The 58797-nt window shown below is 32.4% G+C and overlaps 3 protein-coding genes and 2 long non-coding RNA genes across 6 annotated transcripts; 3 read left to right on the forward strand and 2 right to left on the reverse strand.

The window, feature by feature from the left end:
* Nucleotides 1-5398: 5398 nt before the first annotated feature.
* On the forward strand, nt 5399-14442 carry LOC108469668 (polyadenylate-binding protein RBP47B'-like). Of its 2 annotated transcripts, none has more exons than XM_017770686.2 (8): nt 5399-5706; nt 6556-7042; nt 8336-8409; nt 8481-8611; nt 12769-12865; nt 13191-13349; nt 13830-13930; nt 14017-14442. In XM_017770686.2, exons 1-8 carry the CDS (start codon nt 5572-5574, stop codon nt 14102-14104), a joined length of 1272 nt encoding a protein of 423 aa, XP_017626175.1. In that variant the 5' UTR covers nt 5399-5571; the 3' UTR covers nt 14105-14442. The 2 variants fall into 2 exon arrangements, with proteins under 2 accessions (XP_017626175.1, XP_052886506.1); XM_053030546.1 differs by having other exon boundaries at nt 5405-5736.
* LOC128295286 (uncharacterized) lies at nt 10006-10859 on the reverse strand. Its single transcript, XR_008285638.1, has 2 exons — nt 10522-10859; nt 10006-10212 (listed from the first exon to the last, which is right to left on the reverse strand). It is a non-coding gene; the product is annotated as an uncharacterized LOC128295286 (long non-coding RNA).
* A 2287-nt stretch (nt 14443-16729) lies between the features above and the next one.
* Nucleotides 16730-17452, reverse strand: LOC128295287 (uncharacterized). The gene is made up of 2 exons (XR_008285639.1): nt 17260-17452; nt 16730-16953 (listed from the first exon to the last, which is right to left on the reverse strand). It is a non-coding gene; the product is annotated as an uncharacterized LOC128295287 (long non-coding RNA).
* A 4864-nt stretch (nt 17453-22316) lies between these two features.
* LOC108477390 (uncharacterized) lies at nt 22317-22655 on the forward strand. Its single transcript, XM_017779923.1, has one exon. The coding sequence runs from the start codon at nt 22317-22319 to the stop codon at nt 22653-22655; it is 339 nt and encodes a 112-aa protein (XP_017635412.1).
* Nucleotides 22656-39221: 16566 nt separating this feature from the next.
* Nucleotides 39222-39744, forward strand: LOC128295288 (uncharacterized). The gene has a single exon (XM_053030547.1). The coding sequence runs from the start codon at nt 39271-39273 to the stop codon at nt 39607-39609; it is 339 nt and encodes a 112-aa protein (XP_052886507.1). The 5' UTR covers nt 39222-39270; the 3' UTR covers nt 39610-39744.
* Nucleotides 39745-58797: the final 19053 nt, after the last annotated feature.

Here is a 58797-nt window from a genome sequence, read left to right on the forward strand (position 1 = left end):
TTACAAGAAAACGGGCCAATTTCCATACCATGCAAAGCCAAGGAATTGACCAAATCTTTTTAAGTCTTCAATGGTTATTTCGGCAAGTGTTTAAGAAAAATAAAGAAGTGTCTATATCTTTCTATTTGTTTTGCTTAAATTTTGATTTAATTACAAATTGCCATTAACTTAATTTTTCTTCAATTTTTCTTTAAATTTTACTCCATGAGCGTCCACTATCTAACAGTAAGGTATAATTGCCTTATTGTCCCTCCCACATTTATTAGTTAAGCTATTAAATCATCTAGATGCAATAATTACTAAGTTTTGCTCCTTTTACAAACTAGTGCTTTTTCTTTAATTAGCTATCTAAACGTTAAAATTTCTTAATCAAAATTTAATTCGATTCTAATGACTCCGTAAATATTCTATAAATAATATTTATGGGCCAACACGACTGAAATTTATGGTCCCAAAACCACTATTCAGTCACCATTGAAAAACAGGCTGTTAAAATGACTCAAAATTTCAATCATGAAAAAAAAAGTTTGAATGGTTACTAGAGATCGCACAATGGAAACTTAAACAAAAACATGCTATGTTCATAAAACTCTATCGAAATGTAGCAATGAGATTCATGGTCAAACTATTATGCCAAAATCTCTATTCCAGAGGTTATTTATGCATCTAACTTCAGCCTAAGATATAGAAACTCGTTGAGGTCACATAGGTTTTATCGACTTATAACATTCAGTGAGTTAGAATGGTATGATAAGCAATAAGAATGGTAAGGCACAAAATGGCTACAAGCGCTTTTATCGGTTAAACATATGATGTTAGTCCCTAGCTTCTTCCCTAATTTAAGCGTTCAACTCACCCACCTTTCACCTTCCCTCTAGCAACTTTTTGTCTCCCAAAATTTTAGTTCAGAATTACTAAGCATAGGTTCAAGACCAAGGAGTCCAAAGTGAGTAAAAGAAATTACATTTTAGCTTGATTCAACATTCTCAACTCTTAAGCTCAAAGTTTCATTTTTCTCTTTCTCTCACTTTGATTTTAACCCAATCCGTGCTTTTTTATCACTCTTAATGCTTTTAACCTTCATTAAGCTTTTGTTCTCTCAAATTTTTTTAACTAAGCACTCAATTTTGCAAAGGTTTTATACTTAGCAATTGCTCCCTACTATTAATCTTTTTTCCCTCTTTTACATCCACCTTAATGTTCTACCTAGTCCCCTGGTCTACTACGACCGATCGTATTATTTATTATCCCTTTTCACATACTTGATAATTAGTATATCGACCAATTTAGCAATCCCTTGAGTATGATCCTTGGAATATTTTTGGTATTTTGTTGTACAACCTATATTGCAATTTGACTTGTACACTTGCAGACACCACACTTTATTTATATATTTATTTACATTATTCTAAGCCCTGGTGAACGCATGTCGGGGAGCGATCAACCCTTGACATTTATAGTTTGACATCCAATCCAATTGTAACACAAAATTCAGGACTAAACAAAATCGACATTCAAATTTTCAATGAAAGATTAGGATGTTCAAACAAGAAGGGCTACCAAAGAAAACGTCTTAAGGCTTAATATAAAGTGCTAAGGATTTACATACAACCAAGGAACAATTTAGCTCTTTTAATCCAAACAATGCATTAGTTCATTCTTCAACAATCCCAAATAACCTTAAACATCCATTGTAACATCTTACACCTGACCTGATCACTAGGTTTGGGTACCAATCATCACAATTAACCCGAACTACTTAACAAAATTTCTATCGGATTAGTTATAGACTTAGTCAATATTAAAATATATTCATTCTTTATTGTTTGAAAAGGTATATCTTTAAGTTTTCGACCCGACTTGTTCCTCGTATGTGGATCCATGGTTGATGACCGCTAAAATTTTTTCATTGCGCCACGGGGCATACGGACGATCCAACAAATTATATATGCACATATTATAACAATTTTATCTTTCAAAAACTTAAGTACATTTTAAAGTTGTTTATATGTTTCAAATATTGTTTTATCAATAGTTTTAATTAATATGACATTTAAATAATAACAATTGTATAAAACATAAGAGCAACACATGCATCGCACGAGATAAAAAACTAGTACATATATTACAAGGTTCTAAATAAACAAGTGTGTTTACATTATAATTTTTAACATGGGGCAGTCCTCCTCTTAAATATTTATTTTCAGGGTAAATTACTCTTTTACTTTTTTCTTTTTAAAATTATATTAGATAATTTACTTAAACATAACTTAATTATTATATGTATATTACAATTTACAAGACTCTTTTTAAAATTAATCTTATTGTTATTATTTTTATAATAAAATACTTTTTTCCTATTATTTATAATTATTTTTCATAAATTAATTTTCTTGTTAGTACAAAATTTAATGATAAAATATTAACATATCTATTTACCGTAATCTTTTAATATTAAATTTCAAAATATTTTTTTCAATTTATTTTAACAATTGAGGTCTCTATTTATTGTAATCATTTTAGTATAATAATCCAAACTTCATAATAAAACCTATATTTTATATACTATTAATCAATTTGATATGCTAAGATTAAATTTATATTTTTTTCTTTTAAAAACAATTACATCAACAAACATTATTAGCCCGTGCATCGTACAGATATACAAACTTATCATATATTTCAAGATTCAAAATAAGCAAGTGTGTTTACATTAGTATTTTTTAACACATGGCACTCCTCATTTTAAGCTTTTATTTTCACTTTGAGAAAATAATTTTTTACTCATTGCTTTTTAAATTATATTAGATAATTTATTTTAAACATAACTTAATTATTATACGTATATTACAATTTATTAGACTATTTTTAGATTAATCCTATTGTTATTATTTTCTATAATAAATTTCTTTTGTTACTATTAATTATATTTTTTTCATAAATTAATTTATTTTTAATACACAATTTTATAATAAAACATTTACATATATATTTATTTAATATAATATTTCAAGTCCAAATACTATAGATATAGAATTTTTAAATTTCTCTTCTTTTGTATTTTAATACTATATCATAATAAATAAAATATAATAATAACAAACTTTTTTCCCTCAATTCAAAATTTTTCACTCAATCAAACTATCAGCTCTAATGTTAGCCCATTATTAATATCCTCACTATCATATCAACTCGAGTTATGATTTAAAATTTTTCAAAATTATTTATTCAAATCTATTTGAGGTGGATTTAATCTCAATTGATTAAATTATTTAAAATTATATAAAATAAATTACAATTACATTAATATATTCAAATGGATATGTGATACATTTAAAAGAAAAAGAATGATTAAATTGATGAATAATTGATTTTTCTAAAATGTGATTACTTAATATGATTTAAATGAAAATTGCATGGGCTGATGTGAGATAATTGTTCTATACAAATTCTTTTTCTTTTATATATAAAAAGAATTTCTTGATAAAAATCACTCGTTAAATCGATGACCGGGAGAAGAGTGTCATTTGTTCATCATTCATTAAACAAATTATCATTACAAATCTAGTAATCTATACAAATTAGTGGATCATACCACCAAGCAGAAATATTCTCATCACTCAAAAATATATAATGAACGAGTTGAATTTTTGATATCAAAATATGATTTTTTAAATTTGTTAAGTTTAAAGTTCCAAGCATACTATATGATCAACCTTTAGAACCTGTGTAACTCTCTTAACCATTGCACACCTAGAAGAATGAATTTAGCCTCCAGAAATGCTAAAAATTGAGCAAGTCTTGACTGCTAAAAAGTCCCCTACATCGCCTGTAAGACGGCCCCAAACCCAGCTTTCTCATTTTACCGATCAATGCACACATCAAAGTTTAATTTGACCATACTTGACTAAGGTTTGTACCACCTTGTTGCCGTGGAAACAAGACCAAAATTAATACCAGACAACTGAGAAGAAGAAAATCATTGCACCATATCATTTGCATGGTAAAATTAATTTCGGATGGATCAAATCTTCCAAAAAAAAATGAGTACAATTCTAAAAGATTCTATATAGCCATGCGAAGCAAATTCAACAAACAATCTCCCTACAAGAAGCTGGTATTAAGTTGGTTAAAAAAATCAAAGACACCACAAGCATAAGATCACTGCCAAAATAACATGAAACATCAATCTGAATACTAACCAAAATACGTTAAACCTACTTAGCTAGTAAAAAGTGATTAAAAGTTGGGAGATCACTTCCCTTGCCTTTGGAATGCACAATCGGTTTTATCCTGTGTCATCCCACTAGAACCCTTCTACCCTTGGATCTCCCTCTAAATTCCATCCTTACTGAAACTAAATGTAGCAGATTTTGATTTACCAAATTATACCAGTAAGCCTAAATAAAACAAATATTTGACTGTCTCGAGCACCAATTATGTCCTCTATTTCTCGTCCATCTCCAACATTAATTTGTATTCTTACTTATAGTAATAATAAAGCACTTTTATCCACATTAACATTCAAGCCAAAACACTCCGCACAATTCCATATTATTTTCTTTTATTCTAAAATTTGGTCCCTCCATTCGCGAAAAAATATTAAACAGCCACTGTAAAAAATTTAACTTCAATATTAAAAATAACAAATATTTAAATATACATTAATATTTATATAATTAAATTTAAATAAAAATTTTGTGATGCTAACCCAAAGTTCTACCCTTATGACAATTTTTGGACCCAATGTTTGTTAAAAATATAATAGAAACTCGTATATTAAAAATCAAATTATATTTTGTTTTATTTATTTAAAATGAAAAAAATTATATTAAATTAAAGAGTAAACTAATCATTTGTGCTAATACACAATGACAAGTTTTTACCATAAAAATAGATAGAATTTTTGATTAAGTTATGCTATGAGTTCCTTACTTTATGAAAGTTATGGATTTAAACCCTACACTTTAATTTGTTATATTTAGTTATTGTATTTTTAAATTTTAAAATTTTAATATCACCGAACAATATTTGTTAAATTTATTATATTTTATTATTTCCAAAATATATATTTGTAATGTTATGTTAACTTATTATTTTCACATATTATTTATTAAACTTTAGTTAATGAATTAACGACTATCATTTGCGTCAAGATTAAAATTTTAAAATTCAAAAGTATAACATAATGTTAATACAATAATAATCCTATTGAAGAATATCAACTAAACCTACAACTATAAGTATAACATAAATGAATTTAATTGTGCTATTGTGTCAGTCAGGACTAGAATTAATTGATTCAAAAATATAAAAATTGAAATTGATGAAATTAGAATTAATTGATTGGAAAAATATAAAACTAAAATTGATGAAATTAAAACATAAGAATTATACACACAATTAAAACTAATAGAAGTATTTAACCGAATTTTATGAGGAATACCAGTTTACCAATATTTTTAATTTTTGAAGTGCAATCCTCCTCCTCCTTGTACCTCCATGCTACTTTCACCCCAGAATTTTTGTTAGTCTTATAAAAATAAAATGAAAAAATATTGAAGCAGAAGTATGGCGACGATAACTGCTACACAACACCACCACCATCCGACATCGCTAGAGGAAGTCCGTACGCTTTGGATAGGAGACCTCCAGTTTTGGGTCGACGAGTCTTACCTCAACTCTTGCTTTGCTCACACCGGCGAGGTTCCCCATTCTCTCCCTTCTTATATACTCGTAATCTTTCTCTATGTCTAGATCATTCTGGGTTTTGTTCTGTCGGTTTTTTTGAATCTTTTTCTACAATTTTGAATCTTATATGAAGTTTTCTTATCTTCTTAACATTCTTTTGTTTTAGAGGAAAACCATAAATTGATATATTATTTGATCAAGTATCGAGTTCGATAACAATTCTATCAAATTATTGTAAAGTTACTCGTGAAATCAAGAAGCTAAAAGTTACCGTTTGTGCCTCAAATTATAACTTAAATTATTTTAATTGCACATCGCACTCGACGACAGGGGTTTTTTTTCCTTTTTTTTTTTTTAATGCAATGTGATAACTGAATAATGATTTTAATGTGTGAAAGCAATTTGGCTGCTACTGCAAAACCTAGAGGCCAATAGAGGTTTGTAATAACCTATACTTTAATCAACCTGACTTGCTTTCTGCATCAGCATTTTGGATGAGCACAAAGAAAGTGTTTGGTTAAGAATCTAAGCAGTACTTGGTGGATCAGGCTTGTTGAATTGATATTGATTAAAAGATAGGATGTTCTATACTTTATTTTATCTTGTCATGTTGCTTAAACCTCCCTTGTTATACATACCTTTGTTGATGTAAGCAATTATAAAACTTGTGGAAACTCTGGAACTTTTTGAGCGTTGGTTACAGAAGCTCGCAATAATTTAGTAAAGTTAAAGGTCAAGTAGCATCAGATGTTATCATTTGACAAAGTTTCATATACTGTATTTGTTGCCTTCTTTTAACTCAATCATTGAGGTCTTTTAATAGATTCTGGATTTGAGATGAACTATTATTTCCATTCTTTGCAGCTAGTCTCCATAAAAATTATTCGCAACAAGATCACTGGCCAGCCTGAGGGATATGGGTTTGTGGAGTTTGTTTCTCATCAAGCAGCTGAAAGGATACTGCAGACTTACAATGGTACACCAATGCCTGGAACTGATCAAATGTTTAGGTTAAATTGGGCATCATTTGGCATTGGAGAAAGACGTACTGATCCAGGGCTGGAGCATTCTATTTTTGTTGGGGATTTGGCATCCGATGTTACAGATTATCTATTGCAAGAAACCTTTCGAGCTCACTATCCATCTGTTAGAGGTGCCAAGGTTGTGACTGATCCAAATACTGGACGCTCAAAGGGTTATGGGTTTGTTAAATTTGCCGATGAGATGGAGAGAAATCGTGCTATGACTGAAATGAACGGTGTCTATTGCTCAACTAGAGCTATGCGAATTAGTGCAGCAACACCAAAGAAGACCACTGCTGGTTTTCAGCAGCAATATGCTGTTGCAAAAGGTCATTCTTTTCCTTAACTTTGTTTGAGAAAAACCATTTCCAGATTTATTTACTTTCTTACTTGCTTCCAAAATCATGTTATCCTTCTGTGTTGTCCATTTCCATCACAGGGTTGTCCTCAAATTTATGGTGCTAGCATTAGTGCCATTTTGAATAGAAAAGTGCATCATGCATGGTGAAAAAGAGGCATCACTTGATAAATTTACTACTGATTTTTATTTTATTTTTACTTTTTATGGTGGTTTGGTGAACCTTGCATTAAAGAGTGACAAATGAAAGGCTTTCATGAAAGTTCTTGTAGAATCAATAATGAAGGTATCATATTGTAGAAGTCAAATCATGAATTTTAATTGCATCCAATCTCCAAAAAATTCCAATTATTTCAAGCATTCCATTTTTGAAACATAATATTTATATGCGATTCCACTTTTTTATTCTTAAGCAAGTCCTCAAGCAGGGCTAGTTGATCCATGATTTATGTTTCATCTTTCATTTCCTACTTGTTTGTTTTGAAAAATATGTCGATCAATTGGTTCTATTCTAATTGAGATGTATGAATTCATGAATCAAATCTTATTCCAAGATATTTACATGAGATTCCACTTTTTTGTTCTTAAGCAAGTTCCCAAGCTGGCTTAGTTGATCCGTGATGTATGTTTCATCTTTCTTTGCCTTCCTTTTTTTTTTTTTTGTTTCGAAAAATATTCAATTCCAATTCTTTTCAACTGACTCTTTACTAATCGAGATATATGGATCTGTGAAGCTATATCTATATAGATCATATTAATTCTCCCCATCTGTGTTTGCTGTCCTATGAGTCTTTTCCATGTTGTGTATGGCATTGCCACTCCTTTTGGTAGCTTCCACTAACATTGAACTGAATTTGAATGCCATACTTTGATCTAGATGTTTTTGGTATGCCCTTAATAATCAATGAAATAAATATATTTTATATTCTTTGAAGATCATGTCCTTTTTTTGCTACTTTCAAATATTACTATCCAACTATATATGTAATATATATCCCAAATATGTTTATGAATAAAACAAGTCATGCTACAATTCTTTTCTTTTCATGGCTATTTAGATTTATTGAATTATTTTACCTTTTTTGTTAGTTTAGTTGAGATGTGAACATGATGAATATCACCATGTATGCTTGTTTGGGGTGGGTGGGCTAAGGAATTGAGTATTTGTGCCAATATCTTTATGTACATTGGTCTTTGATACTTTAGCTGTATTGGATATTAGGCACATGTATGTAAAATACACTTAACCATGGTTTTTATGCAGCTGTATATCCAGTTCCAGCTTATACAACTCCCATGCAGGTGCTCCCACCGGATAACGATAATACTAATACCACAGTAAGTGAGGTATACTCAAGTTATTTTAGAAATTATCTCTTCTCTTTGACTTACTATCCTATTTTATGAAGATTTTTGTTGGCAACTTGGATCCAAATGTTACAGAAGAGGAGTTGAAGCAATTCTTTTCACCATTAGGAGAGATTGTTTATGTCAAGATTCCTGCGGCCAAAGGATGTGGTTTTGTACAGTTTGCAACCAGGTAAAAACAAGTCAAACCATGATTACTCTGATTTCTAGAAGTTGTTTTCTAGTTGTTTCTTTTAGGGGGTAACAGGATGTGAGGTAATCAATTATGAGCTATATATTTTACTTCATGACCTTTTTATCAGAATGAACCAAACAGATATTGAAAAGATTGCCTTTCACATGCACCATGGTCATTTTGAATTCTTGGTCATGTCATTTGGATTTATGAATGCTCTTCAACCTTTATTTGACAACAGTCTAATAGATAGAGAGTCTTGGGAGGAACACCTTCATCACTTCAGTAAAGTCTTGGAACTCTTATGTGCTCATCAGTTTTTCTTTAAAAAGATGAAGTGCACATTTGGTGCTAAATAGATGGTATACTTGGGGCACTATTTAGCTAGTGGAGTTTTAGCGATCCTAGCAAAATCAAGGTAGTAATAGATTGGTCCCCAGCACATTCAACCAAAGCTCTTAGGGATTTCTCGGATTGGTCGGATATTACGAAAAATTCATCCAAGATTATGGATAGTTAGTTGCACCCTTGACCAATTTACCAAAGAAGAATTCTTTCCATTGGAGTTTCAAAGCTGTTGGATCATTCAATCAACTCAAGGCTGCTCTCTTCATTGCCCCTATCCTTAGGTTGCTGGATTTTATACACACCTTTATGGTAGAATGTGATGCTTTAGGGAGAGGAATTAAAGCTGCCCTTTGACACCCCATTGCTCTTTTTAGTTGAAATTTGTTAGATTGCCATTTCAAGTAACATGCTTATGAGAATTAATAGGACCGCCAAGTAAATCCAGAACTAGGCACCTTACTTGTGGGGCACTGATCACTGCATCTTCAAATATTTGCTAGAGCAACGATTAACTACTTCCCCACAACAACATTGTCATAGCAAGTTGATGGGATTTGATTTCAAAGTTGAATACAAGGTAGGAAAACTAATGTGGCAGGTACCTTATCTCGGAGAGATGAAGAAGGCATATTTATGCAGTATCTAGTCCTTTGATTCCATTATTTGCTACAGTTTGAAAGGAGATAAATGCCTTGAACACTCTCAAGAAATGTGGACCAAAGTTGAGCAAGAGGATCTCTATACCCGTGGGACCATTAGAGAGGGCCTCATTATGTACAAAGGGAAGGCATATTTCTTACTGACTTTGATGTGGAACCTCGTACCTGAATTTGAGATTGAAAGGATGAACTAAATTAAAAAAACCAAAAAGGTTGCACCTTAAGGAAGTAGTTGTAGAAAACAATAACTAAATCTGGAAATTTTCAAATGTGGTAATCTATAAAGAAATCAATAATTTAAATAAATAAAAAGAGAAAATTTGGAGAGGAAAACTTGTAGAAATTGGTTTAAGCAAGGTTGCTAGAATGGTAACTAACTTTCGGTTTTCCTTGATCAATTAGCTTTGAAATATTTTGGAAAAGAATAATAAAAATATGATCTAAAGTTAGCAAATTTTCAGAATTAACGAAAAGAAAACAAAGATTGAATTGGAAGTGAAAGAAAGAAATCTTCAAGTAGTTGCGATTTTGAGGGGTTTCTTGGAATCCAAGTATGGTGCTGCCGATTCATGAAGATAAACACTTGAATTTCTGGAAAATTAAAGAAATATTAGAATATAAAGTAATTAAAATCCTATAATTAATGAAATAAAGAAGGTGAAAAATAATGGAAAGATGAAATCATAATAGAGTATGAATTATGGAAGATGGATGCATATTCGATATCCACTTGAAATTGGAATAAAGATTCTAACAAACTCAAGTAATAGCTATCTTGGCAAATTGAGGAACTTAAGCATGCATCACACTTGAGCATGCCTTTCCTAATCTTGTAAAAGAGAGTTCAACTTTCAGTTGCTTGGACCTTGATCTAGTACTGAGACCTTTAGGAAAAATTACCTCTTTGTCTTGGACTTGACTAGATGAGACACTTGAGCATGCATCACGCTTCCCCTCTTGTACTATAGTATCAACTTTGCATGGCAGCACAAATTAAGGGGTGCAAAGAACTTTGTAATGAATTTGTTGAGACTTTTATTGCGAAAGCATGAATATAGATAGTCAAACTTTTGTAGAATCCTTAGCCACCTGTTAAAGGAACGAAGTAGAGAACTTACATCCGTCTTTCAGAGCCACCAAAAATTCCTACCTACATTTGGAGTGACATTTCAACAGACTTCATTGTCGGTTTGCCAAAATCCAGAGGGAAGTTTGTGCTATTTGTTTTGGTTGATGGATTTGCTAAATATGTATTTCTATGGCATATCCATCCACCGCTATTACTATTCTCACATTTTTCGTTCACCAACAATTTTTGGAAGGAATTATTCAAATCAGGCAGTACTTAATTTTACCATCAACAAAATATGGTTGGATGAAAGTTGTCAACTGCACAATTGAAATATCTCTTCATTGTTTTGTAAGAGACAATCCATGAAGTTGTATTAGGTGGATTCCTTGGGCTGAATATTGCTACAACACTGCTTTTCACACAACCCTCAAAATTTCACCTTTTCAAGTAGTCTATGGTCGTGATCCTCGCTTACTTTCTCACATTCCTGGGTGTTCACGAGTCCTTAATCAAAAGGGATGAGATGTTGACTGTAATCTGACATCGCTAATTGCAATCATAGAATCGCATGAAGACTACTTATGACGAAGGCCACCGTGATCTTGAATTTTTTCTAGGAGAATGGGTTTGTTTGTGCCTACAACCCCATGACAGACTTCATTGAAAGGTAGGGCACACTCCACACTCTCACCTAAGTTCTGTGGACCTTTCGAAATCATATAGCAAGTTGGCCTTGTGGCCTATGAGTTGGACCTCCACCTACTAGCAAGATACATAATGTGTTTCATGTCTCTTTCAAAGTTTTTAAAGAAAACCCCCCAGCTTCCAATCCTAGCATGCCCCCACTATTGGATGGCAAAAATAGTCCCCAACCATAGCATGTTTTGTGGTCACACCTCAACCGTGTGACGTGAGAAATTCTAAGCAAAGCAGGACCACTGATGATGTTGCATGGGAAATTGTTCCATAATTCTAGAATGCTTACCCTCAATTTGAGCTTGAGGCAAGCTTTTTCTCTAGGGAATAATGTTAAGCATGCATTTGTTAATCAAGTCCACAATTGAAGACAAATAGCAAAAAAATTTCCCAAATCAAAGGAATTGGCAGCAAGAATCAAGGGATTAACAAGGATTTGACCAAACCTAACCTCTGCAATTCTGAATTTATTTTGCTAGCAATTTATCTCCTATATTTCTGCAATTTTATTAATGTTCTCCTTTTTAAATGATGTAATATAAAGGCCGTCAACAAGGGTAAATCCATCCCCTTAGAGGAGGATCTTTCAGCTGATCGTTCTATGAGTCAGTCCTATTCTTGTGCACACAAGCGAAGCACATTTAGCTGAAGCTAAGTTTTATGCAGAAAGTGTTAAAAGAAAGAAAATTGCTCAATCTGTGAAAGCATGAGTTGAAGAAATCAAAGAAAAAGAAGAGGAATTTGGTTTCCTTCACTAGTGAAGATGATGAAATTAATCGAAGTTAAAAAGAAATAATTCTTCCCTCACTAAATTGAAAGAATCAAAAGTTCTTAAGCCTCAATTGAAATGATTTGTTAGGCCATTAGAGGAACATCCTATCGAACTTCAGGATTACTTTCTTGGTCCTAATCACTATAAACTACTTGTCGAAGCTAGATATAAACAAGAGAATGTTGCAAATTGTTTTTGAAAGACAGAAAAGCCAAGCAAAGCAATGAAGTTCAAACAAGACCTGTCAAGTCTAGTGAAAGAAAACTAATCATGTTGGAACTTTTAGGGAAAGACTTGGATTTTCTCCAATGAGATTAAAAATTGATAAGATGCATATATGTGGAGAAGGTCTTGAATAAGAAGATTAGTTGAAGAAAAGAATCCATGATTTTGACACAAAAATTGGGTATGGACAGGCTACAGTTTTCTTTCCCATCAGACATCAGTTGAATAAAGATGAAAGATTTATCTGTAGAAATAGTACATTGGATTGATGGAGTGCTTTTATCTTGGTGCTATATATTAGTCAAAATTTTCAATTGTCTTCCCTTTCCCTTTGTCAGATATAATGCTTAATAACTTGACTTTCACTACTTGTCATCCGCAGGACATCTGCAGAAGAAGCTATACAGAGAATGCAGGGGCAAATGATTGGTCAACAAGTTGTTCGCATTTCCTGGGGTAGGAGCCCAACAGCAAAACAGGTGATATTTCATAGATATCAAATTCACTATTTGATTTAGTTATATGAAAAAAATTGATATTGGTTTTCTTTGTGTCCTCTAAAAACATCCTCCCCATCCACTGCAAAAAATAAAAAGAGAAAAGCTGTTATTTTATGGCAAAATTGGATAAAATGGACGATGGATGAATATATAGTAATAATAGCTCATAATTTATCATATATATTATTTAAACTGCTATTACACGTAAGGTTTAGGTGAATATGGTGTCTGTGGTCGATATTCTTTTGAAGTTATGCTTGTTATGCTTGCTTTACTTGAAAATAATTGGCATTGTCCTTTTTAGGACTTACCTGGTGCCTGGGGTACGCAAGTTGATCCAAATCAGTGGAGTGCCTACTATGGCTATGGACAAGGATATGATGCTTATGCTTATGGAGCTACCCAGGATCCGTCTCTGTATGCATATGGTGCATATGCTGGATATGCCCAATATTCTCAACAGGCAAGAGATTTTGATGCATTAGTGCACTGTATCTAAGAATTTTCCATAAATGTTGTCTCATAAAATGTTAAATATCAATATTACAAGTAATTTGAACATGTTGGTAGTTATCTTAAAGAATGAATAATGCAGGACCGGGGTATCACTTCATGAAGCCAAACATTTGTGCCACTGCTAGTTTGGCACTTTCCAAGCTTTATTAATGATATAGGTTCATTTAATGTGTTTTTATAGAATCGAGAGAATCTTCTCCACATTTACATTTCTTACTCTGTGAAAACCACATGCAATGCACCGAGAAGGTTTGAAGTGTAAATTTTGTTCCAGTTGCTGAATCTGAATGCCCTCAAGTAAAAAACTAACTTAAAATTTCATCAAGTAACTTGATATTTCTGAATGTCATTAGGATAGTTGCAAAAATTTGGATGAAACCTAAATCTGCTTAATATTTACTACGAGATTTATGATTTTGATTTGCAGATTGAAGGTTCTCAAGAAATGGCAGCTATAACAGCTGCTGTCCCAGGTGTAGAACAAAGGGAGGAGTCATACGATCCATTGGCCACACCTGATGTTGATAAGTAAAGTTTCTCTTCTCTGGCTCTATGATTAACTCTGGGTTAATTGTTTCTTGGAAAACTAATTCAACTCTAATTGTTATTGCTAGGTTAAATGCTACCTACCTCTCTGTTCATGGAAGTGCCATAGTAGGTCGGCCCTTATGGCTGAGAACCTCCTTTTTGCCACAAGCTTGAATCTCTTCTTTCCCCGTCTCTTTTACATGGCTGATCATCAGCACCTCATGTGGTCACATGCATCATTCAAGCCTTTAGTTGGCTATAATTCTTCTGACATGAGATAAACAAAAATGATTGGGTTTATAAAGCCTGATGTTTTCTGTTCACATTCGGCACAACTGTAATTCCATGGAATTCCCCTAGGATGAATATCGACATATTTCTATATTGTAGCTTTTACTATTTGTTTGACATTTTTCCAGAATTGGTCTCGATATGTATTCATGTGCAGATTAGATACTCTTAAATGAATAGGAAAGAATAATAACATCAAATCGGGGTGGAGATTTTAAGCTTTTCTTGATGGTTTTCAATTTGTTCTTGCTGCAACTTGTGAGTGAATGAAAAACAAAGACAGAAATACCTTACAAAATGGTAAGAAGCTCTCTTTATACCCTCGGCAAAGCCTGTTTTTATTCAGTCGATTCTATAAAGGTTCCAAAATAGATTGCCCCAGTTTAATCCACAAAATATGTGATGGCCGAATGTAATACCACATACTTAGCTTATATGCGTTTATTCGAAAATTAGAAACTTGAAAACACAACATGAAACAAAACTTGATATGATATTTTTAGTTTTCAGTGAAAAATACTTTTAAAGTAAACTCATTTTATTTGCTGAAAATGCTTATAAAATCACTTGGTTTTGTAGCAGAAATTTTCAAGTTAAGCATAGTTTTGAAAACTGTAGTTTAATTTTGAAATTTAATATATTTCAATTTGAAATAAAATATTCTAGATACGATAAGGTAGTTCAAAACGAAGAATAAAAGTCCGAAATAAATAACAGTCCCCAAAAAGTCCAAACAGTCTAGTTGAATATAATGCTTAAACTTAACAAAACATAAAAACAACAAATTTTAATCGAGCTCCTGCTATGCCGATCTGTCCTAAGTTTGTTGATTACCTAAGAGAAAAACATACAAAAAGTGAGCTTACGAACTTAGTGTGTAACACATTCCAAGCAACTATTTGGATATATAAATTAATAGATACATTATCAAATGCACGACCAGATATAGAATCACATGTTTTCTTAATCAAATACAAAATCACATAAATTTTTAGAATCAAATACATATTCATATTCAAACGTAGATACATATTCAGATGTATAATCAAGTCCTACTCCCATATGTTACACACTATCTTCGTCCATCCCTACACATCAAATAAGGTATCAAGTATTAATCCCCACACACCAATAAGTGAACATATGTCACTTTTCAAAAGTAGTGCAATCAAACTGCTAGATAATAATATGCGGTAAACCGCCAGAACAGATATATGTGGCTGAGCCACCAAATTAGATATATATGGTTTAAAACCACTAGAAAAGGTAGATAATTAAACTGTTGCACTTCCTCCGTCACATCATATCCCACCTCAATGCACATATAATACTAACAGATATTTAATATACAGATGTGATTTATGCTTTTCGCATTTAATCATGCTATTAGAATTGCCAAAATGCAAACCATACATATATATTTCACATACCATATTCACATCATATACAGAAGCATACTATGAGATATCATGTTTTCAAGTCTAATTTAAGCAGTATGAACCCTATGGAGAGGCTATTTACAAACTATAGATCAATACAACCTTAGGTAATAATTTTTTGAAAAATTGTGTCGGCCTATTTTTTGAAAATTTCCCCAGGATCGAATTTATATATGATATAAATTTAAACACTCTGTAGGGTCCCTACTGTATAAATAAGACTTAAAAACATGATATCTGATAGTATGATATTGTAAGTAATGTGGAAAGGTATGTGAAATATATATGTATAATCTATAAACTGATAATTTTGATGGCATGTTTTTGTTTTGCTATATTCTATATGAATATATGATGTCTGATTTTGTTAATTTGTATATATCTGAATCTGTTATATGACCATGCATGTGACTTTATGGCAAAACAAATTTGTTTTTGTTGAAATTTGTGACACATCTGTTCTGCAAAGCGTGAAATTTCATGCCTTTGATTTTTGTTATTGTACAATTGCATGTCTTACATATTTTTCATTTAGATTATGTTTATGCATGCTATGTCATCGGGTTGGGATAATATGTTAAGGAGGAAGTTTTGATAGTTTAATGATCTGCATGATCTGGTGGTTTAACTATATTTCTGTTATGGTAGCTTGACTGCAGTTATAGTGGCTCGACCACACATTTCTATTTTGGCAGCTTGGCTGCAATATAGTAGCTTGACCACATATATATGATCTGGCAGTTTTAACGACAACTCTGGTGGTATTATCCACAATTATCTGTTGGTGTGTTTTTGGATGAACGAGTTCTGGGAAACTTTAATTTGGTGTGTAGCGGAGTTGAGTAGAAAGTTTTCTGAAAAATCCGCATCATGTTTTCTGAAAATATTGCATGAACATAATTATGCATGCACAAATTTTGTAATTCGAGTTTGATGAAATTCTTTGTGACATTTTGATCTGTTTATTATGTTATTTGTGTTTTCTCAGTAATTTAAGTATGGTGGTTCATGTTTTATTAAAATTATTTTAGATGTAATAGGCCAATTTTGGCCTAGGCATGAAAATAAATAAAACCAAATAAATAAACAGTCCATTAATAATCCATTATCAAAGTCCAAATTACATAAACTTAAAACCCACTACCCAAACTTTTCAAAGGCCCAAACAAACCCTAACCCAAATTGGCCCAAAATAAAAAAATATCAGAACCCTAATTTCTACTTGCGCCGCAACTGGCCTCCAGCGCCTCCGTACGCCGTACGCCGTACACCTCCACGTAGCCAGCACCATACCTGCAAGAAAACAAAAGGGACAACAGCAAAAAAAAAGAATAAAAACAATTGTATTTTTCTTGTTTTATTTTTCGGCTATATAAAAGCCTTAGGGATCATTGTAATTTTTTTCACGCACAAAAAAACAATACGAACGCATACATAGATTTGAAAAAATATTCAGAAAAGTTAAAGGTGATTTCCATCTTTTTTCTTTTTTGGTTTTTGATTCATTTTCTTTTCCGATTATTCTCTTCCTTTTTTGTGTGTTTCCATATATTGTTTCTTTTGTGTATACAAATAAAAAAAGAAAGGGAGGAGACTTACCTTTGAGTGGCTTCGAATCCTTGTTCGCTTCGTTGAAATCGAAGCTCGGATGGGGATTCAAATGAAGTCAATGACGAAAGGGCGTTTGGGAATGGAATGTTTGGGGACTCGGCTGAATGAGGGAGATGGAGGCTTAGGATTTTGTTGTTTAGATTTTTAGAGCATCTAGATGCTTTATTATAGGGTTTTTTTTTTAGTTATGAATAGCATGAAACAGTACCGTTTTGTGCTTGGGGTCTTAACTTCTAAACGACGTCGCTTTGAGCCCCTGGATCCGCGCGTTGACCCGACCCGGGGAGGATCCGCGCATTTTCCATTAATAGGCAATTTGCGCAATTGGTCCTTCTTTTTTTGCACTAACATTTGATTCAGCCTCATTCAATTCTTTTTATTATTCTTTTAATTTTGCCCTGGAATTTGTGCGTTGTTTTAATTTAGTCCGCGCCTCAACGCAGTGTTTTGGGATCTGGAATATTTCATTTGGTCCTCACATTCGCATTACGCTATGTCTTGGTCCTCTTTTTTTTTAATTTCAACTGTTCATTTTATTTATAATTTGTCCCTTTCATTTTAATTTTATTTTAATTGAGTTTTTTTATTTTATGATTCATTATTGTTTTTAAAGATACACTCAACATTCATTTTTTTTATTCGGTTTACTTATTTTTACATTTTTGCTACTTTGATGATTTTATTTTGTTTTTAAAATCACTATTGTAATGTTTTTATATTATGTTATTATAACATTTTGTATCATGTTTAGTATGAATATTCTTATTTATATATATATATATATATATATATATATATATATATAATTCATGATAAAATTAGTTTTATTCTACATACACTATTAATTCCGTAGTATTCTCTACATATAATTCCTTTTAAATTTATCTATGTATACATATGTTTTTCAAATCTATTAAGTATGTAATTCATTCCTTAAGAATATACTTTATTATATATTTTTGCTATAAAAAAATCTTACATGTTTTTATTATATATTGTCGACCTTAAATGGATATAGCACCTTTTAAAATATTTCATGCATTATATGAATCAAATTTCTTCTTTTCTTTTGACATTTATTTTAGTAATTATTTATATTTTTATATTCATGCAAAATATTTTTAAATTCTAACATATATTGTTCATTTGTAAACTTTTCACATAGTTTTTGCATTATTTGGTATTGACTCTTAATTTCCATACTGTTTTGTATATCATGTGTGTTCTATAGATTTCATATTGTTTTATATGTTATTATTTCATGTTGTTAATTAGTTTTTTGGTGTTACTTTCTTAATTTTATTATTTTATGTCCGAGAGCTTACTGTAGTTTGTTTCGATATGTTTCTTTAATTGGCTACATTTCTAGTTTTCATTATTTCGTTTATTAATGTTGAGATATGAGCTCATTGCTATGGTGTATTTATTAATTCATTTTTATGTTTATGCTATTATCCTTCGTGAAGTATAGTACATTATTCATGTATGTTGTCACATGCTTATAATTTCACCTCTCATTCACGATCATATTACGATTGAAATTTTCAACTTATTAATCCCAAATTAATTATTTCATTTTATTTCAAGTCAAATTAATGCGTTTTGAGCTAGTTCTACAATTGTTTATTTGAAAATTTACTAAAGAAAAGGTAATGATTGATGTTTGGGAACTCGAGGAATTGTGCCCTACCGTGCTGGGTTTCGATTTTCCGTTTGTCCAAAATAATCAAATATTCCTTTGAAATTTCATCCGTATTTTCTAAATTCTAAAACAAGGCAATGTTCAATGTTTGGAAATTCGAGAAATCGTGCCCTATCGTGCTGGGCTTCGGTTTTTCGTTGGACCAAATAAGTGAACATCCTTTTGTAATTTTTAAGTGTATGGGCTTTTAGAAATCGAAATTGATCGTAGTTTCGAGGGTTTAAAAGATCGTGTCCTAACGTGCTGGATGTGATATGGTATTCCTTTGAAGCAAGCGAATCTTGACGTCCAACTTGAGTCATTCAAGTGTTTTAAAAGAAATCGTATTTCAAAATATTTTTTAGACATAAAGACATTATTTAATCAATTCAGTACCAATTTTGGGTGTAGCGATGGTGCTAATCCTTCCTCATATGTAACCGACTCCCGAACTCGTTTTCTCAAATTTCGTAGGCCAAAATGATTTAAATGGAATAAAATATTTTATTAAGGTGATCCAATCACACCAAAATAAAAGACTGGTGGCGACTCCACATTTGGTTTTAAAAGTCGATCCCTGTTGTTTTCAAAATAAAAAAAAATGGTTTCGACACTAGACTTTCTAGACTTTTTGGGTTGTAAATCTATTTTAGACTTTGTTTTGGGTTTTTGTTTTGTTCATCGATTTTTGTTATTTTTAACATAAAATTTTGAAGTCACACAAGTTAACAAATTGAATTTCAATTTTCAACTAAAACTCTGGAAATTTTCCGTTGCTAAACTAAGAAAGTAATCAAGTGATTTTATTACAAAATAAGTGATTTTAAGTATGAGATTTCTAAAGAATGCACGAAAAGTTTAGCTAAAAACTATTGTTTTCTGCCTATTCATTTTTCTGAATCTTTGTTTTCCAAATTAAATAAATGTGTTACGGGAACAAAGGGTTAAGGTTTTAAAATTTGTCTATGTCACCTTCACACTCGAGTCCTAACTTCTAGGCCGAGTGTGGGGTGTTACAGATGGTGGACAAAATTAAAGCACAAAACTATAGACAAAACCACGAAAATATGGACTAGAATTAAAAACAAAATAAAACTATAAAAAAATATTGGAGAAATTGTAACCAACAACTAGCCCAAAGGCCGATACCGCCGCCGCCACTGAAGCAAAGATTTAGTTTGAAAATTTTGAGAATTTATTAAATTAGTTTTTTAAGTATAAAGATATAAAATTAAAATATAATTAAATATATAAATAAATGTTGAATATGCGTATATGAAACTAATAATTCAAATGGGTGAGTAGTATATATTAAATTTATAATATTTTTGTAATATTAGTTTTTGTTTAAATTTTTAATGAATTTATCCTAAAAAGTATTAATTATAAAATATTTTTAAAAATATTTAACTAATTTAAAATCAATTATATTAATGTTATTTTATATTATAAATATTTAATAATAAAATAATACCATAATTCATAATGGTTTGAATATTAATATTAATATTTTATAATGTAAATAAAATTATTAATAATTTCTTACATATTATTTTATTTATATATTTTTGTTAAATTAATTTGTTTTAATGTTAATATTGTTAATATTTGATTTTTTTGTAATTTCATGTTTATCTTTTCTTTACTTTACTTTAATAAATGAATTCAATTAACTCTTATTATAATTTAAAAATATAAATTTATTTGATAAAAGGGTATTAATATGTGTCTTTTAAAAAAATTATATTTTAAGCTTAACAATTTAATATTTATTAGTTTAAATATTATACCGTTAAAAATTAATTCAATTAAGTACAATCTTAAAATAAAGAGAATTTTTTAAAATCAACTTTATATTTAATATATAAAATTATAAAGAAAAAATTAAACAAAAGGTTTGGAATAAATTAAAAATTAAAAGGAAAGGAGTAAAAGAGTAATTTATCCAAATTGTAAATAAGTTCTTTCGGTAGCAAATGTAATATGTCAAAAGCTATAATGTGAATGCAATTTTATTTCCTTTTCGTAACGTCATATTGCTATAGTGTATATATATATATATATATATATATGATGTGTGATTACCTAAATTTATATTAAAACAAATTTATTTTGACTCATAATACATGAATCGAATAGATATTTAATTTTCTTACCCGTGCTATACATATGTTGATTGTATGTATTGGTTGAGTTACATTTAATTATTTCTAATTTTTTAAATTTTATAATGCTTCACTAATAATATAATTATGAAATTAAAACATAATAATATATAATATATAATTTTAAAACAGATAATAAAATGAATTAAAAACAATTATTGAAAAGTAAAATAGTTATAATATAACGAACTAATTATTATTAAAATTATTATTATCATGTTTTATAATTTTTTATAATTAATTGTTTTCATAATATTTTAATATTACAGATGAATTTAACCATATGAATTTAACCATATATAATTAACTCATTTTTTAAAATTTAAAATTTTCTTTTTTAATTCCAAATGTTTTATTTTGAAATTCCATTATTCTTCTATATGTAATTACCTTAAACTAATTTATTGCATCTAAAACCCCAAAAGAAATTATTCTTCGTATCAAATTATATAAATAAAAAAATTATATTTATGGTATCATGTAATACAAAATAAAACAGCAACAACTTTCATTTCCAAATAATGATGCAATATCACCTCTTAAATATCATTGTATAATTTTAAAGATTTACTTCCTATATTTAATTTGTTGACCATAATATTCTATTGTTAGTTATGTTGAATCTTTTTAAATTTAAGTTCAATAGCTAGTTATTAAATATTTTTGTTAAATATATTGGTGTTATATTTTAAAATAAAAATAAATTTTACTTAATAGTTATGTACTAAAAATAATTATTATAATTAACTTAAATTTAATAAAATAATTTCAAATAAAATATAAAATTAAATTTCTTGGTTGTGAACACTCCAGGGACTTAACCTAAAATAATTTATCTACAAATAAATAAATGAAAAAGACAGGTGTGGCAGCCTCCCGTCAGTCACGGGATACTTTTCATTTTCGGTCACGGGGTACTTTGAATAATTTATTTTCTTTCAATTTTCAGTCCTCCACCTTCTTCAAACACTTCAATTTCCTTGCAATATGTAAATGGATTAAAACAAAACAAAAATCAGATGCTGATCTATATATATATATATATATATATATATATATATATATATTCCTTCACGAGCACGTTGACAAATCATTATGCCAACTACTAATTTTTTCAATTAAAACAAACATTGATTGCGAAAGTTTCGCTATATATTCCCACTTGCACAATGCTAAAATTTCCAACCCATTTTCATTCCATGGAAGCAACAACATCGAAAACCCTCCTCATGTTTTGGCTACTCGTCACCTGCATTGCTGCAGTTTCATTGGGATCACCAGTGGAAACCCAAGGTTTTGGGGGATGCCTCATGTCGTTCGCAAGTGTAAAAGGTTGCGTTGAGGCAATCCACGAGGTCGTTTCGCACGAGAAGTTCGATGCACTCCAACCTAAATGCTGCAAAGCAATCATTAAGCTGGGCGACAATTGTTGGCCAATTGTTTTTCCCAATCAACCTTGCCTTCCTGTCTTACTCAAGACCGTTTGTAAGGTTTTAGGGATGGTTGTGAAAGTTGAGAATGTTGCAGCAGCACCTTGATAGTTTGCGTTGTTGAGATTTTAACTTCCTTGGATTAAGAGATGACACAGCTCTATTCGTTCTTTTAGTCTTTCAAATCTTAAAGAACAAGTATTCTTTTTACTAGTTTGCCACATCGCCATTTTTCTATTATCCCAATACGTTAGTATATATAAAGTTAAGGAGGTTAGACATTTTTATAGAGTTCCTTGGAGAATATATTAAGCCTTTCAATTTGTAATTTCTGGTTTTTTAGTTGTTTTCTTTTGTAATTGGTTTGTAATCTTCAAGGATTTGAGTGGAGATTGCTTGTTCTTGTTGAATTGGAAGTTTGTGGATGGGTCTGTTCATCCATTTGCTAATCATTCCTTTTCCCCTGTTTTTGTTTTTATCTTTTTATTTCTGCAATCATGTTATGTGCTAATGATTTTGCTTTAAGTACTCTATTCACACCTGGATATCAGCATATGACTCACCAGCTAAAATGCTAATAATTTGGTAATTTCTGGTTAAGATAATTAATAGGTTGTCAGTAGCAGTTAGTTTAGCCATGCTGAGACTTATTACTCCAGCTATATAAATAGCAACTGATGTAAACAGAAAAATTAGTCTTCTATTAAATAAAATTCAGATAGTTCAGTTTACCGGAGACATTGGTTGTTGGTGTTCTTGGTTGATCTGCATTTCTCTGTTACTATTTTCTGGTGCCTTTTTTGTCATTGAATCTTCTCATATCCTTGATGTATTTGCAATGAGGTTGTCTTTCGTGTGTTAGCGTAAGTAGCAATTTACAATATAGAGTAACGGAAAAAAGCGAACATAAATACCTCTAACTATTGTCTGAAACAAATGTCAAAATCTAAATGTTATAACAACATTGTCAAACACGTCGAACCACCAACGATGTTGTCGAATTTAGCCGTACAAAAAATTGAAAACCACAAAAGCCTTTTAAGCATTCAGAAACCTCACAAGATGGAATATTTTGTGTTTTTTGATTTTTCAGTGCTTAGGGACTTTATACTAGTTGATATCTATAGTTGTGGTTCCCCATAAAAAATCACCAGCTACACATCCCAGTATATCACATACAAAGATATGAAAGTTGAGGGTAGCAAAAGTGGGAATGGGCAGCAAAGGTAGGGGTTATTCCCACAAACCAATAACAATTCCAACATTCTCCCTCTTGATTCATATTGCCCATGAATATTTAAAGTCGAAACATAATGCACGAATCATGGAGATATTTTCTCTTAGAATTTGAGTAATATCTTCCATGTATTACAATATATCATATCTCAATCCTTTAGCCCAAAATTCTTAATGAATAAACCCAATGTTTATTTTAGGTCCAAACTTTAGTGACATTTCTTGAAATAATCAAATTAATGTGCGCACAAAATATGAGAAACATCAAACTTAACAGAGTTTCTCTATAATCATTCATATAACCAAAATTTACAATGTGGGAACAAGTCCCGTTGTGATAACATGATATTTCAATTTATGTGGTAGCATGCCTTTAGTCAAAGGATCAGCTAACATCTGCTCAGTGTTAATGTGCTCTATGACCACTTTCTTTGCTTTAACATGTTCCCTTATGGCTAAATATTTAATGTCGATATGTTTACTTCGACTTCCACTTTTATTGTTCTTAGCCATAAAGATAGCAACTGAATTGTCATAATATGTCATTAACAACCTAGAAATTGAATCCGCAAGTAGAAATTGAATCCGCAAGTCTAAGCCTAGAAACAAAACTCTTCAACCATACTCTATGTGAGGTGACCTCAAAACATGAAACGAACTTAGCCTCCATAGTGGAAGTAGAAGTTAAGGTTTGCTTGACACTCCTCCAAGATATAACTTCGTCAACATAAATATGTAACCTAATATTGATTTACATGAATCAACATAACCGAAAAATTTTGAATCGGAGTCCAATCACCTCTAAATTGTTTGACCGTTTGAATGTAAGCATGTAGTCATTTGTCCCTTTAAAATATCTCGAAACTTTCTTTGCAGCTCTCCAGTTGCCAGTACTGGATTACTCTAATATCTTCCAAACATTCCAACTGCAAATGCAATGTTAGGTCTTGTGCAGACTTGACCATATGTAACACCCCAAAATTTGGGGCTAGAAGTATTAAGGTCTATTGGTTAGGTTAATGGTTCGGATGGACTGTTAAGATAGTTTTTGCGTTTTAAAAATAGAATGAGCTTGTTGGTTCAATGGTAAGGTCTCGTTTTTGAATCCTCGTGTGTGTTTAGAAGAAAGTATTTTTGGTTTCAACATTGAAAATTTTGGCAGGTTGGAGTTTTATTAAATTTATTTTATCTATTTTATTTTTTTGCAAAAAAATTGGAAAATCTCAAAAGTTTCTCTCACGTTTCCCTTACTTTCTCCCTAGGTCAGTTTTCTCTAGTTTAATTTCAAATTTTTGTGTTTGAACTCTTTTTCTTTTGTGTTTCCCTTTTCCATCAATTTCTTTTCCTTGTTCCCAATTACCCTCATTTGTTCCAGAAGTATTGATTGCTTTATCATATTTTACATTTAGCAAGGTTTCGTTTGTCATCTTGATTTTTGTTTAATCAAGTGTAGAATTGGATCCGTTAAATTGAGGTGCACCAATTGGTTGTTAATGTCTGGGAATTGTCTTTTAGGTGTGTTTCTTAATCACATGTAATTAGAGGTTGATTTGCTGTTGAGTTTCGTGTTTTCTAGCAGATTTTGGGGTGTTTTATAAACCACACGGGGCTGTGTCGCACAGAGGCAGTCCACATGGCTGTGTACCGCTATAGAAATTAGGTAAAATTAGACGAGTTTCATGGCCTGGGATAAGTCGCAAGGGCTAGCCACATGGTTGTGTGACTCCTGTTGGGAAAAAAATTGTCGATCACACATGGGCGTGTCCCTTAGTTGTACAACTGCGTCTTCTCTGCTTTATAAATGTGTAATTTTGTCACACGGGTACAGAAAGTTACACGGTCTAGCCATATGACCATGTAACTCAGTCACACGGGCGTGTCCCTCAACCACACGACCATGTACCCTTGTCACATGGTCTAGACCTTCACACACGACCTGGCCACACGGTCGTGTGGTTCTGTTTTTACACCTTATTTGTTAAATGATTCATTTTAATCCTTGAGTGTTCCTCTGCATGTGTAAGTCTTTAAAAAGGTAATTGGAACACGAGTGTTGATTGTTGAATGACTGTAAAATGTGTTTTTGTAGGACATTATTGTCATAAATAGATTCATGTGTCAATTTGCTATTCGTATAAGTCGCTAATGTGACCATAGTATGATAAGTTTGGTTGGATGTGTAAATTAAGACCTGTGTATGTTGTGGATTCCGTTAATTGATGTCAATTAAGAGAATGATGTGGATAATTATAACTGAAAATGAACGTGTCTGATTCTGATACTGCACAATCGAACTGGTTGCAAAAATGTTTACTGAGTATGGAAACCAGACATGAGTATGTTAGATTCTAAATATCCATATGCATTTTATTATTTGCATTTACATTTGTGGTTGGGTTTGGGATATGAAGTGAATGAAGTTTGATATGGTAGTTTACCTGCATTACTATAAATTTAGCGGTAAATCTGCAATAACATTAACAACTCAACTGCATAACAATCATTTGGCAAATGACCACTACAAGGTATGAATGGTTGGGTGGGTTCACCAAAACCCAAAACTTGGTGTGTAGAGGATGAAAGGGTCTAACTTACCCTATTTGGTATGTGTCGATTGGTTGAAGATAATGTGTAGCAATTGGATAGGTTGGAATTGGGATTGGTGCATTTGTGCATGAATTTTCGAGTAAGTATTTCATATATGACTTTTTCAATTGTGATATTTGCTTTTGTTTGTATAAGGGAAGGTACCATGTATGAGATTGTTTATAGAATTTGCGGAATTATTTGTTTCTGTGATGTGTTACCTGCCATGAATTACTTAATAATTTTGTATGTATAAATGAGAGTTTGTTTAACTCTGCTTAATTACATTGATTTTCGATTTACACTGAGCTTTCATAGCTCACTCCTTTAGTTTTCCTCTTTCAGGTAATCCTTGAGATTAGGTGTTGGACTCAACAAGTCGGAGGTCTCAGAAATAACCCATTTTGGTTTGATTTAATAAAGTTTTTACTAAATTTTGATAAATTGATTTCATTCAGACTGTAAGTAAATTTTATAGACAGTGGTATGAGTTTTGACTTTGGACTTTCGTTAAGTTTTGCATGAGTTTTAAGTATCTGTTTATGATTTTCCAGCAAGATAAAAAGTTTTGTTTTTACATTGCATAACTTGGGTTGAAGTTCAGATAACAAAATTTCTAATTTGTTTTTGTTACAAAATTAGTACATAAAGTTTGGAATTTAGTTCCAAACCAATTGTAAGCAATTAATAGATTTAACTTTTGCGAAAAATAAATAAATCTTAATTTTGGTTTCAAATAAATGAGTTTGCAAAATTATAGACAAAGCTCAATTATGGTTTTAGTCAAATGAGTTTGCAAGATTGTAGACAAAGCTCAATTATGGTTTCAGTCAAATGTGAGCAAATGTAGTTCTGGGAAAAGCTGTTGACAAATTTAATCGGTGTTTGATTTAAGGCCATTTCGGTGGCCAATGCAACCTCCGGAATCCGGTCGAAACTTCTAGGTTGGGTTTTGGGGTGTTACAGCATACATCAGGCTTCCAACAACATAATCATATGGAATGTTTTTCATTTGCTCCCTCTCAATTTTATTCTTTGGGCACTGGTTCAAATTGAACTTATCACCTTTCACGATAGGAGCAACACTCGATGAACAAACTTTCATCCGGAATCTTTTTAAAACTTTGTTGATATAGGTTTCTTGAGATAGACTTAGGATACCACGATGTCTATCACGATGAATCTTAATGCCAATGACATAAGACGCATCACCTATATCTTTCATATCAAAATTTTTACAAAGAAATTGTTTCACCTCATGTAGCATATGTTGGATCTGGTTCCCTAAATGTAGTATTTTCGTCAATATACACTTGTAATTTTTCCGAACAAATTGGTTAATAAAACAAATTTATTAATATACTTTGTATAATTGTATTCACATGATTTTTGCACACAAAGATAAATGGAAGCAAATGTTGCTCATTAGTTGTCTAATGTTTAACTAATACTAAGCAGTATTACATGGTCGGATCGTCGTACAGAAAGACAGCTTGTATTAGTAGATAAACCTAAACATGTCTTTAGTCTAATCGAAAATGAGCAAATCGATTGAAAGACTAATATGTCGTCTATGAAGTCCAATTGGGGAGATGTCTTATCTTGGGCATTAGAGCGGATGACTCCCAAAAGATAGAGACATAGATATGACTGACTAGACTGACAGTATATTGGACAAAATCCAAGCAGAATAGATCCCAAAGAGATCAATGATATCTTCTGAGAGTAATACACTAATGACAAGGTCATTAGACGAGCACTAAGTAATTGCTTTTGTAATGGTATGTCGTTGGGGAGAGCTCAATCACGATACTATAATGGAATAACTTCGTGGCTAAATGAGTTTATAATTAATAGACAAAAAGTTAGAACTTAATTATAAATCATTTGAGCCTCAACTACATATTAGTTAAAAAAAACAATTTGAAAAAAAGAAAAAAGGTTGATGGCAAAAAAAGGCTCAAAAATACAATTAGGGCCATTTTGACAAAACGTGTAAGCGTTAGTGGCCAAATTTGTTATTAAGCCTAAAAATTATTCAAACAACAAATTTCTAAAATTTTTAAATAAATTATTTATAATATAATTAATTTTAGAAATTTCACTTTAATAAAATCTAATGATTTTGCACAAAAGTTTGCAATAAAAATTCTCAAAAAATGTTTAACAAATAATTCAAAGAAGCATGGCATTGTTATTTTGAGAAATTTACAAGCTTTTAAAACTAGACAAGACAGAGATTAACCATGCTCAGATACCAAATGTTAGCATAAGTAGCGGTTTACAATATAGAGCAGCGGAAAATATCGAACATAAATACCTCCAGCTATTGCCTGAATCAAATGCCAAAATTCAAATATTATAACATCATAACATCACTGTCAAGCATGTTGAACCACTGACAAGATCATCGAATTTAACCATATGAAAAACTAAAAACCACAAAAATATTCTAAACACTTAGAAACTTCACTAGATGGAATTTTTTTTTTAAATTTTTCGGTGCTTAGGGACCTTATACTAGTTGGTATTTATAGTAATGATTTCTTATAAAAAAACAACCAACTATACATCCTTCTATCTCACATACCAAAATATAAAAGTTGAGGACAACAAAAGTGGGAATAGACAATAGTGGAGTTATTCCTACGAACCAATTAATAACGGTTCCAACATGATGATCTTGTTATATTGCCATCTTTATCTCCTTCTAATGGTGAAAGTCTCATCTTCACGTGGTTCATCGTTTGAATATTCCATTTTACATGATTCAAGTGCATCTTCAGCTTTAGCTATGGGCAAATTAGCAAGTGGTTCTCATGCATTTCATTCTTTTATCTTTTGGTGGGTCCCATGACTTGCACACAACACCTAGTGGTCCAATTCTTCATGTGAGCGGCCTTGATTTACCATTGTATAATGGTGTTTTCCTGCAAAGATTTTCTATAGTTGTTGAAACAACAATGGGCCCACTCTTATGTAACTTTGCTTTCTAGGGTAGAGCTATTGTGGCTGCTTCTATTCTTTTCGAAGTACCATGTGATGCTGAATATAGTTTTGCCTTCCCATCCAGCAGTCATGAAAGCTGAGGAAGAAATTATCAAATTGAAATTTTTCTACAGAGATAGTGGATTGAGACCCAAGTTTCATTGTTGAAGGACAATTGGAAGTAAGGTAGAGTCTAACAGCCTAGCTTATTGTACCAGATTTGTTTTTCAAAATTAATGTAAATATTCAAGTAGCTCTAGCGAGCTTAGTATATGCATTAATTGAAAGCAAGTTATCTTTATTGTTTTTCGCTTTTTTATTCTTGTCTCATTATTGTTTCTAAAGGTAAGCCGTTAGGCTACTTACAAAGCTCGTTTGAGCTAGAAGAAAAAAAAAAGAATAAAGATAATTAATAGATTGTCAGTAATTAAATATTATCATATGAAGCACATGCAAAAATGCTAATACTCTGGTTATGATAACTAATAGGTTGTTAATAGCTGAACCTCATTACTCGACCGATGTAAACAGAAACGTCAGTCTTCTTTTAATAAAATTCAGAATAATCTTTCATTTCGTTAGTTTGTTCCTTTTGTATATATATATATATATATATATATATATATGTATTGAAGTATTTATGGTTGATTAATGGGTATGTGAAGTTGGAATATTTGTTGATAAATGTGTTTAGTTGATAGAGTGTACTTATATTTTAATTTTTAATCTGGTAATATAAATTATAATTACTCAGTTATATAATTTATATTTTTAAAGATATTAATTATTATAATAAATTATCAATACGCTAAAAAATTTAAACAAGTAATAAAAATTAAAATCATATAATATTATATACAATATATTAATTCAAGAAGGTAGTCGTCGATAATACGATTACATCACATTCAATTTTATCTAATTGCTCTAGCATTTCCTATTGTTAAGCTATTCCTTCTTTAACATTTAACATACTAAATTTGTATCATTAGAATTATCAAGATCTCCTTTCATATACTATTCAAAGTAATGGATCATCCCAATTTCACCTACAAATAAAGTTATGAAACGTACTAATACAATCCAACCTTGTTTTTTATGTTATATTGAGTTGATGTTGTTAATATGAGAAATTATTTATAGAATAATGAATGTCTTCTCAACTACATTTCAAAGCTTTTAATATCTCAAATTAAAAAGTTCGTGAGCTATTTCTAGTGTTTATGCCCGACTCTATTCTCTTAAATGGTATTACACTCCTACAATATGGTGCAACCAAAAACCTTTTCTATTTGAATACCTATCATTTACCACATAATATTTGGGCTCACAAAGCAAAGAATATGTAGTTTTGATCATAAAAACTTAAATAAACTCAATTTAAAAAAGACTTATATTAAGTTATTACCTTATTATAATACAAAAAGAAGTTTAAAATAATATAAATTTTATAATATATAATATTTATAAAAGAAGATTTTATAAATAGCTCAATAACTTTCAATAATATATTTTTACCATAATTTTAGAAAGTTATTTTTATAAATAAGTTACGGATAAAAATTATAATATTTTTTAAAAATAAGTATATTATTTTATAATATATAGTATGAACACTTAAATAAATTATGTTCATATTTTTTAGCCATAAATTTTATAAATTAGTATTTTATAATATTTTTATAACATGTAAATCATTTTTATAATATAATTTGTGGTCATAACTTTAGAATTTTAGGATTTAAATAATATTTTTTTATAACTTTATAAAATACATATAATTTTTGTAATATATATTTTAGGATTTATAATATAACTTTAGAAATTTTTGTCATAATCATCCCAAGCATTTATACGTATTCATACTTATAATATAATTTTTATAACTTAAAATTGTATAAAAATATATATTTTTAAAGTTAAATCATATATGAATGTTTGGAAAATCATAGGACATTGGATTTGGGGTGCAAGAGTAAATCTAGGGGGCTGGTAAGGGCTGGGCCCTTAAAATGGAAAATTTTTATTTAGGTTATTTATAATTTATAAAATTTTAAATTAGTAATAGTAAAATTACACTTTAGCTCCCAAAAATAATAAATTTTAATTTAATCATCTAAAATTATAAAGATATAGATTATTAAAATGATTAAATTACATTTTACTATCATAAAAATATATAATTTAATTCTGTATGCCAAAACTATTTTCTGACTTCAACCTTGTGGGGAGTAATACCAATGCAAGTATTCCAATTCTCATCCTCCTTTTAAGGAAAGTGTAATTCGGATGCTTTAATTACATCTAATTCTGTGAGACCCACAAATTAATATGACTACCCAAACATGCTACTATTGTGTAAACAAGCAATTACACTCATATCCAATTACTATAACTTTAGAAATTTTTTGTGATAATCATCTCAACCACTTATATGTGTTCATGCTTATAAAATAATTTCCGTAACTTAAAATTGTATAAAAATAATGTTTTAAAGTTAAATCATGTATGAGTGTTTGAAAAATCATAGGGCAATTGAATTTGGGGTGTAATTATTAATGCAATTACTCCAATTCTCATCCCTTAAGGATTGAAAAATGTAATTCGGATGCTTCTAATTTAATGGGGCCCACTAATTAAGGTAGCTATCCAAACATGCTACTATTGTGTAAATATAAGCAATTACACTCGTATCAAATTATTAGACGACTTTTCAAAATGAGTAAACTTTAATTAGAATCTATAAAAACCAAAAATATTCTTTCTAATAATATTTTAATATAAAATGTTATACCCTAATTCTAATCCATATAAATCTAATTTTAAATATAAAATCTAATATCCCACTTCAAATCTATATAAATCTAGTAATTTTGTTATTTTTCTCATGTTTTAATTATAGGAAAATAAATAGCAAATATATTTCCATGATTGGAAATACATTTTTATTTACTAAATGTGTTCTTCAATTTTTTAAAAATAAAAATAAAATTCTTTTTTAAAAGTGAGTATAAAAATAATAATATGAAATATTTTCAAAACCAAACACATTAAATATTTGGTACACTTTTAGTGGAGCTTTTAGACTTAATAAGTAGGGCCAAGGGGTTGACAAGTGTCTTATAAGAGTATAATAAAATATTTAAAATAAATATTTAAAAAACACATGTTAATTTTTAAAACTGCTTGTGAAATAAAAAAAGTATATTGGCAATGCACCAAATACTCGGACTTAATATTTTATTAGAAATTTTATGCTTAAAAATAAAATACATTATTTCCTTATCTATAATATATATAAAAACACAAGTTCGGAAAAATTTTTAAACCGATGAGAATACCATTTATTTTTTATCATATTACTAAATTCAAATTTAAAAACAATTCTAATATTTAATTTAGAATTATTAGTTTTGAAGAGCTAAAATAAAATAGAAGTTGTGATATTATACATTAAAAAATAATTGTACTTTAAACTCAATATGAGTAAAGCGTATGATCGTGTTGAGTGAGATTTTTTGGCTGGAATGTTGATTCGATTGGGATTTCACTCTGATTGGATTGTCTTCGTCTTGAGGTGTGTTTGTTCCATTTCTTATACAGTTAAGATTAACGGGGAATCCAGCAAATGGTTTTCTCCTTCGCGTGGTTTGAGGCAAGGGGATCCACTAAGCCCATACCTTTTTTTGATCTGTGCAGAAGGATTTTCTATGCTGCTCCATAATGCTCAACGGGAAAATTTAATACGAGGAACTCTTATAGGCAGAGAAAGAATTTTTATCAATCATCTGTTTTTTGCAGATGACTGCATTCTGTTTGGAGATGCATTGAGAAAAGGGGCAAATGTGATGAGGGTCATTATATCGAAATATGAACAGGCCTCAGGTCAGCGGGTAAATTTTGAGAAGTCTCTAATTTATTTCAGCAATAATGTAGATCCAAGTGTTAGGGAGGAGGTGACTTGGGTGTTCGAGTTGCTACAAACCCGGAGAATTATCTGGGGCTTCCTATGACGATTGGACGGAAAAAAAAGTGGGCTTTTGCTCATTTTGTAGACCGTTTTAGGAAACGCATTGAAGGGTGGAACTTGAGATACCTATCTATGGGTGGTAAGGAAGTTTTTGTTAAATCGGTTCTTCAAGCCATCCCCGTCTATGTTATGCAGTGTTTTGTACTACCTAAACTGCTTTGCCGAAAGCTGGAGGGTCTTTTAAACAAATTCTGATGGTCTAACAATAAATCAGCAAAAGGGATTTATTGGAGTAATTGGAATGCATTGTGCAAGCCTAAAGGCGCTGGTGGGACGGGCTTTCAAGATTTAGCTTTGTTCAATAGTGCTTTGTTAGCTAATCAAGTTTGGCGCATTTTTTCTAAGCCCGATTATATTTTATCGAAGATTTTAAAGGCCCGTTATTTCCCCTTAACAGACATTTTATCAGCCAAGGTTGGTACTTACTCTTCTTTTACCTATAGGAGTATATGTAGCGCTCGGGAGCTAATTGCTGATGGGCTGGTTTGGCGTATTGGCAATGCAAATAGTGTGAACATCTGGAACGATCCTTGGTTGCTTGGCTATGACAATAATAGGTTATTAGTGCAAAACATTAATACATCCTGGACTACTGTGAACCAATTAATAGATGTTGCGACTAATACCTGGAACATGTAGGTGATCTGCAATTTGTTTGATGAAGAACAATCGAATCAGATCTTTACCATTCCTCTTGCTTGTCGAAATACACAGGACATGTTGGTCTGGAAGTTTGAAGCTTTCGAGAATTATTCAGTGAAGAGTGGGTACAGAGCTTTGATTACAGACCGTTTACAGGCTAGCAACTATAATGGATACAATGATGACAAATACAAAGAATTCTACAAAATTCTTTGGGAGTTACAGCTTCCTACAAAAATTAAAATCCATGCATGGAGAATTTTTAACAACTATGTATCACACTTTGTTAATCTCTTTCAAAGACGTCTCTCTGTGGATGTGGCTTATCCTCTCTGTAAAGAATCCCTGGATGACTTTGATCATCTTTTATGGAAGTGTGGAATTTTGCAGCAATTATGGGTCTCACTCAATATTAGCTCTGTTCCGAACGATGTTATCTTGCATGGCAGAGAAAATTTTGTTAACAAGATTATTGAGACGGATGTCAGCTTGAGACATATTCTTATTATTTCTTTATAGGCCCTTTGGACAAAAGAAACAAAATGAATTATGAAGGTAATAAGTACTTTATGCAATATCTTGTTGATTTTATTAGAGGATACTGTCAGGAAATATCATCTTGTCATACAAATCTGCAAGTTTGCTCTGTTCCTATAAGGAATCAACTATGGCGTCCCCCTGATAGTGGGTTGGTTAAGTTGAATTTTGACGCATCTTTTCTAAAAGATTCAAGAGTTTCTTTTACAGCAGTTCTAGTTAGAAATAATGAGGGGAAATTTTTGGGGGCGTGCACTTACCCTTTCAGAGAAGTGGTGGATGCGACGGTTGCGGAAGCGAGGGCGTGCAAGAGAGCCATGATTTTTACGGCTAATATAGGTGGAAACGAATTATTTTGGAAGAAGACTCTCTAACTATTATCAAGAAATTGAACACTGAGGAGGAGGACAAATCACTCCTTAGACCAATTATTAACAACATTCATGTTCTTGGGCAAAAATTGGAGAATGTCTCATACCTATTCGTGCCGAAGGCGGTAAATAGGGCAACGCATACATTGACCTTAGAGGGGCGTCATCGTCAGATCGAGAGCTTTTGGTCTCAAGTTCCACCGATATCAGTCAGGAAAGTTATGGTGACGGACTGGGAAGATTGGGTTCAGAGAGGTTGAGGGGTTGGGCATACTTTGAAGAGCGAGATGATACCGTAGACTCCCCTAGGTTGGATTTCAAAGTTGTCTTCCTCCATTGCTCGGTATCTGTGTAAATCTGTGTGGGAAAGGTAGCCATTTCGTCTGATATTCTGTTGGCTCTTCAACTCTAGTGCGGGGTGGTTTTGCTTGTGGTTTGGTTTTCTGTGTGTCGGTGTGGTTGACTAGTCTTGTCAATTCATTTTCATCTGTGGTTTTTTTGTGTGACTAGTTTGCTTTTTAGTTTTGCCGCTTCGTTTATCTGTTTTGTATTTTGAATTTTTACCACCTAGGGCCTGTTTCTATTTATGAAAGAATATCAGTTTTTTGCAAAAAAAAAAAATAATTATAACTTAATTTACAATTATTAGTTAAAAAATTACTCTAATTTTAAAAAAAGTTATTACTTGAATTAAACTCTAAATATAAAATATATGAAATAATTATACATAACACCCCAAACCTGACCTAGACATTAAGGTCGAATATGGGGAATTACATTAGTTGTCTAAAAACTTTTGATTAAATCAAACTTAGTTATCATTTCAGAAACATAAAACTTGACAGAACTCTCACAAACATTCAGTAAAAACTTAAGTTCCGAAAACACATACTTCAAATCTAGAAATTTAATTCAAATTTGTTTGCTTCAAAAGTACCAATTTTTGGGAAATCTTTTCCGGTTAATGCTAGCACTTGTTTAAAACTATTTATTTATTTATAGAAAAACACTAAGAGTCTACTTAATTTTCAACGGGAAATTCTTCAGATTTTTAGTTTTGAAAATCGGAATTCAATTTGTTAACTCGTGTGATTTTGCAATTTTACAATAAAAATATCAACAAAAAAATTTCTGACAAACCAAAACACAACCCAAAAACATATTACAATCCCCAAAGTCCAAGAACATTACTTATGTAAATCACCATATTTAATTAATCGAGGAAAAAACCCAAACTTTAACACGTCATCCAATCCTAAGTCGGAAGTTCACCTAAAACGTATCAAACAAATGAATGAGCTTGAAGCCTAGTGTGTGACTTAACCCACAATCAGAATTGTATTTAACAAGTAAATATGTAAATGTCATCACAAAATTTTACTTATAATGTACAAATATCATATCAGAATGTTGTATTACCAAAAACATATATTAGATCATTTTTTCATATTTCCAAAACATATTTCGGATCGGAATATCATATTTTCATAAACATATATCAGACCAGATTGTCAAATTTTCAGAAACACATGTATCATATCAAAATGTCATATTATCAGAATAAATACAGATACAGATCCTACCCCTATCCACTAAACACTAGCTCTATCCAACCAACCATACCAGTTAGGATTACAAGAGTCCATATCCATCCAATCAAACTGGATCATGGTGGTATGCCACTCATAATGGTGCAGCTGAGCTGCCAAACATATATTGCGGTTTAATCGCCGAAAATTGTAGTATTATTGCTAGAAAACACTTCTTCCAACATCAAAATCCACCTCAATGCACATACAGAATCATAATATCATATGTTTATATTAAATAGTCAAATTGAATAACTTATCAAAACATATAACATAATACGTATAACACACATGGTTTACAAAATAGACATGCTTAACTCACATATCTACTTATAGCAAATCAGAACACATTATTATACTTATCAGAACTTAGTTAATATACCTCCTACATTTACCCGTGTTTGTTTACTGAAACTTACGCTTTTCTAGGCCTACATAATGCCCACGGACCCAATTTCTGAGTCCCTTAATCAACCCCTAATCGAGCCTCAAAATTAGTCTAAAAGGCCCACACGGCCTAAAAACCTAGCCCATGTGGTCTACATAACCTGCCATATGGTCCTTGTAATTTCATACGACCATATGCTCGACATGGTCTACCCACACAGGCTATTTAATCACACATTCTCATACGACCGTGTGACGCATATTGTCTACCACACGACCCTGTAGCACTAGGCAGTTTTGAAAACAACCCCTATTTCGAGATTTTCTCGAGTTTAAAACGATATTCCGAGTTACTTTTACACACCTGACAACACTTCTGATAAACCACACAATAGTGCACTCCAAATCCTACATACAACGCCAAAATGCATCGATTAACAAAAACAAATTAACCCAAAATTCCACTTTAAAAACCATTCCTATTTCCAAAAGAAAATAGTCCCCTAAACCTAACATTGATTAATTACCCAAAAATTTGTCTATTTCACAACACCTATCTTGTTGGAATATTAACAGTACCACAATCGGCACCTATTGAAGACCACAAACATCAATTAAAACCAACCTCAATCCAAGCCATTCAACTCATCCACTTACCTCCAAACAAAAGGAAAATCAACACCAAAATCTTACAGAACAAATACAAATACTTACCCAAAAGAGAACATCGAATTGACGGAAAAATCGATAGCACAAAAAGATGAAGAACTGCAGAATCACAAAAAGAAAATAGAAGGATAATGGAAAATGAAGGATTAAGATTGTTTATGTAAAAATATGGAAACAAAACTAAAAGGAAAAATCCACAGAGAAGAGGAGCTTTGAGAGGAAGTTTACAGAAAATGGTTTAAAACAACAAAATGTGGAAAGATTGGGGAAATAGGGACAACAATTTGAGCAGAGATTTTAGGGAATGTCTTTTGTTAAATAAAACTTAACAAATAATAATAAAAATAACTAAATAACATCATAATCGAATCTTATTAGATAGGTAGAAATAGAATTTCATTCAGACTCCCTTGTTTTGTACGGCACAACAAAAATGAACTAAAAATAATTTTCCACTTTACATGTGTAGTGATTCAAATACAAAACTAAATGGTATACTAATACCTTACCATTGAACTAACAAATTCATTCTATTATAACTTGCATAGAAATAAGATTTAAGTCAAAAGACTTGATATAAGAATTGAGCTAAAATTTAACAAAATTTCAAAAGATAGGATTTAAACTTAGGGCCTCTCACACACGTACAAAACACATATCCACTAAACCAAATTAAATTTTTTAACTAATTTGCATAACCTTAATCCGAAATAGGATGTGACTACTCTTAATTTCACTAACTCAATTTCTTCTAACTTGGTTTTTGAGATGTGACATTACATACAATTATGGTATTTATAATTATAATATATTTTAAATGCGTAAAATTACGTGTAACATATGTGACATTAGAGGCTAGTAAATACATAAACAAACGACTTTTTTTCATATATATGAAATAATAAAAAAAATATTTAGCAAAATAGATGGGAGAAGTAATTATTTAGCAAAATGGTTGAAATTGAAGCTTAGAGGGCTCAATTTGAAAGTTGAAACCTCTTAGTGTCGACTTCCTATATTTTTTTATACTCAAATGAGAAAAGGAAAAAAATATGTTTTTTTATACAATACCTAAAACTACCCATAAATATGAGGATAATGTTTTTCAACACACTTAATCACGTATCTTCCTATATTGACAGTAATACTCATACTAATTGAACTAAAACTCAATAGACAAATTTTAATTACTTTTAATTGTATTTTTTTCTAGTTTTAATACAATATCAAAAGCCAAAATTGTAAATATGAAATTGATTTTATTAATTTTTTAAAAGGAATTTATCTTTAAATTTTGATAAGATTATGAACTTCAACCATTTTTCAAAACAATTGACTCCCCATTTATTAATAATTAAGAAAAAAACCTAAACAAAACGATACTTCCAAAATAAAAAAAATAAACAAACATTCACGAGATTTTCTTTGAACTACCATCACGGGATGCTTTTAATAAAAAAATTCTTCCCTTTTCCGTCCTCTACCTTCTTCAAATACTTCAGTTTCCTTATCATATGTACTAAAATAAAACAAGTGTCAGAAACCAATACACTTTTTCCTTTCACGTGCAATTTTGCCAACTATCAATGTTTCAATTAAAACAAACATTAATCGGAAAAGTTTCTCTATAAATTCCCACTCAGAGCCAATGGTAAATTTCCCTCTAGGTTTTCATTTGACCAAATTCCATGGAAGCAACAACATCAAAAACCCTCACCATTTTCTGCTTAGTCGTCACCTCCATTGCTGCAGTTTCCTTGGGATCAGTAGAGGAAACCCAAAGTCTTGGGGGATGCCTCATGTCTTTCATAAGTGTAGAAGGTTGCGTTGAGGCAATCAACGAGGCTGTTTCGCACAAGAAGTTCGATGAACTAGAACCTAAATGCTGCAAAGCAATCACTCTGCTCGGCGACAACTGTTGGCCCATTCTTTTTCCCGATCAACCTTACGTTCCTGTCTTACTCGAGTACGCTTGTAAGCTTTTAGGGTACGTTCCGAAAGTTGAGAATGTTGAAGCAGCACCTTAATAGTTTGCACAGTTGGAAGCTGTTGGGATTTTATCTTCTACGTAACTTCATTGGATTGAGAGATAGCACAACTGTATTCTTTCTTTTGGCTTTTAAATCTTAAGAATAATTATTCTTTTTAAATTTCTTAGTTAATCTGTTTCACTGTTCTATAACTATTGGTGGTAAACACAGCACGCCGGTTTTTTATGAGAGAAAAAATATTATTAAAAATGATTCATTCTACTTTTAAGATGGTATCCCGAGCCTATCTATTAGAATATATCCCATACCTTGCCCATACCTTTCCCATACCTACCCATACCTTGGAAAGGTCAAAGTTATGGGCACCAAATATTTATTTAGTGTTGGGCATGGGATAATAGCAATTTTTGGTCCCTAAGTGAATAGGGAATTTGCAAGGTGGCCCTTAAACCTCAACTATAAATAGGCCAACCATTGCTCATTCTCATCATCCCACATTTGCCATTCTCTACTTAAGGCATTGTTCTCTCTCCCTATTTGTAAAGTTTCACTTGTATTTTGGAGTGAAATATAGTTGGTAGTGCCCAAGGACGTAGGCAAGATTTGCCGAACCTCGTTAAAATTCTGGTGTTCTTTACTATTTATTGTTCATATTTTGTGAATGTGATTGTAGTGATTTATTGTGCTATTAAATTACGATAGAGGATATTCGCTAGGAAAGACTTGGTACTTAAGTGATCCTCGTGATCCACCTCTCTTTCCTGGGAATTGAACTTAGTGTGATTTTTTAGTACAATAATTTTACTCTTTCACACGCTTCCGCACAACAATTGGTATCAAAGCTAGATTCGTACTTGGGAAATACGACCGTTTACTACACTATTCACGATACCTGATCTGCTCACATATCTGATGAGTGGGATTGAGGAGAAAAAATGGCGCAGATCGTCATCATCGCAAGGACTCATCGTGACAAATGCAAAATTTGAAGTAGAGAAATTTGACGGTACCAATAATTTTGGTATGTGGCAATGTGAGATCCTGGATGTCTTATGTCGCAAAGAGCTAGATATAGCCCTTGAAGAAAAACCCGACAAGATGGATGACAAGGAATGGGCCAAGATCAATAGACAGCGTGGTACAATCCGCCTATGTTTGGCCAAAGAGCGTAAGTACTCTGTCATGAGGAGACATCAATGAGAAGTTATGGGATACACTGGAAGAAAAGTTTCTAACGAAAAGTCTTGAAAATAGGCTTTATATGAAAAGAAACTTTATCGATTCACGATGCACCGGTATGTCGATGAATGACCATGTGAACTCATTCAATAAAATTTTAGCAGACTTGCTAAATTTGGATGAGAAATTTGAAGATGAAGACAAGGCATTATTGTTGTTGAATTCCTTCCGATGAATATGATCATCTTACCACCACATTGCTTCATGGGAAGGACACGATCACATTTGATGCGATCAGTAGTCGTTGTATAGATCTGAAACTCGAAAGAAAGATAAAAGAGATCACGAGATACAACTGCGAAGTCTTAACAAGAAGAGGTCGTTCACACAAAGAAGAACTGGTAGAAAGGAAAGTCCAAAGGAGACCCGCCAAAGATGAATGTGCCTTTTGCCGTGAAAAAGGGCATTGGAAAAAGAATTGTCCTAAGCTACAAAAGGGCAAGGCTATTTCTAATGCATATGTAGCGGAGCATGATGATGAGTCAGACTTTAGTTTGGTTGGCATGGCAATGGCATGTCAAACGGATGAGTGGATTTTAGATTCAAGATGTACTTACCATATGTGTCCTAATAAGGACTGGTTTTCTAGTCTTAAAGAGCTAGAAGGTGGAATTGTTCTTATGGGCAATGATAGTGCTTGTAAGACAATGGGAGTGGGTACAGTCCAATTGAAGAATCACGACGGCTCAATCCAAGTCTTGACAGATGTTCGCTATGTACCTAGCCTGAAGAAAAATTTCATCTCATTAGGGGCCCTAGAATCTAAAGGGCTCACAATCACTTTGAGAGATGATTACTAAAGGTAGTAGTGGGCAATTGACGGTTGATGAAAGGCACAAGAAGAAATAACTTGTACTTTTAAATGGAAGTACAGTTATTGGATCAACATCAACAGCTTTCTACAAAAGATGTAGATTCAGAGGTTACCGATTATGGCATATGCGATTGGGACATCTTTGGTGAAAAAGCGTTGCAGACATTGGCGAAGCAAGGCTTGTTGAAAGGTACAAATTCTTGCAAAATGGAATTCGTGAACATTGTGTTCGGGCAAGCGAAGAGGGTAAAATTTGGTCCACAATTCACAATACAAAAGGAATTCGGACTACGTTCACAATGATGTGTGGGACCTACCAAAGTGGCTTCTTTGGGAGGTATGCACTATTTTGTTACTTTTGTTGATGATTATTCAAGAAAAGTATGGGTGTATCTAATGGAAAGAAAAATGAAGTTTTGGATGCATTTCGAAATGGAAGAAGATGGTGGAGATCGAGACCGGTCGAAAGGTCAAACGACTTCGATCGATAATGGTACCGAGTACAAAACGATCCATTTCTACAAGTATGCCAAGATGAGGGCATTGTGCGACACTTCACCGTTCGGGATACACCACAATGAGAATGGGGTGGCAGAACGCATGAATCGAACTATACCGAGAAAGTTCGATGTATGTTGTCCAATCTTGGATTGGGCAAGGAATTTTAATGAGGCGATTATATATGCGTGCCATCTAATTAACCGCTTGTCATCACCGTAATAAATGGAAAAACTCCTATGGAGACGTGGACTAGTAAATCACTATCGATTATGATTTTTACATGTATTTGGTTCCACCGCATATTATCATGTAAAGAATCAAAGTTAGACCCAAGAGCAAAGAAAGCATTATTCTTGGGTATAACCGATGGAGTAAAAGGATACCGCCTCTCGTGTCCCGATACAAGGAAGATTGTTTTCGATGAGATGTGACTTTTGATGAATCAACCATGTTAAAGTACAAGGATTCACAAAAGAAAGACAAAACCAGAGTACTTTGCAGCGGTGGAGCTTGAAAAGGTTAACGATGATCCACTAATATTGGAGGGACAAATGATGAAGAGGTTCCTACCCAAGAACCTCTACAAAGAACAAGATTCAATTGCATATAGGAGGCCAAGAAGAGAGATTCGTAAGCCCGCTCGCTTTGATGATATAGTGGCCTATGCACTTCCAATTGCAGATGATGATGTTCCTTCTACTTACACAGAAGCAATAAGTAACCCTAATGGTGAATGGAAGCAAGAAATGAATGAAGAAATCCAGTCTCTTCATAAAAATAGGACTTGGAAGTTGGTGACACTGCCCAAGGGAAAGAAGGCAATTGGATGCAAATGGGTATATGCAAAGAAGGAAGGATTTCCTGGTAAAAATGAAATTCGATACAAGGCTAGATTGGTAGCAAAGGGTTACGCTCAGAAAGAAGGAATAGACTACAATGAAGTGTTTTCTCCTGTTGTGAAGCATTCGTCTATTCGGATTTTGCTAGCCTTGGTTGCGCAATATGATCTTGAACTAGTTCAGCTTGATGTGAAGACCGCATTTTTACATGGTGATTTGGAAGAAGAAATCTATATGACTCAGCCAGATGGATTCAAGGTTGCTGGAAAAGAAAATTGGGTTTGCAAACTGACAAAGTCGCTTTATGGATTGAAGCAATCTCCGAGGCAGTGGTACAAGCGATTTGATCAGTTCATGAAAGGGCAGAGGTACACAAGAAGCAAATTTGATCATTGTGTATATTTTCAGAAGCTACAAGATGGAACTTTCATATACTTGCTCTTATATGTTGATGATATGCTAATAGCATCTAAGAGCAGAGTTGAGATTGAAAGATTGAAGACTCAACTCAATCTCGAGTTTGAGATGAAAGATCTAGGAGAAGCTAAAAGGATTCTCGGCATGGAAATATGGAGAGATAGAGCTCATGATAGAGTTAGCTTGACTCAGAAGCAGTATTTGAAAAAGGTACTACAGCAGTTTGGCATGAACGAGCATACAAAACCTGTAAGTACCCCGTTGGCTTCTCATTTCAAGCTTTCTGCACAACTATCTCCTTCGACGAATACGGAACGAGAATACATGTTACAAGTTCCGTATTCTAATGCAGTGGGTAGCTTAATGTATGCAATGGTGTGTACAAGACCCGACATTTCACAGGCAGTTAGTATAGTGAGCAGGTATATGCATAATCCTGGAAAAGACATTGGCAAGCTGTGAAATGGATTCTACGGTATATTCAGAAGACCGTAGATGTTGGATTACTGTTCAAGCAGGATAATACACTTGGTAAAGGTGTTATTGGGTACGTTGATTCTGACTATGCCGGTGATTTGGACAAGCGAAGATCAACCACCGGTTATGTGTTTACACTTGCTGGAGGACCAATAAGTTGGAAGTCTACATTACAGTCTACAGTTGCGTTGTCAACCACAGAAGCCGAGTACATGGCTGTAACAGAGGTCAGAAAGGAGGCTATTTGGTTACAAGGTATGGCTAAAACCTTGGGGTTGGTTCAGAGCATATTAACGTGTATTGTGATAGTCAAAGTGCTATTCATTTAGCAAAGAATCAAGTCTATCATGCACGCATAAAGCATATCGACGCATTTATCGATTCCATTTTGTGCGGGAAATTATTGAAGAGGGAAAATTTGTCTTCAGAAGATCAAGACTGCAGATAATCCCGCAGATATGATGACCAAGGTGGTAACAGCAACCAAGTTCGAACATTGTTTGAACTTGATCAATATCCCGCAAGTTTAACAGTTGAAGAAGGCACTATCAAGTATTGTTGTCAAAGGCGAGAAGAATTGTGTGAAGATAAGATTATCCTAATCAAATCTTCAAGGTGGAGATTATTAGAATATATCCCATACCTTGCCCATACCTTTCCCATACCTACCCATACCTTGGAAAGGTCAAAGTTATGGGCACCAAATATTTATTTAGTGTTGGGCATGGGATAATAGCAATTTTTGGTCCCTAAGTGAATAGGGAATTTGCAAGGTGGCCCTTAAACCTCAACTATAAATAGGCCAACCATTGCTCATTCTCATCATCCCACATTTGCCATTCTCTACTTAAGGCATTGTTCTCTCTCCCTATTTGTAAAGTTTCACTTGTATTTTGGAGTGAAATATAGTTGGTAGTGCCCAAGGACGTAGGCAAGATTTGCCGAACCTCGTTAAAATTCTGGTGTTCTTTACTATTTATTGTTCATATTTTGTGAATGTGATTGTAGTGATTTATTGTGCTATTAAATTACGATAGAGGGATATTCTGGCTAGGAAAGACTTGGTACTTAAGTGATCCTCGTGATCCACCTCTCTTTCCTGGGAATTGAACTTAGTGTGATTTTTTAGTACAATAATTTTACTCTTTCACACGCTTCCGCACAACACTATCCATTAGTTCTTTAATACTTTTAGTCCAAATTGAGTGAAAATGCGTTGAATCATAAGAATGAAATCGATTCTTGTAGTTCAATCTCAAGGTGTCTTTAATGTAGGAATTATTCTTAATAAATCAAATTACGATGTTGGTCGCAACTAATGGAGATGCATATTGCCGAAGGAGAGAAACTCTCTAATATTCATGGCAAGACGAAGCAACTTGCAGAATAGAAGACGGATTTGAAAATTGGTATGCTGAGAAAAAAAACTCAAAACGTTGTTGTCATGGAATAACACCAATGACCATGAAAGAGACCCAAGAATCAGCCCGAAGCCAACCAGATGAAGCCCATGAAGGAGCCCAGCCAGAGCTGGGTATCCTCTAGCCCTAGGCTCAAAAAATGTTTTATGCGTCCATTGACACCACCTCTCAAGCCTACAATATGAGCATTACACTTGGCACTCAAGTTGTCTAGAAATTGCTATAAATAGTGACTCTTTTATCATTTGTAGAAATCTATAAATTAGACAATCACAAGGTATCTAAAAGAGGTTTATCTCTCCCCTTTCTCTTTCTCTTTAAAATTTTCTCAAAATATGTCATATATTTAACTCGAGCATTACAATGTGCGCCAAAAGAAAATCTTTTAACCCTCACTAACCACATTTCCTATCTCGCAAGTTCAAGGCGGAGTTTAAAGAGTCCATAAGTCCTTATAGTCATGCTCAAGCCCCAAGTTCAAGCTCTTCAAGCCTCAAGGCTTCGCATTGTGTAACCTAGGAACCATAATTGCGCAAATCTCACACCTTAATAAGAGTTCAAAGAGTCTGAAATCCTATAAGTCACACTTTAATCCCATGATTTGGCATCTCCAACCCTAAGACATTCTAATGCCTAACCTCGGGCTTAGGTTTTGTGAGCTTCTCTTATCCTTCAAAGGTTTGCTTTATTAGGTAACCTTATAAGGAAGTCTCTAAGTTTCCTTATCCAATAGGAGCCTAATGAGTTTGAGGAGTTCGCAGCTCCTTTTAGGGTTATTCCATATCCCATTTTGGTGCCTCACATAATGACTCACAAAGTCTTCATGGGCTTATCACCAACAAACTATGGAATTGCACTCCTAAGGAGAAATGAATCTTAGGAGTTTGTAAGTAGTCTATAGAGTCCTTTTTGTGCCCTTTAGGGCCGTGGACCATGTTACATCTTACGGTAATCCCTACCTTTCGTACTTTCTTGGCATTAACTTCGTTTATTGTCTCTTGTATCCAAGAACCCTAGTATTTTCTGCACTTAAGTACGAACGCTCTCGCTATTACGATTTGATAAATTTTTTGTAACATTTCTTATTCGGATTAACAATAGTTCCAAGTAGGTGGTGTCATGTTCAATGCTTGAAGGCATCAACTATCACATTAGTCCTTTAAAAAATCCTTATTAAATTCAATCCACCCTTCATAAATTATTATAAAAACGTACCTGTAGATCTAACATCAAACCTAGAGAAGTAGGGAGGTTAGTTTCAATACTACCATGCCTTGCTTCGATATCACACTATAAGGTATTGTTACAAGATACCTCTAGAAACTTTTGTTAAATATTAACTTTGTAGGTATCGATACCTGGTTGTAGGGAAGTTGAAAAACTACTTCTAATAATTTCCAAACCACTTAAACTTTCCTTTTTTTCAATTACAATTATTCAAAAATATTCCCCAAACTAATTTCTTACATAAAATGCGATACAAAACTATCACATATTTAAACCATACCTGATATAAATTTCCAACCATTTATGCATACCAAACTATTAGTATAATACCATATATGATACATAAATTTACAATTTGTACTCACTAGTTCACTCAGTACTTATAACATCTTATGAGCATACCAAACTACAACCATAATATGTATATAACCCAAATAGTTTGAAGCAAAAGTTTACTTCAGAGTGACCTGTATCGATAATTTGGCTATTGTCTTCTTGTATTTAATCTCCAACCTACACAACAATCCAACATGCTATGCATACACTTATGCTTAGAGATGCTCAATATAAGCAAAACAATATTATACATAACATGGAATAAACACATTGTTCATTCTTTCCATGTTGTAAAATAATTAAGTCACTTATATAACATATGTAAACTTCATCATGCACTCACTTACAAGCTAGGCATTTTACTACTTGTTGATAACTTACTCTCAAATCTGTTAAAAACCTACAAATCTTCAACTAATCTCATTACTAATATTTAGGGATTAGACTGACTTAAATTTAATGATTATAACATTAAATTACAAATTATCTTTCTTTAGATAAGTTTATTCTTTTGTGTATAAATAGCTATGTAATATTCATTTTAAAGTATGAGTGAAAAAGTAATTCTTCCAAATTCCTCTATTTTCTTCTATTGTTCTCTGATTTCTACAATGTATTAGAGTTAAAATTTTAGATTTAAGAAAGAATTTGTTCCAAAATTTCAAGACCCTAAAACCTCATATTTGCTACTTACCACTTAGGCCCATTTTTCTTTCTCATCACCCATACTAAAAAGATCTGAACCTCACTATCAATGAAACCCTAGAATCTAGTATCGAAAAACCCTCACGTGAGACTCACGTACCTTCGTCAGCCTCCTGTTTCTTTTTCATTTGTCGGCGCGTGTAGCCTATTGTAGACAAATAGTTTTTTAAACCAATTACAAAGCTCCGGGGGTCAAGCCAAAATTATTGTGGGTTAAAATAAAAATTACCATGGTGAAAATGGTGACGTCATATCTATGTCATAGTTATTTTTCTCTAATTAATTTAAATTAATTAAGGGATAAATATTAAAATTTTATATTATTACTAATTAAAATAAAATAATTAAGTGATAATACCAAATGATTGTTTTATATTTAATTAATTAAATTAATAAGAAAAAATAATAAATAAAAAGTTTAAATCCTTCTAGAACAATTAAATGAAGCAGTTAAATTCTATAAGAACTCTTTTTTATTCAAGTAATTGACATTATAAAAAGGGGTCACCTCAAGCCATTCTACATATACACAAGTTCATGAAGCCCATAAAATCTCTGTAGAATTTTCTGAAGAAGTCGAAGAACTTGAAGAAATTCTAAAGAATGCCTTATCAATTTTGAAGAAAGACCGCCTTTTGATATACTTCAACCATGTAGAAGAGGTCAAAAGCCATTTCTGAAGAAAGTGGCCTTTTGATCCATTTCAACTAAAGAAAGAAGGTCCAAACCCATTTCAAGAGTAAGTCAACACCACACTTGAAGCAATTTACATCCATTCAAGACCATGTCAGACAACCCTTGGTTCTAAGTCAAACCAGAGAGAAGAATCAAAAGATATTTTTCTTTGTATTTAAGAAATTTCTAGAGATTATAACTTTTCTTTCAAATTTATCAATAAAATTGACTCCACTTTTTGAATTCAACTTTCAACTCAAAGTTTTTGTGTACATCCATCTTGCCAAAATTTTTCCTACTCGATGCTATTGCTGCTCATGGGTCACTATTTTTAGATTACTCTCTCTATGTTTAACATCATTAGTGGTTGTTAGAATCTTTTAGGTAATTTTTTTGCTAGTAACAAAATTTTCTTTTAGGGAACATTTTGTTCTCTTTTTCTCTTTGCTATATAAAATGGAAGATGATAAAAAAAAGTTACCAATTTTGAAAATCATTCACTACAAATTAGTCTCGTAAAGTTTGATGGTAATAACTACCTTTCTTGATTTGGGTCATGTCTATTATTCATCAAAGCTAGAGGATTACAAAGTTATATTACCGGTGAAAAGAATACACCTGCTATTGGTGATCCTATATTTAATTTATGGGACCTAGAAAACCTAATTTTCATGTTACGTCTTATCAACTTGATGCAACATCAAATCTCTAAAACATGTTTATTGCTCGATAGTACTACAAAAATATGGAGTGAAACTGCTCTCATCTACTCACAAGTGGGAAATGATGCTCAAATATTTGAGATACGAAAAAAATTCCATAGCACAAGGCAAGATGAGATGTCAATTTCCCAATATTATGTTGACTTGAGTGAGTTGTGGTAGGAATTGGATTACTATCAAGATTTTCAAGAAACCAATGTAGGAGATGCACTCAAATTTCAAAAATTTATTGATAAAGAGCGAGTTTATGATTTTTTAGCTAAGCTGAACCATGAGTTTGATCATATTAGAGTTCAAGTCCTTGGAAAAACTCCTTTTCCATCTCTTAAAGAAGCATATTCCTTTGTCCAATGGACCAACGAGAAGAAATTATGAGTGTCATGCTCTATATAACACTAGTAGAGAATGCAGGGTTGACCATTAGTGGTTTCCAAAAGCAAAAGAAGATTGATAATCTTAGTAAGGTGTTGGTGAAATCCGATCAAGAAAACAATTTTATAGTTGCTACAGAAGTTTAAATTTTTTCAAAATCGAGTCAATTTGTAATATTTATAGCAATAAACCTTTATCGATAAGTACTTGTACTTTGTGCGAGACAGAATCAAGTCAATCCTATAATTTAACCGAATTCGATCATATCTTTCAATCGAACAAACTTCTCCTTATCCTCATAACCTAAATTGTGTCAAGTGTGGGCTTGAACAACACAAACCAAACATATAACAAGAAACGATATTATTACTTTGAGTAGGATATATTAAAAATGCACGAGCATGGTGATCAGAAAGTGAGAGATAATCTACGATATTCGTATACAATATTCCGGACAACATGCATTGGAAAGAATTATGGGCGTTATTTCGATTTCATGGGAATGTATTGGATGCTTTTATTCCATTTAAGAGAAGCATGGTGGGTAAAAGGATTTGTACGGTTTGCTAAAATGGTGGATGCTCAAAGGGAAATTTCAAAGGTCAATGGGTTCGTGATTTTAGGAAAAAATATTTGGGTAAAAATGGCCAGATTCAGTGGCAATAGGAAAATATGGAAAAAAAAGTACAGGCAAAGAAAGATTTAAGCCAAAAGGAGAAGATGCAGTCGAGAGGGATGGAGTATCGGAAGAGGTATGGGAAAAATCAAATGGCAATGTGTTATATGGAAGGCTAAAGTCAATTAAAGTGGAAAGTACAGGGATGAACAAAATAAAAGTTGTTGAAGGCCATGTTGAGAATGAACAACTATAGAAGCTACAACATTGCTTGGTGGGGGAGACCATGTCTTTTTGTAATTCAAATAGCTTGTCAGAAAGAATAGCTAGTTTAGGCCCTGGAGATTTAAATGTTAAGAGAATTCAGGGTAGATACTTTCTAATTGAGGTTCCTGATGATGAGCTTTTCGAGATTTTAAAGCAAAAAGACTGGGCATGCCTAAAAGAATTTTTCATCAATATAGAGCCATGGTCGGAAAAATTTAAAGTTATGGAAAGGGCAGCTTGGATCGAAGTTTCAGGGATTCCACTTTATTGTTGGAACTACCAAACGTTTAAGAGAGTGGTAGGTTTATAGGGAGAGATAATTGCAATGGGTGAAAATCTGACAATGGTAAACAACTTTGAGAAGATGGATATTTTGATCTTAATAAAGCAAGCACATAAACTTGATAAAGCGATAATGCTGAAGGTTGGCAATGATATATTTCCAATTCATATAAAAGAAAGAGGTCTGGTGGAAAAAAGCAAATGAAAATAAAAAAAGAACTGGGGATCAAATGGTGAGAGAAGAAGATGTATCGTAGGAAGTGGAATCGACAAACAAATGGGAAATAGAACTGTCATCGGAAGGAAGATGAAATGATGGGGTTGAAGGAGTTATTGAACCATGCCTCGAGAATGAAGGAAATAATAATGAGGTGCAGGGTACGTCGACTTAGGCATTTAATGTGAAGAATAACTCTTTTTGTAATGCGATGAGTTGTCCTGAAGTAGGGGAGGCAAATGTTGATTTATCAAATCGGGGCCTTGAAGATTTAATAATATGGGCTTGGCATTGGTATTGAATCAGAATAAAGGGATGGAAACTCAAATAACGGAGGTTAATGAAATGGGCTTTAATGAGAAAGTTATGCAGATTTCAGACAATGACGAGAGGCCAAAGTTAAATCAAATTTCATCTTTTTTATCAGAGACAGACGAACGAAGGGATAGGGTTACAGCATCAGAAATTGAAGAGGAATTTTTTCAAATAAGACAGAACAAAAGAAACAAGAAAGTGTTGAATAAGAAGATCAGATCCATGCAAGAGATTCAGGACATAGTGCCTACAACGAAAGAGAAGCAGAAGAGGGACAGGGGAATTAGAAAATCGAAAGGAAATGGGGATTCCAAGAACGACGAAAGCATAGTAAATTTGTCGTTATTGAATTTGGACATCAGTAACAGAAGGAAAGTCATCTTCAAAGAAGTGAAGAAGACGTGGAAGGTGGGGAAAAGACTGGGATTTTGTGTGGAAGGTGATGAGGAGATAATTATCGAAGAGATAATGAGGGTTGAAGGAAAGCAATAGGGAGCCATCAAAGGCAGAGGGTAGGGGGTTATGAGATTCTGGTGAGTGGCTGTTTAAATTGGTTTTATTTTTAATTGATCAATTTGGTTGGAAATATGCAAATTGTCACCTAGAACATTAGAGGGCTGGGATCGGTATCTAAAATTGATGCTGTCAATAGTTTAGTGAGAATGACTAGGGCTAATGTTTGTTTCCTTCAAGAAACTTAGTTAGAAAATGTGTCAATAGATTTAGTTAGAAAGATTGAGGTGATGACTGTTTTGATTTTAAATTCACTGCTGCAATTGAAAGATCAGGAGGTTTATTAACAATATGGGATAAGGGTATGGTTTCGGTCGATGTAGAGTTTTGTGGGAAGTGGTTTATGATAGTCGAAGGTAAATGGGTGCATGAAGGGAAAGAGGCAGTCCTAATTATGTATATGCTCCCAAAAATCTTTCAGATAAAAAATTTCTGTGGGAAGAGCTATACGGGTCAAGAAATCAATTTACTAGAGCATGGATAATAGGTGAGTATTTTAACGTGGTGAGAAATAGAAGTGAACGAATTAATTTTAGGGCTTTGAGAAAGGGGTCAAAGGAGTTTGGTGAGTTTTTTTATAAATGTAAGTTGGCTGACCTGCCGCTATTGGGAAAAAAGTTCACTTGGATTAATCTGGACAGTAAACGTAGCAGACTTAACTGATTTTTACTTGAGGAAGATTGGCTGGTTCGTTTGAAGGACTTACAACAGATAGGGGTTAACAGATCGATATCGGACCACATACCAGTCTTGTTGGTAAATGAATCTATTGACTGGGGGCCAAAACCTTTCAAGTTCATTAATGCATGGTTCAAAAAGATGACTATATAAGATTAATTGAGATAGAATGGTCAGGAATGGGTTGTTTAAGAGGGCAAACGGCAGTTAAATTGCGTAAGCTGAAGGGAGCTCTTAAGAATAGGAATCTTTTATGCTGGCAATATTTTGGAAAAAATATTTATTGAAAGAGAAGATAGGATAACGGAGATAGATGAAGTAAGTGAACAAAGAATGTTGACTGGGCAGGAAGCGGATGAGTAAAAAAAGTTGAACATCGAGCTTTGGAAAACAATAAAATTTAAAGAATTTATTTGGCGACAAAAATCAAGGATGACATAGTTAAAAGAAGGGGATACCATTTTCCATAGAGCTGTTAAAATCAAAGCTAATAGAAAGATGGTGTATAGCCTAAAAATTGGGAGCCGATGGTACAAGGAACCTAAGGAGATGAAAGAGAGTTTGTACAATTTTTTCAAAAACTATTTTGATTGTCCAACAAGAAGATGGAATATGGACTTGGTTCTGAAGTTCAGAATGTTTAATGAGGAAATGGCTTTGAAATTGGAAGAACCGTTTTCGATGGAAGAAACTAAAGAAGCTGTTTGGTTTCTATATGGCTGATAAGAAAGGCATTTATCGCGAGAAAATGTTTAAAGCTTGGTGTTTTGTTGTAAACGTAGGTTTGTTAGCGATGGAATATGTCTTAATTTAGAATGTTGTAATGTTAAACTTTTGTTACTGTTCTGTTTGTATTTTACAACAAAACAGTTCGAACGATGCAAAATAAAAAGTAATTATCTCAATAAAAATTGGTAAAGATCGTAATTCCTAGAAAATAGAATTTATACTTCGTTAATAAATTCTCACTATTTTCTGGCAGAATAATGATAATTGAATAATTAAGAAGTGTGTATTTTAGGTCAACCGGTGTTATCTATTTATGGGGAGAGATAAAATAATCTTGGTTGAATAAGCTCTTGTAAAATAATATTATTTAAGTAGAAAGCACACTACTTCTCTAATTAGAGTAGGGTTGGGTAACACACCCTAGTTAAAAATACTAGGGTTGTTGCATGAGGAGAATTTAAGCCTCTCATATATTGAGTTCAATTATATGTGCTTTCTACACTTTTGACCAAATACTTTATAATTTAATCCAACTCAATATTTGTTTTCTATTTCCAAAATAATTTTTTGTTCAATTTATTTAGTTAACTAAATAAATTTCCTAATTAAATAATTTTCTTAACTTAATTTTAATTCCGTTAAAGCCATGACACTTTTATAGTAAAAAATATACAAGGAAATATATTTAATTTCCTTATTCAACATATTCATTATGATTAATTAATTTAATTTGATTTATAAAATTTAATTATTTAATTATTTATAATTAATTAATAAGTCAAAAAACCTTAAATTAATTTTCAATTCAATTCTATACTTAGTAAGAAAACACATTCATTTGTGAATGTGACTCATTTCTCTTACTTCATTATTTCCATTCATTTCTATCCATTTGGTTTTATATGTAATTCATTACTGGTTTTAACAAACTAGCGGAGGGACCAATTGAACATATATAATTATGACTCAAATAATTTATAATTAAGTTTGGGTTTTTTGCCTATTAATTATAAACTTATTTAGTCACGAAGTCATTCTACTATAGTATCGTGACTAAGCTTAACCTAATTACATACCATTACAAAAATTACTTAATAAGTGATCATCTAATGACCTTGTCATAAGTGTGTTAACCTTATAAGATATCCTTAATCTATTTGGGATAAATTTATTCTCCCAATGTGATCCTATTTTATCTCATGGTAATCGTTACATCTTCCTTCATGCAAAGTCTATTACTATCAAATAGTAATCAAGTCATTTATCACAAAGACAAATGACCTATGGTCACTTTTACTTTTTATCTATCATGTAATGCGATTAAAGGATATCATTTACCATTTTTTTTGGGTTATGAATTCCACTATTGTGGAATGATGCTACATACTGAAAAAGTTATATACCTAACGCACCAGCTTTTGATTCATTATCTATTTGAACTTATTAGTCACACATACATAGTCTATCATCTACTTAGGATTAAGGTTGCCACACTATGAACGTCACAAATGAATAAATCCGTAAACAGATCTAGTATCTATTCTACTTGGGTCATGCTCGATGTACTATCACAAATGGGTGTACGACTTCTATAGAATGTAGCGTCATTCACAATAGTGCAATTCATAACCTAAGACATAGGTAAATGATATCCTCTTATTGGCATTACATGATAGACAAAAAGTAAACGTGACCATGGGTCGATTGTCTTTGTGATGAATGACTTGCTTATTTGATAGTAATTAACTTTTCGTGAAGGAAGATGTAATGGTTACCATGAGATAAAATATGATCATATTATGAGAGCGGATTATCCTAAAAAGATTAAGGATATCCTATGAGAGTAACACATTTATTACAAGGTCATTGGATGAGCATTAATTGAGTTGCTTTTGTAATGATATGTTATTAGGGAGAACTCGGTCACAATACTATAATGAAGTGATTTCGTGACTAAATGAGTTTATAATTAATAGGTGAAAAGTTGAAACTTAATTATAAATCATTTGAGCGCTAATCACATATGTCCAATTGGTCCCTCTGCTAGCTCATTGAAACAAAAAATGAATTGCATGTTGAATCAAATGAACAAAAATCAATAGAAATGGTAAAATTGGAGAAATAAGAAACATTCGAAAATGAATGTGGTTTTCTCACTAAATGAAAATGGTCTGAAAATTTAATCTATGGATTTTCAAATTATTAATTAACTAACTAATTAATTGAATTTCGATAATGAATTCAATTAATTGATCATAGTGAATCCGTTGAATGTAGAAATATTAAATATATTTTCTCATAGATTCTTTTACAGTAAAGTTACAATAATTTTAACAGAATTAGAATCAGGTTAAAGAAAATTATTTAATTGATAAATTAATTTATCTAAATTTATTTATGATGTTTATTTTGGAAAATATAAAAACATGTATTGAGTTGTATTGAATTATAAAATATTGGGTTAAAAGTCTAGGATGTACTTATAATTAGACTCGATACGGGAGAGACTCGATACGGGAGAGACTCAAAAGCCCTTCATGCTAATACAAGGGATGGCAAACCCTAGTATATTTAACTAGGGTTGCCACCCCTCTCTCTCCTAGTTACACTAGGATTTTGTTTTTCAATTGAAATAGACTTCTACTAATTCAACAAGGGTTTCACTTTTTCTCCCTATAAATATATGACACCGGTAGGGATAAATGAACAACTTTGAGATATTGTTATTCTGCTCAAAAATAGTGAAAATTTATTTTTTAAAGTATAAATTTTATTTTTCAGAATAAAAATTATACTGTTTCTATTAATAAGAGAATTTTGCTTTCCCACTGAAAGTAAACTAAATTATTTTTTGTTCTATATTTGATTCGAATTCGTTTGAGCCCACAATCGAAGCCATTCATGGTACAAGAATAGAGAAGAAGGCCGTTTGGTTGAAAGCCAGGAACAACTAAGATTCATCTAGTAAAAAACACGTGTGTGATTTCGATAAAGGTTTTGTTATTATAAATATCACAAACTGACTTGATTTTCAAAATTTTAATTTTCTATTGTGCAAGATAATTATTTTCAAACTATATTTTTTCCAATAGACTCACTATCTAATTATATTAAATTGAAGCTAAAAGCAAATTAACTTGGCTTTGATAACACTAAATGAAACACTCCTTACCAGTCCGGAAGCCTAGATAGATAAAAAATGTCACATCAGTCACCAGAGCTCAAACTGGGTTTAAATTATAACTTGGAAGCCCAATTAACAAAATATTTGTTTCCAACATCCATAGGTCATATCCAACAAAAATTGAGCTCAAATTGGGTTTAAACTCTAACTTGGAAGCCTAATTAACAAATTTGGACTTATGTCTTGGGACACAGAAATCATGTCTCGAGACTTGCTTCCTTTTTAACTAAATTAGCTACTAACTTCGTATGTCTTGAGACATAAGAATCATTTCATGAGACCTTAGAATCATTTCTTGAGACCTTAGACCTTACTTGCCATGTTTCGAGACTTGCATGCCATGTCCCGAGACTTGCGTGCCATGTCTTGAGACCTTAGAATCATTTTTTGAGACCTTAGACCTTACTTGCCATGTCTCGAGACTTGCATACCATGTTGTAACGCCTCGAATTTCTGTACTTTCAGCTTTTGTAAGTGTTAGGCTTGGAAGTGTCTGAATCTGTGTTCCGAGTTATTTTTGGTTTAAATATATATGAGTTAAGTGATAATGTGCTATGGGGTGTGTTTGGGAGGTCCTAAGTTCAACCTTTAACTTAGGGAAAATTTTGGTATTTTGTTGAATAAAGCCTGACTTGAGGTCAGTGAGCTTATAATGAATTATAGGTAAAAACTTAACAGAATGAGCTAGCTGGTCTAGTGGTTAAGTGGCAAGAGAATATGCTTAGGGTCAGGGGTTCGATTCCCTGCAATGGCGATGGGATTATTTTTGCTGCAAGTTACAATTAAAAGTTGGGGGTAATCAGAAATCTGAGTTGGGGTTTTAAGAAAAATTAGGGTTTATTCCCTTCTTTTTAGAATAAAGGCATTCTTTTTGTTTTCTGTCGTCTTTTCTTTTGTTTTCCTAAAAAAAAAACCTTACTACCGAAAATCATCTTTCTCCTTCCCCTCTTTTTTTTTTCTTCTTTTTCGATAAGCTTAGACGTAAAGTTAGTGGTTCTATTGATTCGAGAATATTCAAGGATCTGTGGATCACTAACCGAGTTTTTAACAGCGAGGAATCACCGTTCTTCATTGAATGATTTGGAGTACTCGTGGTTGGATTAGCAGTGAAAACAAACCAGGTGTGTACTCCGATCGCGTAGAAATTGAGTTTTGGTGAAAGCCAAAAAGTGGTCTGTCGACGCCACACGGGCTTGTGGTCTGCCTGTGTGGTAGCTTGCATCGCAAGACACGAGCATGTCACTGACGAGCGTGTAGGCCACACGGGCGTGTGGGTCACATGGTGAACCACATGGGCGTGTGGGCCTATAAGGGCAGGGCACACGTGTGTGTGAGCCTAATTTGTTTGAAATGTCCTATAAGGTAGCACGGGTCGCCTAAGTCGACTGTGACCTTACTATAGGGGCGATAAGCGTTATTTAAACCCTATACTCTAATTGATTACTAAATTGTATGCAAAAGCATGTTATTATAAGCATGTGTATCTGTCTGATTCTGTATGTCCATTCTGTCATGATTTTGATAAGATCTGATATCTGCATATAAGCATGTCATTATATATATGTTGCATTGCATTGGGTTGGGAATTTTGTGAAGAGAAGGAAGTTTGAGAGGCGATTAGCCTGTTATCTGGCAGCTACGCTGCATATATCTATTATGTAGTGTTTTACGGTACTTCTTGGTGTGTAGGGTTGGATGGGTTAATTATATCCCCATACTTGGTGTATAGGGTTGGGTAGGTCGATTTTATCCCTACATAGTGTGTTGGGTTGGTCGGAGATAGTGTGCAGGGTTGGTGGGCATGTTTTCTGATATTTGATTTGTTATGCATGCGATACCTGTATGGCGAAGGCCAAACTATCTGTATTCTGTTATCTGTTTGTATACATGCTATTTGAGGGGATGTACACACTGAGTTTGCGAAAACTCACTCCTTTGTTTATTTGTCTGTCAGGTAATCCTCAGCAGTAGATGGATCGATGCGACGGAGGGCTCGATGGTGACCACTATTGAACATTTATGGATTTTTGAGTAACATTCTATTTGTCTGCTATTTTTTTAAAAATTTATTTTTGGGATTAAAATGTCTTTGAACTTGAACTATTTTTAAGTTATTTTGGGTTTTTAAACTATTAAGTTATTGATTAATGAAATAATGATGTTTTAGCTTCCGCGATAATGAAATGTGTTCACCTAATAATCGGTTTGGAGATTTCATGACTTAAGTAACGATAATGAACTGAACGATTTTTAACTTGCTAAGATTTTCTAAAAACACTCTCATGTGACGCCGCCAGATTCAGCCATAACGTCTAGGCCGGGTTTGGGGGTTTATATTTGGTGGTATTAGAGCCAGGTTCAAAACTCGGCTGTGAATTTTGGGTTTCAAAATTAGGTTTAAAGAAAATGGTTTGTGAAATGTTTTGAAATATTTGATAATAAATATGTGGTACACCGAGTCTCCGGCACCGATCCTGTAAGTTCTTTTAAACTCTGATATATACTATCTGAAGCATGCTTAAAATGAAATATTATCTATATTTGTCTGAAACACTATGTATGTATTGTGAGACTACTATAGGTAGTACTTTACTGAAACACTTAGGTAGTGTAAACTGAAACTATAGTGAGCTTATTACTTGCGATAACTGACTCTGAAATTCTGATACTATTTTGTA

This window comes from Gossypium arboreum, chromosome 7 (assembly GCF_025698485.1).
Source record: "Gossypium arboreum isolate Shixiya-1 chromosome 7, ASM2569848v2, whole genome shotgun sequence".
In the NCBI taxonomy this organism is placed as follows: domain Eukaryota; kingdom Viridiplantae; phylum Streptophyta; class Magnoliopsida; order Malvales; family Malvaceae; genus Gossypium; species Gossypium arboreum.

What these genes read in the sequence shown, in the direction of transcription:
- LOC108469668 (XM_053030546.1), top strand. Translation starts at nt 5,572, where the DNA reads ATGGCGACGATAACTGCTACACAACACCACCACCATCCGACATCGCTA. An exon ending in GCAATATGCTGTTGCAAAAG is followed by an intron (nt 7,043 to 8,335) that starts GTCATTCTTTTC and finishes GTTTTTATGCAG; the next exon opens with CTGTATATCCAGTTCCAGCT. An exon ending in GGAGCCCAACAGCAAAACAG is followed by an intron (nt 12,866 to 13,190) that starts GTGATATTTCAT and finishes TGTCCTTTTTAG; the next exon opens with GACTTACCTGGTGCCTGGGG.
- LOC108477390 (XM_017779923.1), top strand. Translation starts at nt 22,317, where the DNA reads ATGGAAGCAACAACATCGAAAACCCTCCTCATGTTTTGGCTACTCGTC.
- LOC128295288 (XM_053030547.1), top strand. Translation starts at nt 39,271, where the DNA reads ATGGAAGCAACAACATCAAAAACCCTCACCATTTTCTGCTTAGTCGTC.